The sequence below is a fragment of the Coffea eugenioides genome, unplaced genomic scaffold (genome assembly GCF_003713205.1).
Source record: "Coffea eugenioides isolate CCC68of unplaced genomic scaffold, Ceug_1.0 ScVebR1_1860;HRSCAF=2790, whole genome shotgun sequence".
Classification (NCBI taxonomy): domain Eukaryota; kingdom Viridiplantae; phylum Streptophyta; class Magnoliopsida; order Gentianales; family Rubiaceae; genus Coffea; species Coffea eugenioides.
Genome location: NW_020862294.1, coordinates 1 through 70,423, shown reverse-complemented (window position 1 = coordinate 70,423; position 70,423 = coordinate 1). Strand labels below are relative to the sequence as shown.

At 38.4% G+C, this 70,423-nt stretch overlaps 2 protein-coding genes across 2 annotated transcripts; both read right to left on the bottom strand.

The window, feature by feature from the left end:
• Nucleotides 1–58,135: 58,135 nt before the first annotated feature.
• On the bottom strand, nt 58,136–58,910 carry LOC113755925 (ATP-dependent DNA helicase PIF1-like). The gene is made up of 2 exons (XM_027299785.1): nt 58,603–58,910; nt 58,136–58,451 (listed from the first exon to the last, which is right to left on the bottom strand). The coding sequence occupies exons 1-2, from the start codon at nt 58,908–58,910 to the stop codon at nt 58,136–58,138; spliced, it is 624 nt and encodes a 207-aa protein (XP_027155586.1).
• Nucleotides 58,911–59,851: 941 nt separating this feature from the next.
• LOC113755924 lies at nt 59,852–60,475 on the bottom strand. The gene has a single exon (XM_027299784.1). It carries the CDS (start codon nt 60,473–60,475, stop codon nt 59,852–59,854), a length of 624 nt encoding a protein of 207 aa, XP_027155585.1.
• Between the last annotated feature and the right edge of the window lie 9,948 nt (nt 60,476–70,423).

Below are 70,423 nucleotides of genomic sequence, written 5' to 3'. Positions count from 1 at the left end.
AAGAATTTAAACGGGACTGACCCGAACAGAATTTAAACGGGACTGACCCGAACAGAAATTTAAACGGGACTGACCCGAACAGAATTTAAACGGGACTGACCCGAACAGAAATTAAACGGGACTGACCCGAACAGAAAATGTAAATGGGATAGACCCAAATAAGCTTTTAATCATGGGACTGACCCGAACAAGCTTTTAATCATGGGACTGACCCGAACAAGCTTTTAAAATCATGGGACTGACCCGAATAAACTTTTAATCATGGGACTGACCCGAATAAACTTTTAATCATGGGACTGACCCGAATAAGCTTTAAATCCCATGGGACTGACCCGAATAAAATGAAAATCATGGAGTGCTCGCTAGTGGGACTGACCCACGGCTAGTGGCGGTGGCGGTGCAAAAAGAAAATGCTCACTAGTGGGACTAACCCACGGCTAGTGGCGATGCAAAAAGGAAATGCTCACTAGTGGGACTGACCCACGGCTAGTGGCTGTGAAAATGAAATGCACACTGGCGGGACTAACCTCACGCTCCAGTGGCAATGAAAATAAAATGCTTACTGGCGGGACAAACCCAGCTCCAATAGCAATGAAAATGAAATGCTTACTGGCGGGACAAACCCAGCTCCAATAGCAATGAAAATGAAATGCTTGACAATCGGACAGTGGGATCAAACCCGAGCCTGCCGTGATGAACTTGATTTGATTTTTTGATTTTTTGATTTTTGATTTTTTTGATTTTTTGACTGAGAGAGACTTGTCGAAATAATTTGCCCCAGTGTGATGAATTGGTCAGTGGGATTAAACCCAAGCCTGCCCAATGGGAAATTGACGGCACGAAGTCCAGGCCCAACGGGATCTTGTGAAGTTGGCGGCACAAAGTCCAGGCCCAACGGGATCTTTAGAATGTTGGCGGCACGAAATCCAGGCCAACGGGATCTTGTGGAAGTTGGCGGCCACGAGTCCAGGCCAACGAGATCTTGTGAAATGGCGGCACGGAAATCCAGGCCCAAACGGGGATGATCTTTGGATTGTTGGCGGCACAAATCCAGGCCAACGGATGATCTTTGAATGTTGGCGGCACGAAATCCAGGCCCAACGTGATGATGTTGGCGGCACGAAATCCAGGCCCAACTTGATCTTTGAAATGTTGGCGGCACGAAATCCAGACCCAACGTGGTGATGTGATGTTGGCGGCACGAAACACAGGCCCAACTTGATATTTGGAATGTTGGCGGCACGAAGTCCAGGCCCAACGGGATTTGGTGAATGGTCAGTAGGATAAGACCCAGTCCTGCCATCCAATTGGTCAAGAAATTGAATTTGATTTGTCAAGAAACAAGAAATTAAATTTGACTTTCCAAGAGACAAGAATTTGAACTTGATTTTTTATTTTTGACTTTTGAATTTTTTGGATTTTTTTTTTTTGAGAGAATCTTTTTCAAAATAATTTGCCCCTGTGTAGGGCACTTTTCCCTTCTTTCTTCTTGCTTCTCTTTGCAGTATCGGCCTTCCGCCTCACTGGATGCTTTTCGTCATTTTGAACCATGAATACCTGCACAGGGGGCTTAACAAAGCATGACATGCACTTGAATTTCAAAATATTGCAACTACTATTCATAGAAAGAGCAGTGTGATTGATTTGAAAGTATATTACTTGGCTCTTTGACGAAATCCTCAAATGGACTATAAAACTTTGCCCTAGTGTGGGCTTATTTTGTGAAATCTTGGAAATAAAAATTTTACCCCAGTATGGGCCCATTTGATTGCAAAAAATTGGTTTGGATGTCTCTCCATTTATTTGAACCAAAAGAGATCGCACCTTCCAAAACTTAGAAAGTAATCATATATACAACGTGAAGAAATTTGAATGTTGAGTTCATGCAAAAATTTCATGATGAATCTCTCAGAATATCACCAAATTACAGAAGATTTCTTCCTCACCTTTAGCATCGGTGCTCAGGGTAACGGATCACCATTTCTTGTTGGCTCATCTGTCAGGACCAATCAAGTGACTTTATTTTTGATTTGGAAATTGCTAAAGGAAAATGGGAGGTCGAGATTTGTCTCATTTTGTGATCATTCGATATCACGTCTTCACGAAAGCAAAATAGTTTGTCACCCTTATTTTTCAAGAAAACTTAGTCAACATACAAGCTTGATAGGCTTGCAACAAAATGGGTAGAAACGATAGCTAAACATGCGAAAACTGGTTATACCCTTATGATCATGAGTGATTGATGGATTTCTTACGAGCATAATCCTCACTTTGGGTTGTCATGAAGGAATAAGTCAACGATGGACTTTATGAGCTTGTACTGTGGCTTGAAAACGATAGTTAAAGAATAAAACTTTCAAGGAAATTGCACCGAAGATCGCATTTTTCAACATTGCCCCTATTTTTGAACTCAAAGATCTCAGAATTTATTTGTATTTTTTCAACATTCACCAGGGACTTTCAGCATCAAATCTTTTTGCATTTTTCTTTTGCATTCGCTCTCTTTTCCCTTTCCCTCAACTTGGTGAGTTTTTACAGGGTGAGTAGCGTCAACCTCACACCCAAGCAATTCAGAAATACAGCTAAGATTTTCTGGCATCAGGAATTTTCTTGACAAGGCCATTGCAAAGAACAGAAGTCAGGACTTTCGGCTTTTGTAATGGGGTCAGGTGGAGTGCTTAGAAAAGTTAAGGCTTGAAAACGGATTTGAAAAGCGGTTTGAAAAATCTGAGATCGCATTGTTGCGTGCCAACCCTAATTTAGGGTTAAATCAGAATTTGCCCCAGTTTATGCTCACTTGAGGCTTTTCTTTTCATTTTCTTCTTTTTTTCAATTTTTCGGCCTTCTGCCATTCTTCTGAACTTTCACAAAATTTGCCCCAGTTTACTTTTTGAACTGAGGTTCTCTTTCCTTCTTTTGCTTTTGATTTTATTGCTTTTCACTCTTCTGCTTCTTGGAACTTTTCCTCTTTCAACTCAAACTTACCCCAGTGTGGGGTTTGCGATTCTCAGGGGTTGCCAAACGAAATAATTTATTCTGAAGGCTCAACAGGGATAACTAGGGATAGAATGTTTAATTGGAAAAGAAGATGGCCTGACTTGTATTCCGTTCCCTACAATAACTCTGAAAGGAAACTTTCGTTAATGCGAAATTTTTTGCATGTATCTGAATTAATTGACTGAGGATGACTCCTGTTTATTCATATCTATGAAACAGAGGTGATTTGCGGACACTCTTCTTTTCTTTTTCTTTTCCAAAATTGAAACCCAGGTAGAATCAGCTTTTCCCCATTTAGGGTTTTCTCTTTTGGTTTCAGCATTTTTCCCTTTCTTTTGGAAAACTCTCAAATCTCCTTCCCCAAGGTGGGGTGCGATCGTAGGTGCTTTTGAAAAGAACCACCCATTTTATCTCAAATGAGGATGCAAGGGATAAATAGTGTTTAGGTTGTAGAAACGATGGCCAAAGCATCATTCTTACACTTCATGACAACCAAAGTAACGAAATGTTCGTTGAGAATCCATTCCCTTTTTTGATATTTGAAAATTTTCCAATGTTGGTTAGTGATCATCAAAGCTCTCATTTGAAACGAGATTATTCTTTTGAAAACTCAAATGGGAGAGCAAATGATAAAAGGTGTATGGATAGAGAAACGAACGCTTGAAGTATCATTCCAAATTTTCAAAATATACAAGGATAATGCACCATTTTGCTTTCACTTGGATGTGAATTGAATATAATTAGACACAGTGAACATTTTCAAGCAAAAATTGTCCCAATCTGCACTTTATCAATCAATGTGACTGATTTTATTTGGGTGTTGAGTGGAGAGAAAAGGTGTCTCATTGAACCTTTTGAGTGACCCTTTTTTAGCACTCTTATTGGATAATTCGGATCAACAATTCTGGCGTACGTAAGGATTTTTGAAAGCAGACACTTGTGAATTTTCAGACCAGAGGTCGAAAAAAATCTCAATTTGGTCTTATTTCTTCAAATTCATCATGAAATCTCCAATGAGCAAAAGAATGAAATGTACATGAATATACACAAAACAATAATTGTCCAAAACTTTATTATTAACAAGATTAAAACAAAATTTGTCGTTCAATTATAATACAATGAGAAGGGAGAAACTTGTAAAGAGCTCCACATATACACTTTTCATCTGATTTTCTTTTGGAACAAAATGTATTAACAAATCAAATAAACAGAATTTTCCTTTGAAAAATAATTGCAAAATCTCTCAGAGGCTTTAGCGTAGAGCTTCCAGATAGATCATTTATGTTTTCATTGTAGGATCTGCCCAAGAATCACACAATACTCGCAATTTTGACACTTTATTAGATCAGAAGTGTCATCAGATATAGAAAAATATTTTCCTTTTATTGGAGTATTTTTACGAATGCAGGGGGAGGGGAAAACAAAAGAAAAATACCCAGAGTTAGTAATCAAGACTATAAAATCGGTATGCATGCCCTATGGGGGAACCCTTTTCGTGCCAAGGGTAGGCCTAGCATGAAAATGCAATCCTCCAGAGCAGACACTATACAATACCTGATGGATCCAATCAGCTTATGGAGTGAAAAATAATTTGAAAAATTTGGCCCATTGGAATGAGAAGAGACGCTTGTCAAAATGAGGATCTCGTCCGAAGGGATTGATCACTTTTGATCGATACAAGAATTTGCAAAAAAGCACGGGTTTGACTTTGACGAACTTCCTATCGAAGAGATTGGAATTCGTTTTGACAACTTTTCTCAGTGAAGCACGGGTCAAAACTCCAACTGATCAAATGGCTGGATGCAATGGATGTTTTTCTCAAAATCGACTAGGTTTCCCAATTTGGAATTCGATATCGAAACCCTAATTGGTCAATTGACAATTTATTAAAAATCGACCGGATTACCCTAAAAGGAAAACAGGTCAAATGAATTGAATGAAATTTAATTTATCCAAAATTAATCAAATCACCCTAACAAGGGTAAATCGATCAAATAGATTGAACGAAACTTGATCTATTCAAAAATCGGCTCGGTTGCCCTAAAAATGGGTAGATTGGCCAAATGAATGAAATTGAATTAGTGATTTATTCAAAAATCGGCCGAATGACCCTAAAAAGGGTAGATTGGTCAAATGAATTGATGATTTATTCAAAATCGACCAGGTGACCCTAAAAAGGGTAAATTGGTCAAATGAATTGATGATTTATTCAAAAATCGACCAGGTGACCCTAAAAAGGGTAAATTGGTCAAATGACTTGACGATTTTATTGAAAAATCGACCAGGTGACCCTAAAAGGGTAAATTGGTCAAATGAATTGATGATTTATTCAAAAATCGACCAGGTGACTCTAAAAAGGGTAAATTGGTCAAATGAATTGATGATTTATTGAATGAATTGGCAAAATGGATTGGTTGAATTGTCCGGCCATTGGCTATTCCAAAATTATTGAGGTGCATTGGTCTATGACCTTCTAAAAATCAAATTTTGGCCTCAATTTATTTATCGTCTCAATAGGAGGAATCATTTGTGAATTTCTTCAAATTAATGTCCTTCACGCAAGGGATTTTTACCAATTTTTGATAAAATGGCCAAAAAGTGATTATTAGATGCTCATATTCCAAAGATCACTCTATGAAAATGATCGGATCCTACCTTACCTTGTGCACTATCCCTTTGGATGGTACAAAATGTAAACGTGCAAGTCTCTTTGGATTAAGTATCCGAGACACAAGGTGGTTTATTCCTGACACGGGATCCCCTAAATGGCATTCCCTTTCTAGGGTTAATGCATGATGCCAGTTTATTAAAGCTATGTAAATATGCGACAAATATGACCTAAAGGACATAAATAATGCATCGAGGGGGAAAAGGTCTAAAATGAAATGTACTTATCGAAAATTAAGTGTAATGACTGAAATTTAAACATGTAAGTTATCTAGTGGGTAAGTCACTAAAAGAGTGCCAAAGAGGCCCCTTATTGCTATGGCACATGAATGCAGGCCAAGAAAACAAAAAAATGGTTAGTGCAATTGATAGTACACATAACACATTGGGAGCAATTAAGAAAAGAAATACAATAAAAACAAGTAAAAGGGGTGGAACTCCTTCCCTCGTGCCTAATGTGCTTAAAAAAAGGTGAGGCCGACTCTACCCTAGGTTATTCTAATATGGATGCATGAGGTTTGGTTCACTAATGCCTAGACTCGATAAAGCTTCGGCTCCCAAGCCTTCAGACCTAAAGGCGAAGGGTCATCACTCCCAGGGCCTTCGATCGGTGGCTCGAGTGATCCCTTAGGTAGCGCTATGGGCGCAGAGCACACCATCCGCCTACCTAAGGCAATCAATCCTAATCCTACAAGGCGGTGTGGGATGGCGCCCACGAAAATAAAATAAAATGGGATAAAAGCAAGTAAACGTGCACGTATGAAGTGTTCCCCTATTTTGAGGGAAGGGGTTGAGAACCAACGCGAGGCTCTAAAGGTGACACACCCCCTCCCAAATGCAATGCAAGCGCGAGATAAACAAGTAAACATACATCCAATCAACCAATCACATTACGTGAGTGAGGGAATAGTTGGATACGCGCGCGAGGCAAAAGGCCCTAAAAATGGAAAATGCAACCCTAATATCCAAATACTATGCATAAAAAGGGTAGAAAAGGAAAAAGAATAGCCAAATCAAATGCTCGGACCCACTTAGGAAGTCCCCAGTGGAGTCGCCAACTGTCGCGCCCCACTTTTTGAATGTGTTGTGGTGTTGTGTGTGAACGTGTGCAAAATGAAAAGTAAAAGGCCATAGGACTTGATAATGCGACGGTTTGGCCATATAAAGTTCAAAAGAGTTTTTTGTATCAAAAATGGAGTCGCCACTTGGTATAGAGTTAGGGTGTACCAAGTCACCCAAAAATGATTTTTGTTTTTGGAAGAAAAAAAAAAAAAAAAGTAAATAAACCCTTTTGGAGAACTTTTGGGTCTACGTAACCAAAAAGAGGGATCGGGGGTCACATTTGATGAGGGAGAAGGCAAAGGCAAGGCCTAAGGCACTCCCTCACCCTAGCCAAGGCTAGTTGCGTGACTTAACCTAACTTTTCCTAATTTTTCTACACAAGATATGTATCGCGTGTTGGATATGCCTATATGAATGCAAAAACCTAGACCTAGGGGGACATGGGGGAAATTTCTCTTCAAAGGTTGAGTGGTGCCAATCACATTAATTGCGAAGCCCACTAATGAGCCTTTGGAGAGGTCACACATAATCCTAAATGACGTAAAAAATGAATGGAATGCATATCATGAAAATGTAAGTTTGTGTGAAGTGAGAAATATGATAAAAATAATAAGATGCAAGTGGAGGTGTGCAAATGTCTTGACAAGATAAGGTGAGTAAAGAATGATAAGGTGAAAATGCCATAAAGTGCATGTGTGCGAATGATATGGTATAGAGTGTAAGTAGTTGAATGAAAACGTGTAAAATTAAAGTAGTGTGAAGTGAGAATGTAGAAAGAGGAATGGAATATAAAGTAAGTGATAGTGAATGAATAAAATGCATGAATCCCATAGGAATGCATTAAGATGGGAACGGGGAGTCCTAACTTTGTGACTTTATTCTTCCCTTTGACTAGAAGGGAGAACTAGCGTGCTAAGGCTATTAGGTAGCCACACTCGCTCGTTTCCCTGGTCAAAAGGGGACTCTTCAAGCAAATGTACCCTACAACTAGCATGAGATGCAAAAATCCTAAAATGAGGGGAAAAGGGGTTCGAGGAGCATGCCAAATGATAAAACTAAGAAAAATGCATGATATGTAGTGAACATGCAAGTATGCACTAACGAAAGGGGGACGGCCTATTGGGTCTAGCGTTGGACTAGCCTTTTCTAAGAATTTCCTACTAGCGTTGGACTAGTGGAAACGGGACAATGAACCACAACTAGCGTTGGACTAGTGTGGTGACGAGAAAGGGGGTCACAACTAGCATTGGACTAGTGCGGTGACGTCCATTCATCCATCACATTCATTCATGACTAAAAAGCGAGTAGACATGCGATTCACTTATAAACACGTAGCACATAACACTTAGCATGCTCGATTAGATGCAAGGGCCTAATAAAGCAAATTAACACATAACAACCAAAACAAGCAACAAACCTATTACATTTGCTAAACTAAAGCAAAAAGGGGAAGGGGAAATGGACAAAATGCTCTCCGAGCCCTATCTATTACAAGCCAAGAGGTGTACACATACCCCATAATGAATAACTTAAATAAAAAGCAAAGTAAAATGAAATAAATAAAAAGAATTAAGGAAAGGCAAGGGAAGCAAGTAGACATGCAATTCTCACTTAGCACGTTGGGTCACATAGGAGAGACAAAAAAGGGATAAAAGAAGTTATACCTTCCTTGAATTGATGCCTTAAATAGAGTGAAATCACTTATTTATCCTCCAAAATAAAAGAAATGGTCAAGGTACCAATTTATTTGGAAAAATTAAAGAAAATAGGCAAACACAAGCTCACTTGGTCATAAAGCCCCTAAAGTCGTGACTTAAGTGCAATTGACAAAGCATGGTAGTTAATTGAAGCAAAGCAAGCAATGACATTGCAAAAATTAAAACTACTAAGGATCAAATTGATGAAATTATTCAATTGGTTGGGCCATAGTAGGACAAAGGGAGATTTGGGGGCCAAAGTATAATTTTTGAAAATTATTTCATGCAATCTTCATGCAAGCTACGTAAACACAAAGTTTCTGCAGCTATTTTCTATTAAGCTTGAATTAGCCAAGAATGAAAACTGCTGCACTTCTCATTTCCAAGTTTTGATCAAAACCATTCCATCTAAGCATATAACCATTCCAGCATGTAGGGTTAAGACAACAACTCTTATTGCAAGATTAAGACAGCAAATCTGGGATGATAGCTGCTAGGGGGCAACGGCTAAACAGAATGCAGCAAAAGACTCGGCAATCCCAACACAAGAGTGCAGCAAAAATCTGCTGCACTTCTCTATGACTTTACAACTTATTAACTACCCAGAAATATTACATTAGATTTCAAAAAAAAAAAAACATAAAAAACATCATAAACATTAGATTAAACCATGCAAGCTAATAACCCATATAGTTAACAAATACTCTAAACCAACATGACTGGATAGGAATGCAGCAAAAAAAATGACACTTGCGGCTATACTACGGTAGCTAGCAGTTTCATTTCTTCCTTACCCAGTTCAGGGGTATTCATGCAAGATGACACAAGACTGGACATTTCCTAAACTAAACAGCCATAGCCATGGAAGTTCAGGAAACAACAGCAAAAGGAAGAAAAATGCAGTCCGGCCGAATCGTCAAAGCTGCAGCAGAATTTCTGCCATGAATTTTGCAGCTCATTCCACGCGGTTTCTCCAAACAAATTGCACCAAGCTCATGGTTTATCAATTCAAAACAATAAAAGTCTCAACCCATTTAATCAACAAAATCTGGACAAGGTTACTGATTTGTCGACAAAGAGAAAACAAAAACATGCAACAACAAACAAAAACATGAAACCAGAAACAAACAAATGTGCTCAGACTTTGGTTAGAACAGCTAAGATCCTAAAAGGCAAAGAAGGCCACGGCTGCCACGGCTTTTAACTACTTATTGTAGTCTAATGATATGTTGCACCTTGCTACTTAAAATGGTAAACAAGCATATACATGGCATCATCATCACCCAACACGCCAAAGCAAAAGAAAAAGTAAGCCCAGCAAGTGCTTGCCACAACGATCAAACAACAAACCAACCAAAGGAAAACTCAACCCATCCCAGGAACTTCAGCAAAAACCATCACTCGACAACTCTTAACGGAACTAAACACTTCAAGCTAACAAAATGGAATCCAAATCAGAAGGTAAATACCAAACACATGATTAACATTCAGGCTTCGCCCAGATAGCATGCGATAATCTTAACCAGACAAACAATCACAAATATAGAAAAACATGGTATTTCACTCAAATATAGACAATCAAAACAGACAGGTTAAATGAGTAATTGTTGCAGCCAAACAAAGAAAAAGAAAACGACATACCTGAACTGCTACAACAAATTGAAAGTTTCAGTCCTGTTGCAGCTGGGTGGTGGTGGTGCTGGTAGTAGTCGACGGACAGCAGCAGCAGCAAATGCGGACTGGTGGTGGGAGGTTCGCGAGGGGTGGTTATGGCGATGAGCAGCGATTGCTCTGCTTTCCTTTTCTTTGTTTCTATCTCTCCGATCCTCTCTCTCTCATCGCCTCCCCTACTCTATCTCTCAGCCAGTAAACCCTCCTATCTGTTTCTTTTCTAGCTCTCTTCCGCCACTCTCTACTCTCTTCACGGGTTGTCCTCTCCCTCAAACCCCCGAAGCTGCTTTCTTCTCTTTGCAGCCTTTCCTCTGTCGTCCTTCCTATCCCCCCTCCAGATTATCTCAGCTTTCCAGCCCCCAAAACCTTTTCTTTCATTCCCTTCTTTAGACTTCCGTCCGTCCTCTGTCCAGCCGTCCTCGATGCCCGTAGCTTTCCTCTGCGTTTTTCTCTATCCCTAGCCGTCACTCCTCAGCCTTCCTCTATCTCCCCCTCCTTGCGGCTGTCAGCCTTTCTTTCCTTTTATATCCGAAGGAAACCCTAAAACCCTCAGCTATCCTCTGCTATATTTGCAACCAAGGACTGTCCAAGTTCTCTCTTTGCAAGCTGCATAGAAACGAAGCTTGCATTGCCGCGGCTTTGCTCTTTTCTTTTTTTCTAAATGAACCAATCAAAAATAAAAGATAAATTAAGTGGAAATGACTAAAATAGATAAATAAAACCAAATAAAACAAAATTGCTATTTTTCCCTTTTCCTTTTTTCTTTTCTTTATGATTTTTCTTTTTTCATTTTTTTTTCAAGAAATTCTATGCTAAAAACTTAAAAATAAAAATAAAATTAGAAACTAAAAACTAAAAAAATCGAATAAAACGAACACGACAAATGAAAAACTAAAAATAAACAGTAAATGAAATTACACCAAAATTTGGTGTCTACACCCAATACGTAACGAGTGAGGATGATTTTGCCCCCCATTGACAGCATCTTTGAACTCCAGTGAAATAAGCGCTGCCGCATCCTAGACAGTAGACCATCAAAGATCGCACTCGTAACCCTGCCCCGTATCAAGGGGATTCCCAGGTAACTGAAGGGAGGTTGCTGCTCTTTAAAGCCAAGAAGTGCCCTGATAATCCCCCGTTGAGACTCTAACAGCCTCGAGGATGACGCGAAGGAACTCTTACTGAGATTTACCACCTGCCCCGAATATGCCTGATATAGGCGTAAAAAATCCTAGATTGCTGACAACGCGTCGTGGGAGCAGCGAGTAAAGATAATTGTGTCATCCGCAAAGGCTAGATACGGAACATTCGGCCCCGCAGTCACAAAGTAGCGGCTCTTTTTAGCTTCAAACAACTGCTGGATACCCCTACCCAAAAATTCGGCTACAAACAAGAATAGCGCAGGAGATAATGGGTCCCCCTGCCGAACCCCTTGAGAGGACTTGAAAAGCCCAGTCTGCTCCCCATTCACCAAAACCGAAAACCACGAATTGGAGAACGTCCGAAATAGCAGGTCCACCACACCTTCCTCAAATCCAAACTGACGGAGCATGAATAACAGAAAGGACCAGTCAACCCGATCATAGGCCTTCTCCATATCTAGCTTAAGGATCACGTTTGGGTCTGCCAGCCTCCTATCAAGCTCGCCCATAACTTCCTGTGCAAGCAAAATATTGTCTACGATCCCCCTTCCTGGAACAAAGCCCGCTTGCCAAGGTGAGATCAGGTTTGGCAACAACCGATTGATCCTGTTAGCGAGTATCTTAGAGACGATCTTCGAACTCACATTGCACAGACTGATGGGTTGGAATTCCCTCCATTGTGATGCTCCCTCAGTCTTTGGGATGAGAATCAGAAGAGATTTCGTCCAACCTCGAGGCTGTTGCATTCCCTTGAAAAAATCCTGGACCGCCAGCACGAGATCCTCTTTGATGATGCCCCAACAACTTTGGTAGAAACCCGCCCCAAAGCCATCCGGGCCCGGAGCACTATCAATATCCAAGCCAAACACCACAGCCTGAACCTCTTCTTCGGAAGGCATGCCCTTCATCATCTCATTCTCCAACCTCGCTACCTTCGGCACCTCAAAAGGGAGATCTGGTATTGGGACCCTCTGTCTAGTGGACAAGAAGAGGTCCGAGTAGAACTGCACTGCGGACGCCTTAATGTCGTGTTCAGTTTCCAACCATCCCCCATCATCCCGCTTTATGCGTGAGATAAAGTTGGAGTTACGCCGTTGTCTGACAAGGGCATGAAAGAAAGCGGTATTCGCATCCCCCTCCTTGATCCATCGAACCCCTGCCTTTTGCCTCCAAAACTCGCATTCAACCGACAGCTCCCTATTGTATCGAGCCCTAGCTTCATGGAGGCGAAGCTTGGACTCATCATCCCTGCGTTCATCGAACTCCGTCTCCCTTTGTCTCCAAACCCGCTCCGCAGATGCCACATTGGATGCCACATTCCTAAAGACCTCCCGGTTCCAGCGTCTCAGAGATTGGCATACTCGGTATAACTTGTTTGAGAACTTGACCATTCCTACTCCTTGAACCTCCATGTCCCATGCCTCTTTGACCACATCCTGAAACAGATGGTGCCGGCGCCAGATGTTCAAGAAGCGAAAGGAAGCTGGCACCGGCGATGCGGCTCTGTACTTAACGAGGAGGGGGGCATGATCTGATCGCCCCCTCGCTAGGTGCGCGACCCTAGAGACCAGATAGACCTCCAACCACTTGCCGTTAACTAGTGCACGGTCCAGACGCTGCCAGACAGAGCCATTCGTCCACGTGAACCTTGGGCCATCAAAGTCGAGGGCAGAAAGTCCATACTTGAAAATGGAAGCATTAAATTCCTCCATGTTTCGGGCATTCGCCGGCGCCCCTCCTTCCCGCTCCTCCAGTGCGGACATAACATTAAAGTCGCCTGCTGCCATCCATGGCTCTCCAGCAGGGAGATGCTCCGCCACCTCCTCCATGGCCTCCCACAGCGGCCTTCGCCCCACTCGAGTGCACTTCGCGTAGATACCCGAAATACTAAACGTCGCCCCCGAAGCAAAAGTAACCCGTGTATGCACCAGTTGTTCAGCATATTCTCTCCAATCGACGCGTACCATATGCCCCCAAAGAGCCCAAATTTTTCCATTTATAAAGCTACCTGTATGTTCAAAATGCAATTCTCTACGAACCCTTTCTAACTGAGCCAGTTCAGACATAGGTTCTATAAGAAGCAACAAATGAACAGAGTACTCGCGACAAAGCTTCCGTAGGTACCGTAAAGAATCCCTACGGGAAGCGCCTCGTATATTCCAAACTAAGATATTAATCGGATCTAACATGGGAACGCAATTCATAAGAAGTGTGAGATACAAGTACCTGCCCGGCGCCCGCTTTCCGTGGCCGACCTCGTCCCCGTTTTGGTTCAAGCGGTGGCTCACCCATCAAGTCCACGACCAACACCATGTCCCCTGCTGCCCCCGGCGCCTCCGGCCCCTTGTCGGCGCTCTCTTGAACAGGCCCGCCTTGAAGTCGTGCATTCAACTCCTGCTGGAATTGCTTAAATTGTCTCCATGACCCCTTTAGCGTCCCCGCAGGCTCCGCCGATCTACACCGAGTTAGCCGTTGGCCCTCCGCGCGTCTCGGGGAGATAGCACTACCTGGTGAATCCTCATCCGACTCCTCCATGAGTTCCAAAGCAGCAAAGGAGTTCCCGTGCATGACGTCCAGCTGCTGCAATGCAGCTCCGCTAGCTCCTATAACATGGACCTGCAGATCCTTCTCTTCAATGGCTAAGACCACTGGCTGTGCAGGCTGCTCGCCAGTAGCCAGCAGCGGGGCGGATTGTGGCAGCGTGCCATCGACAACCAGAGACTGTGCTGCGATGGCGATGCCATCAGCAACCAGCTCTCCTTCAGCGGGAGCCTGTTCAGACGTGACGTGTGTTATCAGCGGAAGCGACGCCGGCAGCTGCTGCACCATGGAGGCATCAGCGCTCAGTGCATCCTGGTCCTCTTCCGTGAATGGGACTGCATTGTCAGCCCCCAATGGGCGGGCTTCCGGCCGGTCTTCAAGTTGGGGACCTTGTAGACGCGGCGCCGGTTCAGGAGACTGGGGCTCCTCCGCATGGGTCTGCACACTCCCCTGCTGCTTGGGATGCGCTCGTTGGGAAGCCTTTGCCGGCCGCAGGGCGGGGTTCTTCCTGAAGCACGTTTCCTCCGTATGTCCAAAGGTGTGACAGAAGGCGCAGTGCGTAGGAAGATTTTCCCAGACCACTGGTTGCCAGAACCCATAACTGTCATCACCAATCCAAACACGCTTCGTCGGAGCTGCTGCAACGTTCACCTCCACCAGAACCCTGGCCACCGAGGGGCGACGGAGGTCGGTAGTGGCAGCATCAATGCGCAGCGGCTGGCCCAGCGTCGCCGCCAAGCGCAACAGCTGGGACCTCTGAAAAAAAGGCAGCGGGAGTTCTGGGAAGGAAACCCAAACCGGAGCAATGGCAATTTCCTGGTTTGCCTTAAAATCTAACGACCACTTGGAGATCGACATGGGAGAGCTTTGTATATACCAGATCCTGCGTGCAAACAACCGTGTATAGTCCTCTTCCACCGCTGGTCTGAGCAGCACATGTTTGGAGTCCAAGAGACCCACCACACAGTCGCCTTTCAATCCGAGAGAGGTAATGAACTTCCTGATGGTCTCCATTGCTGGTCTGCTGAACGGGAACCGCCCAACCAGAGCATTCTGAAAGGGCTCCGACAGCTTCACGATTTCTTGTCGAGAGAGGCAAAGTGCAGGCTCTCCTCTGAACGATGACACCACTCCTAGCGCCTCAGATTCTGTTGTCGCCGCCGAAGAGGCCACTGCCGCCGCAAAGGACAGCGGTTCCCCGCCATGCGGGGGCTTCTCCCACGGCCCCATGGCCGCCATGCCGAAAGCGGCGGGTGAACCCTAAAGGATGTTTCTATGTTACCTACGTTTCCTATGTTTCCTACTTCTTCGGAGCTTTTTTGATTGATTAAATTCAGCCTTGCATTCTCTATGTGTAGCGACTTCCAACTGTTAAACATTATTTTTCTATTATCTAAAAGTCATTGAAACAATTGGAGCTCAGCGCATTTAACACAAAAAATATTAGCATAATTATTTTTTAGCAACAAAGAAATAAATAAATGGTGCATAGAAATAGTAATAGTTGTTGTATCCAAAAAGCATTAAACAAGTTTCCAATCAAGGAAGTTTCTATTTGTATTTTAGCTAATATAGAGGAATTTGGAGCAAAATGTATCCTTTTTTTTGTTAGATTATTAGATTATATTCACTAATAGCAAGCATCTTTCACTAATATAGAAAATTTCGGAAGAAAATTTATCATGAAATTTTTTGTTATGGTATGTTTATTAATACAAAGTAATAGTTAGGAAAAATGCCATTTAAGGAGGGGAAAAGCTCAAAGAAATAGTGATAGGTCATAATTTGTTACTAAATTTATAATTATGCTTCCTTTGAGTTTAGCCAAATATTATTTTAATTGTCGGATTCTACTTATATTTGGTTAATGGTGCTAATTGTAGGAAAAGGAGCAAAACATAATTAAAAGTGGCAATTTTCTAGTTAATTTGATGTTGGTACATTCGAGACCTACATTCAAGGCCAAAAAGTCGGGATTGATATTGGGCAATCTCCAAATCTGAATCAATTTCCTAATTTGATAGCTATCAGGACCTTCCTGATTTCGAGGGATCATTCTCAAATGATTGGGAGAGTTTTCAGAAAATTAAATTGTAATAGGAAACTCCTTAGGAATCTGATTGGTACTAGGAAACCAATCAATTGAAAAGTCAGCAAGTAGAATCCGTGGGCAGACCCATCTTTGGCAACAGCAATTTCTTGTCTTTTCTTTCCTTTGCACGGATTTGAGAGAGAAAAAGCCGGATTCCCGTTTGATTAGGACTTCAGCAAGCAACAATTTCGGGAAGGACTCTGCGAAGTACAACACGCGGCAGTCACTTGGTTTTTTTCTCCTCTGGGTAGTTTTTTTCTATTGTCAAACGTTGATACAATTTCCTTCAATGGAATTGCATGAGTTACTTGTGAGAACCCGTAACCTTTCCATTTTCTAGGTTTTATGATCTTTAATGGCATGTTTTCTGCATTTTCTTGCTTAGGAAAAATTTCTAGATAATTTTTATGAGTAAATAGAGTTTTTAGGTGATTTTTCTAGTAGCGAATAGTTTTTGAGAAATTAAGAGTATATATCGGACGTGGGACCCGCCAGTGCGGAAAGTTCGGAAAAATTCGGCCAACTAGGTTAAGTTTTGGATATTGGATTTAAATTATCGGGTGCTAAGAGATAATTTGAGGTTGCTATTTGGATTGGTGAGAGAGGAAACAAAGTGATAGAGATGCATTAATTATAGTGACAAGTGTCACTTAGAGAGTGGTTGGACTTGATGACCACTATTCACCTTTTACCATTTGACCAAATAAATCACAAAAATTACCAAAAATTCCCCATTTTCTTCTTCCTCTTGGCCGGCCACTTCAAGAAAAAAAGAAAGGGAAAAGCTCTCCAAGGTTTACTTCAATCTTGCTCCAATCTACCAAATCAACCATTGAATCTTGGTTTTGCTCCATAGAAACCCTTAAGGGAGTGATAGTGAGGTGTTTTGTGGAGTTGTTTGGAAGGCTAAAGTGACTAGTTGCTCTCTCTCTTGTGTTGCTAAGGTAAGTTGTGAAGGACCCCTCTCCTCCCTCTAATGATGCTTAATTCATGATTGGTGGTAGTATAAGATGCACTTTTATGGATTATATCTTGATTTTTGGTTGAATTGGTGAAGTTTTGTAATTTTTGGGGATTTTTCTGTTTTCATATGAATATGCTTATGTGGTCATGTATGATGATTGGAAATGATATTTAAGGAAGCTAGAAGGTGGAAAAAGTGATTAATTGCAAGCAATTTCTGTTTTGGAAGAAATTTGGAAAATTAGGGTTTTATGATTGTACATTCTGCCCGGTACAGTAGCTCATAGTTAGAGGCCGAATTGGCCTTGGGTTAAAACATGAAAGTTGTAGGGAATAATATTCTAAAGATGCCTGAAAAATTTCAGGTCAATCGGAGTAGCGTAGCTTAAGAAAAGATGGAATTACCCTTGCTACCTTTGTTTTACCCGAATTTGATAGTTGCGTCTGTAATTGGTTAATTTGGTTAGGAATGCTTCAGAATTGGTTGTTGAGGTCTTCTGATGAAATGTGGCCTTGTATCTTAGCTTTCGGATGGCTTTGGAATTTCTGGATTTGGACTTAGATAGCCTGATTTATGATGTTTGCACCAGAATGCGATTTGTGAACCTGTTTTTGCAGTTCTGGTGTAGTAGATTGCATTTTTGACCTGGTTACACTCGAAACTGGGCTGAGTGACCTTCTGCAACATTGTAGACCTATCTCTTAGCTTCAAAACGTTGTATCTTGCACCTCCATCCGATAATCGTAGTGCCATTGGTACCAAAACCGCAAAATGATGTCAAAAACTATTTTTTTTGGGTTAACACTTAACTCCATTTCCGGATTTTTCTGGTTTCCTCTACTGCTTATGTATGCTTATGGAACCCTATTTCGGTAGTATTTGGCATTGGTTTATAACTTGTAATCGAGTCTTATTGTACTTATTGGTATATTTTAGGGCTTGACTTTCCTTTCCGGTCATTTTCCTAGCTAAATTTTGTACTTGACTTGAAGCCTAGTGAACGGCTTTTGGAAATGAGATTATTTTTGTACGAGATGTTGGGACTGATTTGAGGAAATAATGAAACCATGACGGCTGGAAAAGTAAGCAAATTTAGGGGAAATGCTGTCCAATTTTCTAGGCCGTTTGGTTCCTTTAAGTTTGAATTGTCTTTTGGTAGAATGAAGGGCTTTTGGGTCCGTTTCTCTTTTGATTTGGCAAACCGTATATGTATCAACTTTTGAATACTTTTGTATGCCACTTTGGATTGTATATGCTTAATTTCAATATGTATATATATTTGATTGATGTTTGGTTGGATTTTGACGTGTCGGTTACTATTCATGACCGACTCCATTTTCGTTCGCGCGTTTGTATGTTCCGGACGTATTAGATCGCTCTAAACTGAACCGTTAGTCCTGGCGAGAGCTGGTCAGGCGGTCCGCTGAACCCTTTGGTTCGCCTTAGGGTGAGGTGGGGCTGTCACATTACTCTCAATGAAAAACTAAATCTCCGTTTTCTAGTCGAAAGTTAATTTGAAGACATAGTTCCAAACATCTGTGAGATCGAATTATTTTACTTATTTCTTTTATTCATTGGTATTCGTACATTTTCTGGTTTAATTGCTTATGATTGTTTTGTTATTTGAATGTCAAGGGCCGGATATTCAAATTAACCTAATAATCTACAGTCACATTAATTGATTGAATCCGTAATTATTCAATTGGTTAATATCAGTGGCGACTAGCGTGATTGGTTTCATGTTAGGGAAATATATGATCTAATTTAAATGAACCCTCGTAGCGTGTTTGTTGGTTAGGATTAGGTTTTTCTGATTATTAATGCAATCGAGGTCGTACCTAGGGTTGTTTCTTGCTTAGAGAAATAGTCAACGGTCGTACCTTGACTATCGAAAAAGTAAGGAAAGACTGATTATTTATCGCGTGTATGACAATTATAACCAATCTATTGATGAGTAATTGAATTATCTTTGCATCGATGATCAGTTGAATGGACCGTGTCTGAAAAGTTGCACATTTGACTAGAGTCGTATTGGTTATTGATTAATTCCTGTTTATATCTATTAGTTGTTTCATTAGTTGGTTAATTAGTCATTTTATATTTTCGAAAAACCCCCCATACTTTGGACTCTAGAAGAAACGAATTATCCCCAACCCCTGTGGATTCGACCCTGCTTACCGCTATATACAAAATTTGTATTTTTCTTGAGTAGGTAATTATTATTGCACAGGCTCGACACCTATCAAATAAGAAGGAAATAATAAATTTTGCTTTATATGTTGTTTGTTTAATCATCTATTGCTATTATTATTTTTTGGCTATGTAAAGCATACACAACTAATTAAAACTCACCATTATACTTTACAAAGACTTTATATGTTGTTTGTTTAATCATCCATTGCTATTATTACATTTTGACTATTTAAAAAGTACGCAAGTAATTAAAGCTCACCATACTTCGTTTTCCTTTTCAGCAATATAGAAAAATTTTGAACAAAATAGGTATTAAAATATTCAATTGAATTTGGGACAAAATTATACTAAAATTTATTTTTTCCATGCAAGTAATTAATTGATGCATAAAAATAGTAGTAATGAATTCCTGCTAAAAGTGTTATATAAGTGGACACTAAAGGGATCCTTTATTTATTTATTTATTTTTGGTCAAGAATGTAGATAAAGCTCACCATACCTCTTTTTCTTTTCTAGTAATGTAGAAGAATTTCGAACAAAATTGGTACTAAAATATTCAATTGAGTTTGGAACGAAATTATACTATTTTTTTTTTGAATATGTTCAAAAAGTGTTATATAAATGGCCACTCAAGGGACCGTTTATTATTATTATTTTTGGTCAGGAGTGTAGACAAAATTTGGAGCAGATTTTTTGGTGAGGAATGTAGATGAAATTTGGAGCAGAACTCTGTCGCGCCCCACTTTTTGAATGTGAATGTGGTGTGTGTGTGTGTGTATGATATACATGTGAACGTGTGCGAAATGAAAAGTAAAAAGGCCATGGGACTTAAGAATGCGACGGTTTGGCCATATAAAGTTCAAAAGGGTTTTTTGTATCAAAAATGGAGTCGCCACTTGGTATAGAGTTAGGGTGTACCAAGTCACCCAAAAATGAATTTTTCAAAGGAAAATGTAGAAAACCCTTTTTTTAAACGACTCCTAGTCTATGCAAATCAAAGAAAAAGGTTCGGGGGTCACATTTGACGAAGGGGAAGGCAAGGATAAAAATCCAAGGCACCCCTTCGACCTAGCCAAGGCTAGTTGCGTGATTTAGCCCCACCTTTCCTAATTATTCTACCCAAGGTATGTATCGCATGTTGGATATAACTATATGAATGAAAAAAGGAAAGAAAAATGCAATCCTAAATCTAAATGTTTCTTATGAGGCTTTTTGGTCCCAACCACATGAATTGTGGTGGCCAATAGGGAAAGCTCTCATAGAAGTCGTGGTAAATGCAAATGAGGACTTAAGTGTAAGTGTGTAAGTGTGAGAAAAAGAAATGTGTTCGTGTGCAAATGGATGAAAAATAGAATAGTAAATATATAAGTGCAATTTTGAGTGCCATTTGTGAGGTAAGAAATAAATAAGTGATAAAAAGGTGTTGAGGAAGTGTGGATTGAGAAAAGTGAAAAATGTGGTTGAAAGGTGAAGAGGTGATATAAAAAGAATGCAAGTGTATGACCCTAAGGGAATGCATCAAGTCGGGCACGGGAAGGACTCCTAACTTTACGACTTTGATTTTCCCTTGGATTAGAAGGAAAAACTAGCGTGCTAAGGCTATTTCGTAGCCAAACTCGCTCGCTTCCCTTATCGAAAGGGGACTCTCAAGCAAATGTACCCTATAACTAGCATGAGATGCAAAAACCTAAAAATGAGGGGAAAAGGGGTTCGAGGAGCATGCCAAATGATAAAACTAAGAAAAATGCATGAAAATGTAGTGAGCATGCAAATATGCACTAAAAAAAGGACGGCCTATCGGGTCTAGCGTTGGACTAGCCCTTTCTATGAATTCCTACTAGCATTGGACTAGTGGAAACGGAACAAAGAACCACAACTAGCGTTGGACTAGTGTGGTGACGGGAAAGGGAGCCACAACTAGCATTGGACTAGTGTGGGGACGTAAATTCATCCATCAAGTTCATTTATGACTATAGAAAGCCAGTAGGCATGCAAATCATCTACAAACACGTAGCACATAACACTTAGCATGCTCGACTAGATGCAAAGGCCTAATAAAGCAATTAAACACATAGCAACCAAAACAAGCAATGAAACAAAAGGGGAAGGGGAAAATGGACCAAATTGCTCGCCAAGCCCTATCTATTACAAGCCAAGAGGTGTACACATACCCCATAATGAAAAACTTAAATAAAAGTAAAAGTAAATGAAATGAATGAAAGGAATTAAGGAAAGGCAAGGAAAGCGAAGTAGACATGCATATTCACATAACACGTAGGAGCACGTAGGGCCAAATGAAGTGCAAATAAAAGGGTAGAGTGTACCTCCCTTGAAATTGGGCCCCAATGGAGTGAAATCACTTATTTATCCTCCAAAATAAAAGAAATGGTCAAGGTACCAATTTATTTGGGAAAATTAAAGGAAATGTTCAAAACAAAGTTCACTTAGTCATAAAGCCCCTAAAGTCATGACTAAAGTGCAATTGACAAAGTATGGTAGTTAATTGAAGCAAAGCAAGCAATGAAGTTGCAAAAAAAAAGAATTAAAGTGCCAAGGACCAAATTGAAGACATTCTTCAATTGGTTGGGTCATGGTAGGGCAAAGGGAGACTTGGGGGGCCAAAGTGTAATTTTTGAAAGCTTTCATGCAAGTTCATGCAATGTCTCTACGGGACAAGCTTCAGGAAATAAAGAAAAGAGCTCGCAGCTTCTTGTTCCCAAGCTTGCTGCAATTTTCTTAGCATTCCCACTCACACAAGCGAAATCATCAAAACACCAGAAGTTTAATTGTCTAAACCAACTAAAACAAACACAAAATCTTTGTTGCAGGATTTACGCAAAGAAACTCAAACTTGGCCGCCAGAAAAAAGGAAAATGCAGCAAAGTCTCTGTGATTTCTAAAAAAAAAACTTTCGGCCAGCAAAAATGTAATAGCAGGTATTGAGCAGATGTCATGTTGCGGCCTGCAATTATGCTATCCATCGTTGCTCTAAAATTGCAACAAGCACAGACATGGACTGCGGACAAAGCAGAACTCAAAAGAGTTCAAACCATTCCAGAAAATTCAGCAAAACAAAGAAAGGAAGCACTGCTACAACAAACCATGAGTCCAGGCTTATTGCAGCAAATTTTACGCCAATATATCAATCAGCTAGTTGCAATCTAAAGGCTAAGCAAGAGTATCATCTAGCATTCTAATGGCCATCAAACGAAAACTCAAACAAACACATTCTGTAAGACTGCTATAACAAACGTGCGGCCACTTCTGATATAACACCCCAAAAGAATGGTTATGAGAGATAATGGAAATGAAGGCAGCAGTCTTCTATTTCTTTTTCTAAGAAACCCAACATGCTTGATTTATGTATTCTTAGGCCGAAAACATGTAACTTCAACATTATTTGCGGTATCCCTTTTAAGCATCAGATCAAACAGCAAACCGAGTAATGAACAAACCCAAATAGCAGAAATATGGCTAATCCAATCAGATTCATAGGGGCATCGACCAAGTTCGAATGTGTGATCTTGAAACAGGGAGAGGGAAGATGAAAATGCAGCTTCATGACATGGACATCTACTGAAAAAACATGCAGTACAAGACTTCAACTACTTAAACCAAAATCAAAACTATCAATCATTGCTGCAACGAAGTTCGGCTATGACTTCGCAGCCCAGCCCATGTAATCATTCATTCCTTCTCACAGCATCCAATATCGGACAGATTTTCATTTGTAAAACCAAAGTTAATAAGCTCATCAATCAATATGCAAACAGGCCCAAACGGAAGAAAGAAAAGAAGACAAGCCAAACCAAAACTTCAACCAAATCGAAGCTTCAGTTTTAGCCAAGCCAGACGCAGGGTTAACGCATATTGATTCAGCAGAGACCCAGAAAAATGAAACCAAAACCAAACTTCAGCTTAGCATGTTGGGCTCCATTTAGGGACGGAAATGAACAAGAAGAGGGGTGGAAAGTCACCTGTTCCGCTGCCTTAAAACTGTACTCTCAGCGACAAGCGCAACGACGGCAGAAGGAAAACAGCGCCAGCAACGGCAGCTCCACCATCTCAGCCAACGTGCGACAAAAAGATCCTGGATGCTCGTTTGCTCCTCTCAAGCTCTCATTTTCCTGGCTTTTCCTGTTTCTCGCCGCAGCCTGGTCCTGATTTCTTGCCAAAGCCTCTCTCTTTTTTTAGGTCAGCTGCCAACCTCTAGTTTCTTTTCACGTTTTCTTCTCACAGCCCTTCAACCCCAGCTCTCTATCCGTCCACCCAAAACCCCTCTCTCTCTCTTGCCTTTTCTTTTAGCCGTTCACTCCCTGAATTTCTTACCTCCTCTGCCGTTCTTTTCTTCTCAGCCGTTAACTCTCTCCCCCTCAAACTTAGCCCTATCTCTCCCTCTGTTCTTCTCTCCAGCTCCCTGCCGTCCACTATCCTCTCTAAACTCTCCCTCTGGTTTCTTTTCCTAGCCGTCTATCTCCCAAAACTCTCCTCTTGCGGCTCTCCTTTCTTTTTCTATTTATATGGGAGCCCCCCAACCTCTAAACCCTCAGCCAATCCAGCTTTATTTGCAGCTAAGGAGCTGCCCAAGCCTGTGTTGGCAAGCTGCGGCAAAACGCAGCTTGCATGCCGAGTTTCTCTTTTTTTTTTTTTTAAATTAATTAAAACAAAATTGATAATAAAAACTAAGTAATAATAATAATGAAAAAAAATAATTTTACATCAAAATAAACAAACTAAAACAACAAAATTGCCATTTTCAATCTTTTTCTTTCATTTTTCATTTTTCATCATTTTTCACTTTTTTTCCTTTTTTTTTGACTTTCAAGAAAGCATTGAATTTAAATTACAAATGACTAAATCATATTTTTTTTTAATGCTTTTTCCCTTTTCCCTTTTCCTTTTCCAAGAAATTCTATGATAAAACTTAAAAATAAAAATAAAACTAGAAACCAAAACTAAAAAAACGAACACGACAAATAAAAAACTAAAAATGAAATTACACCAAAAATTTGGTGTCTACAGTTTGCCCCTCTTTGTCTGAGTTTTGGAAAACTTGAGACAAAGAAGTAGACACCAGATACTTACCTGTGTTATTTGGCTGTGAACGACTCGAACGATGGGGCTGACCCCTGACAGGAAATTTTAAAATCGGGACTGACCCGAGACAGAAATTTAGACGGGACTGACCCGAACAGGAATTTAAACGGGACTGACCCGAACAGAATTTTAAACGGGATTGACCCAAACAGAATTTAAACGGGACTGACCCGAATAGGAATTTAAACGGGACTGACCCGAACAGAATTTAAACGGGACTGACCCGAATAAGCTTTTAATCATGGGACTGGCCCGAATAAACTTTAAATCATGGGACTGGCCCGAATAAAACATAAAATCATGGGACTGACCCGAATAAGTTTTTAATCATGACTCCACTGGGGAAGTTTAAACAATGAATTTAGTTTTTACCTTAGGGTAGTTCAAATTTTGTACCAAGAGGGAGATTTGATCTCTGTGGCTGAAATGATAGCTGATGTTATTTCTTATGATCAGGCTTTGCCATTATCCCTTCGTTTTTGCTTGCTGGCGGGACAAACCCAGCTCCAGTGGCGATGAAAATAAAATGCTTACTGGCAGGACAAACCCAGCTCCAATAGCGATAAAATGCTTTTGACAATCGGACAGTGGGATCAAACCCGAGCCTGCCGAGGTCGGAGGGATAAAATCCGTGCCCTAACGAAAATAAAAGCGGTCAGTGGGATAAAACCCGAGCCTGCCGAGGTCGGAGGGATAAAAACGGTCAGTGGGATAAAACCCGAGCCTGCCGAGGTCGGAGGGATAAAACCCGTGCCCTAACGAAAATAAAAGCGGTCAGTGAGATAAAACCCGACCTGCCGAGGTCGGAGGGATAAAACCCGTGCCCTAACGAAAATAAAAGCGGTCAGTGGGATAAAACCCGAGCCTGCCGAGGTCGGGATAAAATCCATGCCCAGCGAAAATAAAAACGGTCAGTGGGATAAAATCCGGTCCTGCCGAGGTTGGCGGGATAAAACCCAGTCCCAACGTAGATAAAAAGCGGTCAGTGGGATAAAACCCGAGCCTGCCGAGGTCGGAGGGATAAAACCCATGCCCAACGAAAATAAAAGCGGTCAGTGGGATAAAACCCGAGCCTGCCGAGGTCGGAGGGATAAAACCCGTGCCCTAACGAAAATAAAAGCGGTCAGTGGGATAAAACCCGAGCCTGCCGAGATGAACTTGATTTGATTTTTGACTTTTCTGGTGATGATTTTTGATTTTTGATTTGATTTTTGACTTTTCTTTTTGACTTTTGAGAATCTTTCCAAAAATTAATTTGCCCCAGTTGGATGAATTTTTGCAATTTGAGCCCATACTTGATTCTGTATCGCCATGTTGTTGCACCTTTTGATCAAATTTGCTTGCAACATTTTCAAGTCTGCCCTTGTAAAAGGACTCTTCCCGACACCAATTCCAGTGCGAGGTGTGATTACTTTCATCTGTGCATGCAATTTTCCTGTGAAAGAGAAAAACAAAGAAATTGCCACCACCATTTGATCCGTTTTCCTTCGAGAATCGTGTAAACATGAGTCTTTCGACGCCCTTATCAACTTTTGCTGCGGCAGCCGATTGAGTTGGATTTCTCACCCTGAGGCTTTTCCGATTTTCAAACTGACCAGGTATGTGCTTTGCCATATTGTGAAGTCTATGTAGCTGCTTTTGCTGAAGCTCAACTGTTCCCAAAAGACGACTGAATCCAAGCATGCTTTTTGCAATAAACCAAGGGGATTGTCATTCACCACAATTCAATGATAAAGAATGAGGTATGCAAGAAAATTCACATGTCATGTAGAAATAATTATGCACAAGAATGCACACTTAACCATTTGTACTTAGATTCTACAAAAAAAAATGCCATGAATGCAAGTAATTTGGAAAAAATGAGTTTCCTAAAAATGTATTTGCAAAAGAATGTTTTACAAAATGACACAGCTTTGGCCAACAGATGTCATATTTGAATCTTTCGGGTATCCTTGTTCTGGAATTCAGTATTGGCAGAAGTATGACAAAAATGAGGAGAAATCCACATGAACCAGGTCGCCAGCCGTTCCTTCTCGTGCTCACTTACTGCAAAACCTTACCTTGGCGCCCTTTCGGGTTTTTACCAAGGTTGCCTCACCCTTTTCTGTTTTGTTTTGTTTTTCCCTCTTTTTCCTTTTCTTTTCTTTTTTTTTTCCTTCGTGTTTTTCTCTTTTCTTTCTTTTCTTTTGAGGTATCCTTTCGGGTCTTCACCTAAGGAAGCAAATGGAAGAGCTCAACCATGATCGACTCAAAAATGTAAGTTGAAAAAAATTGCTGACATCAGTAAAACGCGCTTCCCTTATAGACTTAAGCGAAGGCATCATGGACATCATTTGTCAGTTGACTAGCAAGCTTCCCAATAGAAATACAACAAGTGACGAAAGCCAGGACTTTGGGCTTTTGTAATGAGGTCAGGTGGGGTGTTTTCAAGAAAAGTTGAGGCTTGAAAACAATTTGTGCTTATGAGAGATGAAATAACCTGAGATTGCATCATTTTGCAATTATCTTCAATTTCTGAACAAAACCGAGGAAATTTGCCCCAGACTGATTGGATTTTTCTTTCTTTGCATTTTCATTGCATATTTCTCACTTTTGCATTTTTCTTCAAAACTAAATTTGCCCCAGTGTGGGGTTCCTTCTTTTCCATTTCTTTTCTTTTTCTTTTTTTTCAAAAATAAATTTGCCCCAGTGTAGGGCTTTCCCCTTCTAATCATCTCTTTTCAAAATGAATTTGCCCCAGTGTGGGGTTTGCAATCTTCAGGGGCTGCCAAACGAAAAAATTATTGTTCTGATAGCTCAAAAGGGACGACTAGGGATGAAATGTTTTGATTGGAAAGGAAGATGGCCTGACTTTTGCCTCGTCTCTTGCATGATTTCCTAGAAGGAATTTGCATAATCAAATAAAGAATTTCTTACACATGTCTGAGTTGATAGGTTGAGAGAATGTCTGTCTACCCATGAATGCCCCTCCAGGTAATACCTCTTGAACACCCACTGAGCTTTGCCAATTTGAAAGCAAATTTGCCTTCGACTTCATCTTTCATTACTTTAGCACTTTGTTCCTTTCTTCAGAAGATCGGTGGCGGTCCCTTTTATTATGAACTTAGGCCATGCGTTTTGACAACATTGGTCATGGCACATAGCATTCAACTGCTTTTCATCAATCAGAATCAATCGTTGATGACACTGCTTTAACCAATCAGCTTTCAACCTGGTCGGAAAGGGATTTTCTTAAATGAAGGAATTTCTCAAATGGAGGTATTTTCCAATGTATGGCTTCCTCAAAGAAAGGATTTCTCAATGAGGGGATTCTTAATGAAGGGTTTTCTCAATGAAGGCTTTCTCAAAGAAGGGATTTCTCGATGAAGAGATTTTTCAAATGAAGGAATTCTCAAAGAAGGGATTATCGGATTCCAGAACAATGATATTCAAAGGGTCAAGTAATTTCATCTTTGGCCATCTCAAAGAATAATCAAATAAACAAAATAAACAAATTATGCATTTCATGAAACTCCAAATCAAAGCAGAAACAAGACAAAACTCAATTGCAAAAGATGCTTTCGTTAAGCTATTTACATATGCAAGAAAAAGTTTTCGTGAATTTTAGTAAATGACAACCCATAGATTCATCGAAATTTCCTTCGAGAGGGAGGATAATCAGCCATCCAAATTGTGCAGAGCTCCTTCAGGATTTTCAAATCTCATCATTGGAGGTAGATGCCTCAAAGGTGTCCTTGTGTCTGGGAAAGGGGTTTGTGTCTGGGAAAGGGGTTTGTACTTATACTTGGTCCTTGTTCTTCTTTCCCCCTCAAAATTATGTCTCCGGCCTCAATCATGTCTTGGATTTTGTGTTTAAGTACCCGACAATTGGCAGTAGAATGTCCAGGAGCTCCGGAATGATAGGCACAAAAAGATTGAGGATTATAATCAGGAGGAAATCCTTTAGCATAGGCTTTAGGAGGTATTGTACCAATTTTCCCTGCGGCCTTGAGCTGCTCATATAGTTGATCCAAGGGCCGACCTAAATTGGTAAAAGTTCTATATCGGGCCGGGTCTGGGGTGCCAGCGGTCTGTTGATAGTTGTAGTTATGGTTGACAGGTAAGGTGGGTCTTGGATGATAAAGAGGGCGAGGTCTAGTTTGAAAGTTATGTGGATAACTATGAAATGGTGTTGTAGGTATGTTTGGGTAATTTGGTCGAGGTCGAGGGTGAGTGGTATTGGTGTGATAAACAGGATGATGGTTTGAATAGTAAGGGTAAGGGTTGGAGTAGGTAGGGTATTGTCGAAATTTGGGTTTTGGGATAGGGTTTCGATCCCAGGCAAAGGCGATTTCCCCCTCTTTCTTTTGGAATTGTTGCTTCTTCCCACCATTATTACTTTGGCCTTGCAAAGCTTCCACTTGAGTTTTCAAGGCAGACACATTGACAATCTTTCCAACCTTCACAAAATCATCATATTCTTCAAGCTTATTGACAATAGCAGCAAATGAGCATCCAGTCATGCGGAAGATTTCTTCAAAGTGCGGAGGATCATGTGCCTTAATGAAAGTGCGTATGATTTCGTCCTCCGTCATTGGTGGCTCGACTTTTGCAGCTATTTTCCTCCACCTCTTGGCATAAGTCTTGTGATCCTCGGAGGATTTTCTTTTCGTTCCTTCCAACGTGGTTCGGGTCGGTGCCAGTTCGCAATTGTACTCGTATTGTCTGATGAAAGCATTGGACAGATCAAGCCAGGTCTTCACCTCCTCCGGCTTCAAATTCGAATACCAATCAAGGGCGTCACCTTCTAGACTTTCCGGGAATAACCTTAACGGCAAGTTATCGTCATCCACTGGTCTACCCAACTTGTTAGCAAACAAACGCAAGTGTGTCTTCGGATTGCCTGTACCGTCATATTTGTTGAACTTCGGGGTCTTGAATCCCACTGGCAGCTGTACATTTGGAAACAGGCACAAATCATCGTAGTCTAGCACCCCTTGCTTGCTTAAACCTTGGCTTTTCCGGATGAACTCATCGAAACGGTCCAACCGCTTAAGTAACTTCAGATCAATTGGGGCACATGACTCCCCCACTTCCGGCTTGGTTTGAACAATGTTCTCCGGCACAAAAGGCTCTGCAGTAGTCTGATAAAAAGCGTGTGGATCTGGAGGCATGTTTGGACCACCTTTGCCACCTTGGGTTTGAAATCCCTGCCCATAGGGAGGATAGAACGGAGGATTTTGAGTGTAAGCATGTTGCGGGTTGACAATTCCCTCAAATGTAGTTTGAATTGGAGGAATAACAAAGGGTAACGTGGTTTGAATTGGCGGAATAACAAATGGTTCGGATTGTGGTTGTCTGACGGGCGGAGACTCGGGTTGCACTCCGCTACTAAAGAGCTCATCGATCAATTTCTTTTGGGCTGCCATTTCAGATGCCATTTCCCCAAATTTTGTAAGCAATTCAGTCAACTGAACTCCGGGACTTGTGACTTCCGGTTGGGTAGTTGCAACGGTCTTATCAGATGATTCTGGTTGAGTACTCATGTCTACACGATTCCTTTGGGTTCTACTTCGGGATCGCGTTATGATGGGGCTTCGTCGAGAAGTTATGTCTAAATGTTACCTGAAAATACGAAATGTCGTGCTTTTAGATTTAGCCCTGGCTTAACCTTTTTAACAAAAATAAAACAAAGGAAAAGAAAAAGACAAGAGTTAGTAAATATCCAAAAGATTCGGATGCATGTCCTATGGGGAAGCCTTTTTTGTGCCAAGGGTAGGCTTAGAATGAAAATGCAATCCTCCAGAGTAGGCACTATACAATACCTGATGGATCCAATCAGCTTATGGAGTGAAAAATAATTTGAAAAATTTGGCCAATTGGAGTGACGAGAGATTTGTTGAAATGAGGACAACGTCCGAATAAATTGATCACCTTTGATTTGCAAAACACACGGGTTTGACCTTGACGAACTTCCTATCGAAGAGATTGGAGTTCGTTGACAAATTTTCTCAGTGAAGCATGAGTCAAAACCCCAACTGATTAAATGGCTAGATGCAATGGATGCTTTTCTCAAAATCGACTAGGTTTTCCATTTTGAAATTCGATATTGAAATCCTAATTGGTCAAGTGAAATTGACAATTTATTAAAAATCGACCGGATTACCCTAAAAAGGGAAACAGGTCAAATGAATTGAATTTTAATTTATCCAAAATTAATCAGATCACCTCAAAAAGGGTAAATTGATCAAATAGATTGAACGAAACTTGATTTATTCAAAATCGGCTCGGTTGCCCTAAAAAATGGGTAAATTGGCCAAATGAATGAAATTGAATTAATGATTTATTCAAAAATCGGCCGAATGACCCTAAAAAGGGTAAATCGGTCAAATGAATTAATGATTTATTCAAAATCGACCGGATGACCCTAAAAAGGGTAAATTGGTCAAATGAATTGACGATTTATTCAAAATTGACCAGGTGACCCTAAAAAGGGTAAATTGGTCAAATGAATGATTGAATTGTCCGGCCATTGGTTATTTCAAAATTATTGAGGTGCATTAGTCTATGACCTTCTAAAAATCAAATTTTGGCCTCAATTTATTTATCATCTCAATAGGAGGAATCATTTGTGAATTTCTTCAAATTAATGTCCTTCACGCAAGGGATTTTTACCAATTTTTGATAAAATGGCCAAAAAGTGATTATTAGATGCTCATATTCCAAAGATCACTCTATGAAAATGATCGGATCCTACCTTACCTTGTGCACTACCCCTTTGGATGGTACAAAATGTAAACGTGCAAGTCTCACTGGATTAAGTATCCGAGACATAAGGTGGCTTATTCCTAAACACGGGATTCCCTAAATGGCATTCCCTTTCTAGGGTTTATGTGTGATGCCAGTTTATTAAAGCAGTAAAACATGCAATTTGAAATGAAATCATGACCTAAGAGGACCTTTTATACGCCAAGGTAGGCTTAGAATGCTATGCAATTATTAACCTATGAATGCAATACCAAAATCTTCAAACGTGCAATAACCTATCTATGAGTGTAGGTTCTAAAAGAAGGTCATGCCAGACCTCTTATTTGCTAGGATTTGTGAATGCAATAGGGACAAAAACCAAGAAAGGTTAGTTCAATCACACAAATACACATAACACATTGTAGCGAAACAATACAAAGAGATAAAGCGATAAAAGAAAAGAGGGGTTGGATCCCTCCCCTCGTGAATCGTGTCCCTAATAAGGCAAGGCCGACTCTACCCTAGGCAAGCTATCATGGATGCATGAGGTAGGGGTTCGCTAATGCATCTAGACTCGATAAGCTCAGGTCCCCGAGCCTTCAGACTTAGAAACCAAGGGTCATCAATCCCAAGGTTCTTTGTCGGTGGCTCGAGCGATTCCCCAAACACCGCTACGCACACATCGTGTCGCGGCTACGTGTTTGAGTGAATCTATCAAAAAAACCTCAACCTTCGACTAAAAGCTAAAGGCTATGAACCCGAAGCTTAAAATGGAAGGTTGAGTGACTCCTCGGATCATGCTACGCACACATCGTGTCACGATCACAAGTCCAAGTGAGTCGCCTAAAATCCTAGTAGGGTGGAGTGGCGTGACAAGCCACTAAAAGAAAAAATAAATGAGGGATAAATAATTAAAGCGTATGCACGTATGCTAGTGCTCGTTTGGAGGGGAGGGATCAAGAACCAACGCGAGACTCTAGGGTATGTCCCCCACCCAAATGCAATGCAAAGCGCTACATGAAACAAGTAAAATATACATCCAATCAACCAATCATACATACGTGAGTGAGGGAATAGTTTGATACGCGCGCGAGGCGAAAAGTCCTAAAATAGAAAATGCAACCCTAATATCCAAATGCAATGCATAAAAAGGGTAGAAAAGGGAAAAGAATGGCTAAATCAAATGCTTGGACCCACTTAGGAATTCCCCAGTGGAGTCGCCAACTGTCGCGCCCCACTTTTTGAATGTGTGTGGTGTGTGAATAGTGTGGAATATGTGAACGTGTGTAAATGAAAGTAAAAGGCCATGGGACTTTAAAAATACGACGATTTGGCCAAACGAAGTTTAAAAAGGGTTTTTGAATGAAAAAAAAATGGAGTCGCCACTTGGTATAGAGTTAGGGTGTACCAAGTCACCCAAAAAGTGATTTTTTAAAGAAAAGGTAGAAAGAAACCCCTTTTAAACGACTCCTAGTCCACGTAAACCAACGAAAAAGGTTCGGGAGTCACATTTGACGAAGGGGAAGGCAAGGATAAAAATCCAAGGCACCCCTTCGACCTAGCCAAGGCTAGTTGCGTGATTTAGCCCCACCTTTCCTAACTTTTCTACCAAAAATATGTATTGCATGTTTTGGATTTGACTAGATGAATGCAAAAAGAAAGAAAAAATGCAAACCTAAATTCTAAAATGTCTCTTGTAAGGTTTTTGATCCCAACCACATGAGTTGTGGCGGCCAATAAAGGAAAACCTTATAGAGGTCGATTAATGCAAATGATGGCTAAAGTGCAAGTGTGCAAGTGTATAACAAGGTGCACGTGTGAAATTGTATGAAAAATCCAAGTGTTTGTGTGCAAGTGTATGGAATATAGTGATAAGTGCATATAGGTGTAATTAAGTGCAATTTTGTGAAGTAGAAATCAAAATGAACAATAAGGAAAGGAAAAGTAATGAGGAAATGTGAATTGAAAAAAATGAGTAAGTGATAAATGAGAATGAATGAACCTAAAGGAATGCATCAGGTCGGGTATGAGAATGACTCCTAACTTTTTCGACTTCGATTTTCCCTTTGATTAGAAAGCAAAACTAGCGTGCTAAGGCTATCGAGTAGCCACACTCGCTCGTTTCCCTTATTAGAAGGGGACTCTTCAGGCAAATGTACCCTAACTAGCATGAGATGCAAGACCTAAAGTGAGGGGAAAGGGGAATCGAGGAGCATGTCAGATGATAAACTAAGAAAAAGTGCATGATATGTAGTGAACAGGCAAATAATACATTAATGAAAAACAAAGGAAAAATCCTATTGGGTCTAGCGTTGGACTAGCCCTTTCTATGAATTCCTACTAGCATTAGACTAGTGGAAACAAAAAAAGAAGCCACAACTAGCGTTGGACTAGTGTGGTGGCGTACATTTATCCATTCCATTCATTCATGGCTATGAAAGCAAGTAGACATGCCAAAACACTCGTAAACACGTAACACGTAACACTTAGCATGTTCGACTAGATGCAAGAGCCTAATAAAGCAATTAAACATGTAGCAACAAAAGCAAGCGACCAAGGGGAAGGGGAAATGGACCAGATGCTCTCCGAGCCCTATCTATTACAAGCCAAGAGGTGTACACATACCCCATAATGAATAACTTAAATAAAAAGCAAAAGGAAAGGAAATCACTTATTTATCCTCCAAAATAAAAGAAATGGTCAAGGTACCAATTTATTTGGGAAAATTAAAGGAAATGTTCAAAACAAAGTTCACTTAGTCATAAAGCCCCTAAAGTCATGACTAAAGTGCAATTGACAAAGTATGGTAGTTAATTGAAGCAAAGCAAGCAATGAAGTTGCAAAAAAAAAGAATTAAAGTGCCAAGGACCAAATTGAAGACATTCTTCAATTGGTTGGGTCATGGTAGGGCAAAGGGAGACTTGGGGGGCCAAAGTGTAATTTTTGAAAGCTTTCATGCAAGTTCATGCAATGTCTCTACGGGACAAGCTTCAGGAAATAAAGAAAAGAGCTCGCAGCTTCTTGTTCCCAAGCTTGCTGCAATTTTCTTAGCATTCCCACTCACACAAGCGAAATCATCAAAACACCAGAAGTTTAATTGTCTAAACCAACTAAAACAAACACAAAATCTTTGTTGCAGGATTTACGCAAAGAAACTCAAACTTGGCCGCCAGAAAAAAGGAAAATGCAGCAAAGTCTCTGTGATTTCTAAAAAAAAAACTTTCGGCCAGCAAAAATGTAATAGCAGGTATTGAGCAGATGTCATGTTGCGGCCTGCAATTATGCTATCCATCGTTGCTCTAAAATTGCAACAAGCACAGACATGGACTGCGGACAAAGCAGAACTCAAAAGAGTTCAAACCATTCCAGAAAATTCAGCAAAACAAAGAAAGGAAGCACTGCTACAACAAACCATGAGTCCAGGCTTATTGCAGCAAATTTTACGCCCATATATCAATCAGCTAGTTGCAATCTAAAGGCTAAGCAAGAGTATCATCTAGCATTCTAATGGCCATCAAACGAAAACTCAAACAAACACATTCTGTAAGACTGCTATAACAAACGTGCGGCCACTTCTGATATAACACCCCAAAAGAATGGTTATGAGAGATAATGGAAATGAAGGCAGCAGTCTTCTATTTCTTTTTCTAAGAAACCCAACATGCTTGATTTATGTATTCTTAGGCCGAAAACATGTAACTTCAACATTATTTGCGGTATCCCTTTTAAGCATCAGATCAAACAGCAAACCGAGTAATGAAACAAACCCAAATAGCAGAAATATGGCTAATCCAATCAGATTCATAGGGGCATCGACCAAGTTCGAATGTGTGATCTTGAAACAGGGAGAGGGAAGATGAAAATGCAGCTTCATGACATGGACATCTACTGAAAAAACATGCAGTACAAGACTTCAACTACTTAAACCAAAATCAAAACTATCAATCATTGCTGCAACGAAGTTCGGCTATGACTTCGCAGCCCAGCCCATGTAATCATTCATTCCTTCTCACAGCATCCAATATCGGACAGATTTTCATTTGTAAAACCAAAGTTAATAAGCTCATCAATCAATATGCAAACAGGCCCAAACGGAAGAAAGAAAAGAAGACAAGCCAAACCAAAACTTCAACCAAATCGAAGCTTCAGTTTTAGCCAAGCCAGACGCAGGGTTAACGCATATTGATTCAGCAGAGACCCAGAAAAATGAAACCAAAACCAAACTTCAGCTTAGCATGTTGGGCTCCATTTAGGGACGGAAATGAACAAGAAGAGGGGTGGAAAGTCACCTGTTCCGCTGCCTTAAAACTGTACTCTCAGCGACAAGCGCAACGACGGCAGAAGGAAAACAGCGCCAGCAACGGCAGCTCCACCATCTCAGCCAACGTGCGACAAAAAGATCCTGGATGCTCGTTTGCTCCTCTCAAGCTCTCATTTTCCTGGCTTTTCCTGTTTCTCGCCGCAGCCTGGTCCTGATTTCTTGCCAAAGCCTCTCTCTTTTTTTAGGTCAGCTGCCAACCTCTAGTTTCTTTTCACGTTTTCTTCTCACAGCCCTTCAACCCCAGCTCTCTATCCGTCCACCCAAAACCCCTCTCTCTCTCTTGCCTTTTCTTTTAGCCGTTCACTCCCTGAATTTCTTACCTCCTCTGCCGTTCTTTTCTTCTCAGCCGTTAACTCTCTCCCCCTCAAACTTAGCCCTATCTCTCCCTCTGTTCTTCTCTCCAGCTCCCTGCCGTCCACTATCCTCTCTAAACTCTCCCTCTGGTTTCTTTTCCTAGCCGTCTATCTCCCAAAACTCTCCTCTTGCGGCTCTCCTTTCTTTTTCTATTTATATGGGAGCCCCCCAACCTCTAAACCCTCAGCCAATCCAGCTTTATTTGCAGCTAAGGAGCTGCCCAAGCCTGTGTTTGCAAGCTGCGGCAAAACGCAGCTTGCATGCCGAGTTTCTCTTTTTTTTTTTTTAAATTAATTAAAACAAAATTGATAATAAAAACTAAGTAATAATAATAATGAAAAAAACAATTTTACATGAAAATAAACAAACTAAAACAACAAAATTGCCATTTTCAATCTTTTTCTTTCATTTTTCATTTTTCATCATTTTTCACTTTTTTTCCTTTTTTTTTGACTTTCAAGAAAGCATTGAATTTAAATTACAAATGACTAAATCATATTTTTTTTGAATGCTTTTTCCCTTTTCCCTTTTCCTTTTTCCAAGAAATTCTATGATAAAACTTAAAAATAAAAATAAAACTAGAAACCAAAACTAAAAAAACGAACACGACAAATAAAAAGCTAAAAATGAAATTACACCAAAAATTTGGTGTCTACAAACTCATACTAAACTGTTAATCTAAATTTATATTTTCCTAATGGCTAAAAAAGATAGTATCAATCCAAAACCAGGCATTTTTTTTTATTAGGCACAGACCATAGCAAAACAGGAACAAATTGTTGCTCATCATGCATTTTTTAAAAAAATTAGGCTTAGATAATTGCAAAACCAAAGTAAACTGTGACTTGGGGCCATTAAGAACCCACATGCAGCACCAGGTTGAAACACTAAACGGGAAAGGAGGAAAAAAACAAAAGAAAGAAACAAGCAGTATGGGAAATCTCCTACCGAAATTGCTCCTAATGCTGCACGAAATCACCAAAGAATCACCAGAACACTAGGGAGGAACAAGACTTCTGTTGTTCCTACCTCTGTAGGGAGGTAGGATGTAGATGATGATAATGACCAGGTTTTCAAAAGCCAAGAGACTTAATTTAGAGTTATTTGTCTAAATAACTCCCTTTGCGTCAGAAAGAGAAATTGAAATATATGCTCTGCAAAGGGAAAAGTGATAATTGTTATAGAAAGATGAAATTGGTGGGATCATGAGTTTGAGCATTTAAAAATAGTGGAAGAGTGTGTAAAAACCTGGGCAATAGTTGAACAGGATGTTCGCAATACTGACAGAATGTTCAGATTGCATGTGTGGAATAATAAGGTGCTTCACAATGAGGACATGTCATACGGTACATTTTATAATCTATGAAGTCTATTTTAGCAGAGCCTCTAATCCATGTTGTGCCAAGTTCCTATTAAGCAGACATAGGAACAATATATAATATAGTAATTGTTGAATGAAATGCGGGCACAATAGAGTGAGTTCTTACAATTTGTTTTGCAGCAGTAATATCCAGGATTTGATTATCATTGAGAGGGGGAAGGAGGAGGTTGTGATCAATATAACATGTGTTGGTTAGCAGGTGCGTCGATTGGGTGGAATTAGCATAAAACCTGATGAATATATATAAAAATTAGGTAGTGATTTCAATAGTAAAAGCAGATAATAGAAAGCTGCAACTGGAACCAGTCATGTAGGTCTACAGCCTCTTGAATGTCTGGATTAATGAGGATGACAGATGATGGCTGAGTTGACAAGGAAAGATTTGGTGGCATGCAAAAATAATATTGTCATGTGAAATGAAAGGGTATAAAAATATTTAGGAAACAGAAGAATATGCTTGCTTACAATTTTTTGTTGTGACCTTGATCCTAATAACAAAAAGAATCGGAAAGGCTTCATGTTGGGAAGCAATAATAGGTCCGTGGGTCTCTTCAATTTGATCGTAGAGAGTGAGAAGTAACGGACGGAGACTGTATAAGTATAAGAAAAGGGAATCAGAACTGGTAATGTATATCAGGGTTGAAAGGAATTATGGAAATATGGGGGAAAAAAGGGGTTGTAACCTTTGATCTGCAATTACATAATCTCTACTGATGGTCAGTTTTCCTCGCGCAGTTGTTTCTCTTTTAGGCAAGATATGCAGTACCTTTCCCATGATATCTGTAGCAGTCACATGCAACAAAGAGTATAAAATAGTGGATAAAACAAGGGTTAAACTGTGTGGGGGAAAAATGATTAAATAAAAGGGAAGTGATCCGTGTACCTATCAAATTATTTGTATTAGCAATTGTGTCCAGCATGGCAAAGGGGTGCAAGTTGAAAGAAGCTAGAAGAGAAGGGCGCTGTAGTTCTTGCAGTTTGTGAATGCGTGTCTTGGTAGCGGCAACCCAATAGTATGGGTAATCTCCGGGAGGGATATCGGCAAGGGATAGGCGAACAATTGTGTTTGAAACGTAGTATGTTTTAAAAGGTAAAAGTAGGCTGGCAAATTGATCTAAATAGTTGGCAGGTACATGCATATTGACTCTAAGTCCCTGTATCTTAGCATTGTTAGCTGTAGGTAAAAGGTAAATGAAGGAGAAACCAATAATCTGAAAAAGAAAAACTGTCAAACCTGTGGATCAGCAAGTGTATATTGTTGATAATGAGTCTGAGGTCCACCGAAACGCATGACATGCATTTTTTCAATAACCTGGACAATTGTTGTCCAATTTTGCAGATTTGGATCAATGGTTGAGAGTGGAACGATAGTATTTTCCATAACTAGAAAACCTGCGGTAAGATGGCGTTATTAATTTGATTAGGTGCTAAAATTCAAAAAATTTTTGGAGATATGAATATTTAGAATTAGAAAAGCCAGTTTTTTGACAGCTGACAATAAGGATACAAAAGTTTTGTGCTTGCAACGAAAAACAGGCACAGGCACAGGCAGCTGTATACTATGGAAGATAAGTGTGATAGGAGAAAATAGGAGGTCAAAGGAGCGAGCTTTAAATAGGCTACAAAAACAAAGCAAATATAAATAGATGATATAAGGATAGTCATGGGAAAAGCTCTGTAATAGTGAATTGAGGGGGAAGCAGCGTATAGAATTCCACCAGAAATAGTAGTGAATTGAGCAGAGAATTATCAGCTTATGTGATCGCCATTCAGATTGTTTTGGTAAGGACATGGAAGAAGATAACATTGAACGGAAAAAATGAAGAGATAAAAGAGGGGAAAGGAGTTTACCTTGAAAGGAAGGCCGGTACAGTGGTAGGGAGAAAGTCGGAGCTGGAGTTGTTGTGTGTGTAAAAAGCAGCCTTAGAAAGTTGGGAAGAGAACAAATTTATGAATTGGGTTCTAAAGTGATTGACAAAGATGTAGCATGGTAGAGAAGACAACTAAGATAGAATGTGTGGTGTTAGGTTTTACAAAGCGATTCATGTAGTTACATGTGTGTATATTGGCAATCCATAAAGAATAAGCCAGTGATGTCTGAAAATTCTTGAGCGCATACACGTGAAAGCTGAAATTGCACAGTAGGGGCATTTATGTTGATGGTTATCTATTGTCTATTGAGGAGCGGTACGTGAATAGTAGGCTAGGCTGTTGAATTGTCGTCGTGGCATTATCAGAAAGTTCAGGAAAGGATAGCAGGGACGAGTGGTAATTTGGTGAATAAAAATACAGTATTTGCCTGAAGTTGGTCTTGAAGTTAAGCTAATTCATAGATTTAAAAAAAAATTTGTTTTGGGATGATGTTTTTATTTTGCTGCACAAACAGGGAAAAAAGGAATATACGAGGAGTGAATTTTAAATATAGAACATTTATAGACGGATACAGAGAAATGATAAAAGAGATTTTGCAAGGGGACGGATTGATAGCCAGGGGCGGATTTAAAGGGGGGGCACTGGGGGCACGGGCCTCCACTGCCCCCTTAAATTCCTATAATACTCCTATAATTTTGATATAATTTTAATGGTGCCCCCAGAATTTTTTTAAAAAAAATATGAAAGAATGGGTCACAAAATTTATATCATTCACTTTCCTCCTCTAAGGACCAAATATCAATTATATCAGTCATTACTTTTGGTCCCCACTCCCCAAGTTCCCTTTACTCCTGTGGTCCCCCATTTCACTTCACAACCCACGTCTCCTCTTCTTCCACACCCAACTAACTACTCTAGTACTCTTTCTTTTTATTACTTCATCCAGGACATGCTTGTTCCACTACTCTTTCTTGTTCCATTAAAGGAGTAGGCTTTTTGAAAACCAGGACATGCTTTCTTCAGTTCAACCGCAAGAAACCAGTCCTTGAAGCTGACTTCTTTCCAATTAAATAATGTGATACGGGGCACAAAGGAAGTAAAGGGACCTGCCACTGATTTGCAACTCTTTTTATCAATTTTAGGAGACCATCAAAATCAGGTTCTAAACAATTATTTCTTATTATTATTATTTTAAATTTGTTTGCAAATATATTTCTAGAGCATGAGATTATTACTGTTTTAGAGAAATTTGAAAATTGTTTAGTTAATGTAATAACTAATAAATGGGTTATTTGATATTTGATAAATATTTTAACTTGTGAAATGGTGATTTTATAGATTTATAATTTATTTTTTATTTTCCTTGATTAGTTTCTTATTTGGAGTTAATGTAATGATGAATAGAGGGCCATTTGACATATAGTGAAGAATATAGTGAAGAATCGGTTACGAAATAGAATGGGAGACACTTGGATGAATGATTGTTTAGTTACTTATATTGAGAAAAATATACTTCGTGAAGTTGAAAATGAGAAAGTTGTAAACCGTTATCAAAATATGAAAACTCGTCGTGAACAATTGTAAATAGTTTAGTTTGTTTTTGAAATAAAATTATTATTACATTAATAATTTTGAGTTTGTCTTTTTATGTTTTTCATGGAATATACATATCATTTGTACTTGTTAGTGAATTTATTTATTTTTTGCTCAAAAAATTAAAAAAAGAGTAGATAAAAAATTTTAGTGTTATATGTGCCCCCACAAAGATTTTTTTCTGGCTCCGCCCCTGTTGATAGCTGACTGTTGCAGACGATGAGTCGATAGCGGAACATTGCTGTTAGGTGGAAGAATAAGAGTGCATTCGGTGTTGCATGAATTTGTTGCAGAAAGTGTATCGAGCTTTGGATAACACAGTTGGTATTATATTGTAGGTGAGCATGGATTCTTTGTCGATGCAAATGGATGACTAAAGTGGAGCTGTTGTGCCTAGCCAGTTTGTTAATTTTAAAGGGAAGTTTGAGAGTCAAAGAAGGAAAAAAGTGATTGTAAAATTTAGACCAATCAAATTATCAACCAAGAAATTGGTTTGAGTCAGGCAAATGGTCATGTTGATATTTAAAAAAAGAATAGTTGATAATATGGCGTTAAAAAGTGATAGTTTCCTTTTTTTTTTAAATCATGCAGGATGAGTTATGCGAAAAATATTGGCTATATTGAATATGCCGGGCATTCATAAAATTAGATGCAATAAAATAAAAGATTTGTTTTGATTTGATAAGATAAAAGTGGATGTATAATTACGTGATATGAATAAGTTTAATAATCACATTCCATTGTTACACTTATGTAGTATTTCACTATATGGTAAACATTGTATTATTTCATATAATATTTTGTTTGAATTATAAACATATTTTTCAAGATATTTTGTATATTTCTAACTATTTTTTATCTTACACACATTGTATTATAAAAAGTGGCAAGATAATTATTCTGAATAATACTGTATTCAAACTCAGTGGTTTGAATATAAAATTAATATACGTTGTTATCTCATTCTGATTAGCAATAATCATAAACTTTGTAGCGAGCAAAATACAGATTTAGTATATCATGAAAAATGTAATTGAATTTATGTACTTGATTTCACTTAACTGAATGTGATTGAATAATAGTAATAATTGCTTTGTCGAACTCTATCGTGGCCACCGTTGGTATGGTGGATTAAGGAAATAGATTTTACATGGGACTTGAGAATTGAATTAACAAAATCGACAAATACGCAAAAATAAAAGAAGAAAAAAAAGAAAAGGGAGAATAAAAAAAAGGGGAGAAAAAAAGAAAAGGCAAGAAGTGCAGTAAACTGAGCTCAAGTGACATAGATATGGTAAAGGTTAGTTTGGAAAATGAATGTAAAATTGTATTTCTAGCTGATCTTGTATAGTTTGTAAACTGAATTAAAGCTGACAGCAATGTCTGTGGTTTGATTGGTAAATGAAATTGAGATACTTTATTATTTAAGGCATAAAGTACAGCAGTTGGGAAGTTGGGAAGAGAACACAAACATAGATTAATGAACTGAAAAAAAGTGACCCATGTTGGCAGATTAGGAGGAGAAGGCGTGTAAGGGATGATAGTTTATTATTCATACATACAGTATGAATACTGAATTAATCAACTGCAAAAAAGTGAGAGAGGATAGCAGTAACATTATTATTAATGAAAATAAGGTTGAAGATCAAACTGCAAGGAGAAATAATAAATAACATTTGGATTGATATGCGAATATATTTTACAAAGGCGGATATTAAAGATAAGAATGGACATAGTAGTTATGATACCAGGGGAAAATTTTTTCAGTTCCATCCGTCTTGTAGACCTGGACGGTAAATGAACTAACAGTCTCTGGTATGAAAACCAACTTTTCGTTGAGCTGCAAATCATGTTGAAGAACAAAAGAAGACCAGTTGTCGGTGAAAGTGCGGTCATTTATGTTTACTTGAAAAAGCTTATATCCAGCTCTGAGAGTAATCACCGGGGTTCTTGTTTCATTTATGAAAACGCTAACGAACTTTGGTATTTTCTAGAAGTGGAAGGAAAACGGCAATGGTGAAAATATGTAATAAAAGAACAATATATATATATAAAGAAGAATGTTACTTACAAATTTGTGGCTGTTCTTTTCATTGTAAACTTGATAAAAAGATATGGAATTCATAATGTCGTGAGTTATATCTGGCTTGATGGAGGAGGATACATGCTGGTACAGAATATATGCAGGCTTGATATCACCTGAGATGAAAAACAGTGAGTAAATAAGGGAAAATAAATTTCTAGGTAGCTTGGACAGGAAACAGCATACCATCTGTACTGACCAAGAGCGTTTGCAGAATACTGCAATTGGAGAATGTTAGCAAGAGGAACAGTCCAACTGAGATAAGTGTGCATTTTAAGTTCTGTGAACTGAATAACATCAAATTTTAAGTTTCCGATGTGGCGTAGCAGAATATAGCTCTTTTCGTTAAGTAAATTAGTTGTCTGGAATTCTGTCCATCCAGCTGCAAATTTTTGGTCTGTAACTTCAACAGTCCAACTCTCATGCCCTTGAATGATAGTTATGCTACTTTTCTGATGCAGTTGCAGCATATAGTGAAAGCTGGGGGTTACAATCTGCAAGTGCAAAGTGCAAGCGATGAAGGGCTGGAATAGAAGGTTTTTTCCTGGGTGGTATATTTACATGTGGGAGGAAAATTGTTACCTTTCTATGCTGGCTGCACCTGAAAAAAAAACAACCTTCAATAACATTGCAAAGATTACGTTGCTGGCCGGAGGAATTTTTGCCCTGTATGTCCATTGCCATCGAAAATATTGCAGAAATAATCTTATAAATAGCAAAGAGTTTACTTTGATGCTTTATTTTAGAAGTGAATGAATATATGAAACAAGAGGCTTACTACTTATATAGGGTGCGTTGATTGAAATGAACTCAAAAGTGAACAAAGGTGTTACTGATATGTATTAAGAAATGCATTTGGTCAACATAGAAAAATGTGTAAAATACAGGTTTCTTGAAAGACAATACAAATGAAATTTGTGCAGCCATATAGTAATAGTAGGTGCATTCATGTATTCATAAAAGACAAATGAGTTGAAGTTTGTTCACAATGACACCAATAACCTGCCACATTGAACTATCTATCAGTTTTCATAAGCAAAGAGACAAAAATGAGAGGAAAGAAACAGTGAGAGTTCCTCACCATCGCTATTTGGTTGCTTGTTGGCATCAATATCAGTTTAACTTTGTTAGCTGTTGTGAATTTTCTATTTTGCATTTGATTTAATTTCAGTACTTAAAAGATTAATCAATGTTTTAACTGTGAATTATAACAAAAATAAGTTTAGGTTTTGAACTTTTATCAAATTATATCTATTGTAGGTGGACTGCAATGAGTATGAGAGCCTTTGCAGCAAATACGGTGTTTCTGGTTGCCCGACCATCCAATGGTTTTGAAAAGAGAATTGTTGGCCAAAAAGTCAGTATATGTGAAATATTGGAGTTTTTAAAGGGCCTTTGTTTTTTTTTTTTACTTGTTATGTTGAAATGATATCTGTCCTGATGTTGATTCTATGTAAATATAACTTCCATTCGTTGAGTTCATACTTTTGTATTCCTCGTGAATTTATTTTTATGGTGTGTTCATTGTAATGTAATATTTTTTCTTTCTTTTTATAAAGTTATTGATTACTCTTATTTGGAAAATGGATTTCCTTGTTCAGAAAAGAGAATTGTTTTTATATTGCTTTGATATTGATGATTCATTTGGAAGCTAAATAACTCATTTTTTTTGGAAACTATTGGTTGCATTTTCTGGAACCTGTTGGAACCTTTGATATTGAAGATTTCTTTGAAAGCTAAGTAACTAAATTTATTCGGAACCTTTTGGTTGTGATTTTTGAGCTTCAATCAACTCAAAGCAAAGACTGTTTTTTTTGTCCCTTTTTCGATTTTTTATTTTTCTAGAAGAGTGTTATTTTGTGAAGATTAAGTTTAGAACATGATTCCAGAATCTGTCACCAATAAATATATAAAAAATTGAAAGTTTTCGGGATAGTGTGGATAAAGGTACAATTAAAGGAAAAGTAATTTTACTATAAGTAAGAATAGTAGCAATGGCCTAACAATCGATTGGCGTCTTTACTTATTTGATAATTCCTTTGTCATATTTGTTTTTTATCGGAGTTTTGTCAATTTAATCTGAATCATGTGTTTTAGATAGTATCATCCTTAATTTTGATAATAAAATGTGAAGCTTTGGTTGTAACATTCGGAAGTTAAATTCATAGTTGATTTTGGCACATATAAAGGCCATGGTGACAAAGTACATTGGCATACTCGTATAAATGCAAGTTGCATGCCAATTGAGGATTGATATTGCTTGTATGTATGCATTATAGTTATTAACTCCGTAAATAATGAATGCAAAACTAATTTTTAATTTAATATCACTACGTAAAATTGCATTTATGCATTGACACCTTTTTAACTCATATGATTCGCATAATAATGTCTTTTTGTTTTTGTTTTAGAAATAATAGAAACTTAGTAGACATAATTGGGCAATTAGACTTAAGTAATTGGACTATGTTATTGGGGGACAGATTTTGTTTGTTGTGTGCGAAAGGTAAAAAAAGGTGTGCATTTTAGAGATAAGGCCGGCGAAAAATTAGATGTTTTATTTAATGTATATTGCAGAGTGAATAGATAATGCCTTGTCTAATTCAAGGCGAGGATGTTTGATTTATATCTATCACAATTTAAGTAAATGAAGTTCATATATTCCAAGGTAATATAACAGGATATAGCAATAGGCATGATAATGCATAGAATTACGATGAAAGCAGCAGTTAACTACCAATGCGTCAAATATAAGAAGGTTACTTTGAAACAGAGGTAGTAAAAACAAGCTGTAACAAAAGCAGAGTCAAAAGATAGGCTGAACATGTAACGGGTAACACAAAATAAGCAGTACTGTTGAATAGGAACAAAAAAATAAGCCAGCAAGATTAATGGGCTAGTGACTATGCATGTTTAAGATAATTTGGCTCTCTTAGGCGAATTGGCAGCTTCAAGAGGCGATGCAGATGAGTAGTCACCTTCTGACTCTTCAAATCTTTTAGCAAGGCATGATTTAACTCTTGAAGAAGAACCTTCGTTTACTACAATATTAAAAAAGGGAAACAGGGATCAGTGACACTATAATAAGCTGTGGTATAAAAGCCAGAATGCACAAATGTAAAAATATGACCTGAAGCAATTGAAGCACTGTTTGCAGTTTCATTATAGGTCAAAACATTATCAGGCATTTCTTGGATATCTAGCAACTCAGATTCCAGGTGGTCAGTAGTTTCACAATAATATATAATTGTGTAACGCTGCTTTGCATCGGCCAGTTGAGACTGAACAGGTCTTATATGAGCTAGAAAAAGCTTTTGTTTCAGCTCAGCATGAGTTTTTTCTAAGGGAAGTTCAATGTTCTGGTAGTTAAAACACAGGGGAAAGAGAGCATGAGAATTATGAGTATAGAAAAGGTTGTGAAGGGAAATTATGTAAATATATATACTTTATTATATGTGCAGATGTTAACCTGAGTGAAGTGGTCCATTGCTTCAAGTGCGGTGAAAGTAAGCAAAGTTTCAGCTAATTCACCAAAAATGGAAGCAGTGACCGTGCCTGTTGTATCAGTCAAATCAATGTCGAAGCGACATCTGTATATATTAACAAAAGGTAAGCGAAAGAAATACAGGCACATGGAATCCTAGTATCAAAAAGCGGGCGAGACTAAAAAAAAGGCAGTTAAAAGTGGTGGACTGTATGGTAAAGACCTTGGTTCAGCTAGATGCCTTTCTCTGCATGAATTACATGTAAAAATGACTCCATGCGGAGCTGCTGTAGAGCGGAAACATTTTTTGCATCCCATGTACCAGAATTTCTGGAAGATGTGCTCAAACGAGAAGGACACTTTGACCCACGAGCTCTGCCATAAAAGTAGCAATGAAAGAGAAAGAAGAGGCAGTTTTGATAAATGCATGTGAGAATGGCAGTAAATTGTATAATATAGAGAAGTCCTACCTTTTGTGTTGGTTTTAAAAGGATAATTTTAGTAATTTTCTGATCTGGTTTAAGAGTCATATCAGGATAGTGTTGGGTTTTAGGGATACTACGCAGCGGAAAAATAAAAATTTTTCCCTAAAACCATCCAGGAATCACCCTAGATTTTACATATGATGTGCTACAAGTAGGGTTTTAGGATTACCTTAATCCAAGCGGCGTCTCCCTGCAGCGTTGCTTGAGGATGGTCAGCCCTTGAGCAGTCCAATCGTCCTGCCTCTACTGATATCCATGCTAGAGCAACCCTGGATCGTCTCACAAACTATGTATTGAAGAGAAAAAGGTGCTAGCCTTTTTACTCTTTTCAAACGTATATTTTTCTCTCTTTTGTGTGTGACAATCACAAAGCCTCGGGTTTTAGTTTCTGTATCTCAGTCCCCAAAAACCATTGGAAAAAAACCGAGAGCTCTATGATGAGAGAGATATATGATGATCTCGAATGATAAGTCTTCTTGTCTGATTCAAAATCAAAACCATAAGACTTCTCATCACACAAGACTCTATCTATCATTATCTGATAGATAAGAGATAACCATTTACTCTTATCTGCTCAAAAAGGCCTGGGATTAATTTTCCTTTAAAATTAAACCCCGATAATTTACATAGTTTCAATCCAGGATTAAATCTCTATTGCGTGTGACCCAATAGGTCCCGAATACATTGGTAATAATTAGATAAAATAAACGACTTTATTTTATCATAACTTATAATAAATAATTAATCCATAATTATAAATCACGAGCGGTGTCTAGCAACACATCGTGATTGCCCAATTATTCGGAATTAGTCAAGAGAATTTGACCTAACCTTTCCGTGAAAAATTACCGTGTAATTATTATCCTTTCACCAAAGATATCCAATTAGTCAGGAATAAGGAATAAGTGCCAATTCCCTGATGACTAATTAAATTTTCTAGTTCCCAAAATTTACCCTTAATTAGGTTAAATTGAAGACATTCTTCAATTTACCTAATAGTCGACTTTAGGGTTAATTTCTCACTAGTGGCCAACCGGATATCAACTCCTTCTATCAGAGTGGTAAATCCTATCTCAATCACCCATTTTCTTTACATGCTTCACACTACATCCAACTTCTACACTTTAAGGCACTCACGAAGAGTAACAAGTAATTAGAGTCAAAATGTAGCGATTCACACTCAAGATACTATGGTGATCTCAAGTCGTAGGATCACTTACACAATTTTTCACTAGAGATACACCATTGGCACTAGATAGATATCCTAACGGGATCTCTAAACGGATCATCCAATGCATTTGTACTTTCCAAATCATCTACACATTAGCCTAGGTATCTTCATACCATAGTTGATGAGAACAACCACTAATTACATTAATTAGAGGCTAACTGTGTACTAGTTTTACCGTACTAAAGATGTCCTATTTCATTAGTACTATAACTAGGGAATTTTAAGAATATTACTATAAATGCGATTGATATCTCATAGTCATCAACTCTTGTGACTACCATCACATTAGTAAACATTCTAAGGACTTTATCAGTTATATCTAATATTTAACAGATAAATAAGAAGTTATTAAAATACAAAACATATAATTTAGGAATGTATAAAATAAAAACAAATACATTGTTTTAGGGCATACATTCCAACAATCTCCCACTTGCACTAAAACACATTATCCATGTTTTTCATCCCATAAGATAATACATGACTATCATGCTTCTTTTGAGGAAGAACTTTAGTAAGAGGATCAGCTATGTTATCCTCTGTGGAGACTCTCTCTATCTTTACATCATTCCTAGCAACAATTTCTCTAATCAAGTGAAATCTCCTAAGCACATGTTTGGATCGCTGATGAGACCTAGGTTCCTTGGCTTGAGCTATAGCTCCATTGTTATCACAGTACAAAGTGACCGGATCAACAATGGTTGGAACCACACCAAGTTCAGTTACGAACTTCTTGATCCAAACTGCTTCCTTAGCTGCTTCCGCGGCCGCAATGTACTCGGCCTCTGTTGTAGAATCTGCTGTGGTGTCTTGTTTGGAACTCTTCCAACAGACAGCACCTCCATTAAGAGTAAAAATGAAGCCTGACTGTGATTTACAATCATCCTTATCTGATTGAAAACTCGCATCAGTATAGCCTTTGAGCTCTAACTCACCTTTTCCATATATTAAGAACAATTCTTTGGTCCTTCTTAAGTACTTAAGAATGTTCTTAACGGCTATCCAATGACTCTCACCTGGATTAGCTTGAAATCTGCTTGTGACACTCAGAGCATAGGAGACATCAGGTCTTGTACATAACATAGCATACATAATTGATCCAATTGCTGAAGCATATGGAACATTGTGCATCTTATCAGTCTCAACTTGTGTCTTTGGACACATGTTTTTAGAAAGGCTTATACCATGAGTCATAGGTAAATTACCCCTCTTAGACTGATCCATGCTAAATCTCTTTAGCACTTTATCAATGTATGTAGATTGTGAAAGACCTAGTAGCCTTTTAGATCTATCTCTATAGATCTTAATGCCTAATATATAGGCCGCTTCTCCTAAATCTTTCATGGAAAAGTTCTTCGACAACCAACCCTTTACCGATTGTAACATCGGTATATTGTTTCCCATTATTAATATGTCATCTACATATAAAATAAGGAAAACAATTGAACTCCCACTAACTTTCTTATACACACAAGGTTCATCCGGATTCTTGAGAAATCCAAACTCTTTGATCGTCTCATCGAATCGGATATTCCAACTCCTAGATGCTTGCTTAAGTCCATAAATAGACTTTTGTAGTTTACATATTTGACTAGGATTTGGAGATGTAAAGCCTTCAGGTTGTGTCATATACACATCCTCATGCAATGTCCCGTTAAGGAACGCGGTCTTTACATCCATCTGCCAAATCTCATAGTCATGATATGCTGCTATGGCAAGCAATATCCGAATGGATTTAAGCATAGCTACTGGTGAGAAAGTTTCATCGTAATCGATTCCCTCTTTCTGCTTGTAGCCTTTGGCTACCAGTCTAGCTTTATAGGTAACCACATTACCATCCATGTCAGTCTTCTTCTTGAAAATCCATTTACACCCTACAGGTTTTATCCCTTCAGGTGGATCAACTAAGGTCCACACCTTATTGTCATACATGGAATTTATTTCGGAATTCATGGCTTCTAACCATTTAGAGGAGTCTGGATTACTCATTGCCTCTTGGTAGGTAGTAGGTTCGTCATCTTGAATGACTAGAATATCATTGCTATGGCTCACAAGAAATTGGTATCTCTTGGGAGTTGAGCGTGTTCTTACTGACCTACGAAGCTCTTGTGTATTAACAGCTTCAGTATCTACCCCATCATTATGTGGTTGAAGCTGTTCTTCATGAGATCGTTCAATGTTTGTTGGATGATCCTGAATTTCTTCAAGATCTATTCTACTCCCACTGCTTCTTTCTAGAATGTATTCTTTCTCTAGAAAAATAGCATGTTTTGAGACAAACACTTTTTGCTCAATTGGATTGTAGAAATAGTATCCTATAGACTCTCTTGGATACCCTACAAACAAACATTTGTCAGATCTAGGTTCAAGCTTGTCTGACTCTGCCCTCTTCACATAAGTTGGGCAGCCCCAAACCTTCATATAAGACAGATTTGGTTTCTTTCCTTTCCATATCTCATATGGTGTGGAGTCGACAACTTTAGTGGGTACTCTATTAAGAGTGTAAGAGGCTGCATCTAATGCAAATCCCCAAAACGATTTTGGGGCACTTGAGTGGCTCATCATAGAACGAACCATATCCAATAAGGTTCGGTTTCTCCTTTCAGATACACCATTTAACTGTGGTGTACCTGGAGGAGTCCATTGTGGAACTATTCCATTATCCTTTAAATAAACTCCAAACTCGTCATTTAAGTATTCTCCACCACGATCAGATCGTAGTATCTAAATACTTTTATTGGTTTGTTTTTCTACTTCATTCTTGAATTCCTTAAACTTTTCAAAGGATTCAGATTTGTATTTCATTAAATACACGTAACCATATCTCGAATGGTCATCTGTGAAGGTGATGAAGTATGAAAAACCTCCTCTAGCAGTGATCGACATTGGGCCGCATACATCAGTATGTACTAGCCCAAGTAAATCACTGGCTCGTTCCCCTTTTCCAGTAAAGGGCATTTTGGTCATTTTGCCAAGTAAACAAGCTTCGCATGTATCATATGATTCATAATCAAATGAATCCAAGTATCCGTGTTGGTATAACTTGGAGATGCGTTTTTCATTTACATGACCAAGCCTACAGTGCCAGAGGTAGGTTTTATTTAGTTTATCTGTTTTCATTCTTTTTCCACTCACATTGAGAATTTGATGATCAAGATCTAGAATATATAAACCGTTATTCCAACTTCCAGAACCATAAAACACACCATTTTTAGAAAAAGAACAACATTTATTCTCCTGGGTTATCCGAAACCCATTTAAATCCAAACAGGAAATAGAAATGATGTTTGTAGTAAGTGCTGGAACACAATAACAATTCGATAATTCTAAAATCAATCCACTGGGTAAAGTGATATAATAAGTCCCTACAGCTAAAGCAACAACTTTTGCTCCATTGCCCACACGTAGGATGACTTCTCCTTTTCCCAGCTTTCTACTGTCCCTTAGACCCTGCATAGATGTGCAAATGTGAGAACCACATCCGGTATCTAATACCCAAGAGTCTGATTTGGAAGTAGACACATTAATCTCAATCATATATGTACCTGATGATGAAGCTTCAGCAAGCTTCTTTTGCTTCAGGCTCTCCAAGTATGACTTGCAGTTCCTTTTCCAATGTCCAGTTTGATTACAATGGAAGCAGGTTGCTTTGGACTGATCCGCCTTTGCCTTTTTGGGCTTTTGGGTGGGCTTGTTTTTGGATTTCTTAAATCCCTTTTCTTGCCTCTTCCTCTTCTTAGAGGAAGTAACGACAAGCACACCAGTAGAGCCTTTTCCCTTTTTGATTTCTTTCTCAGCAGTTTTCAGCACATTCAACAATTGAGGCAAAGTGTGCTGCAGATTATTCATCTGATAGTTCATAACAAACTGTGAGAAAGAATCTGGCAGAGATTGGAGCACTAAATCAACATTCAGCTCCTGATCCATCTTAAAACCTAATTCGGCCAGTTTTTCAATTAGCCCAATTATTTTTAAGACATGCGGAGCAACAGGTGCTCCCTCTGCCATCTTGCACCTGAACAATTCTTTAGAGGTATCATATCTAACCGTCCTCGATTGTTGTTCAAACAACTCTCTCAGGTGTTGTACAATATCATACGCCCCCATGTTCATGTGCTGCTGTTGAAGCTGAGGAGTCATGGAAGCTATCATGATACATGAAGCTTCCCTATTGTCATCCTTATGTTTCTTATAAGCATTTCTAACAGCAGCAGGTGCAGTAGGTTCAGGCTCTTGAGGCATAGGACCATCAAGTACATACTCAATTTTCTCATGAGTGAGAACGATAAGGACATTACGATGCCAATCAAGAAAGTTTGTGTCGTTGAGTTTGCAATCAGTAAGAATAGTACGAAGGCTCAAATTGTTACTCATTCTACAACAAAATGAAAGATAGAATTTGTTAGAAAAATGTTTTGTTTAATAAAATCATAAAAACTTCAAAATTATGATTTTATTTCCACTATTTTTTTTTCAAATCAATTACCCTCCAAAATTGATTCGGGAATTTCTAAAATTTCATAGTGGCTAGAATCCTATCTTAATTTATTTCGACCTTGAGTGTGTCCCAACAAATCGAAAATAATTATGAAAGGTAGGTACTTTTACCAATTACAACTTATTGTAATTCCTAGATCAGTTGGGTGTCAACTCTTGACTTTAAATCTCTATGAATCAACCCAACACTTGCCTCTAAAATTAATGATTTTGAGTGAATCCCAACAAATCATAATTTTAGTTAAATCAAACCCATCATTCTTGAGAACATTTCCCATAGCAAAAACACGTAGTAAGTAAGGCAGCCTTGGGTGAATCCCAACAAGCTAGCACTTAATAACTACTCTAGTTTTAGACTATAATGATGGAAGGCATTTTATTGATTTAATATTATTGTTGAGGGATTTGTCTCCTTTTTTCCAAAAATATTTTATAATTATAATTTGGAAAAATTGCTCATTTGGTCTCATCAATAAACATGCATATAACCATATCAAACTTATAAACATGAATTTAAATCGTAGATGGTTGTGGATATTCCTAGACTAATTTCCCCGGCCATTAGGAAAATTAGCATGAGACTAAAACCTTTAATACCGCGACGAACCCCTTCGTTGTAGTATGCCTCCTTTCTTCTTTTCAAAGTAACAATTTCTATATAAATAATATAAATTCCTATCATCTATTCCTATCTATTGTACATTACAAATAGTATAGAAGAAACCCCGAGTTACATTCGGGGGGAATTTAGATGAGAAAAGAAATTACAATTAGAAAATAAGAAAGGCAGGACACGCAGGCCCTATTTTAAAATTAATCACAACCATTCAAACCTAGAATGATTGTAACCATTCAAAATATCACAATCATATTGCGTACTATATCCACAACCATCCACCATGCATTCTCATAATTTAAACAACTTTAAATAAAAGAAAAGCACGTAAAATAAGTAATCATTCATTCATGGATTGTTTGGATCTAATTTGTCAAGCACCCAAACAAATTTGGGGACTAAATACATGCTAGAAATTTTGGTGAAAAATACTCTTATTAGGTCATCATTATTCCTAACTAAATTAGGAAAATAACTGGGGAAATAATTCCAATTAATCAAATTAATTTTGAATTAATTCCCAACCTAATAAAAACATGAAATATTAAATTCCATAACACATTTTAACAATTAAAATTGTAATCAAATTCAAAAATTTCCAAAAGTTCAAAACTTCGAATTTTCAAAAACATTAGTTTCCTAAACTACTCTTGCATTTGTTTTCTAGCAACACCGGCAACCACCATAAAGCACCACCTCTCCAGCCACCACCACTGGGTTCTTCACTTACCACCAGTGGCAACGGCTCGCAGCAGTAGCTCCCAAGAGGTCGCAGGCAGCAATGGTTCTCAGCTACTGCAGCAACCTGCTGCAATTTTTCTTGCATAGGTTGCTGCTGCAATTTACTGCAATTTTGATGCATTCTCATGCCTTAAAAACTCTTGATTTGCTTACCCAGCAACCACCAAGAGCTATAGCAACCTCCCACCACCACCAAGGAAGCCTCCCATGGCTTCACATAGCGGCGGCAGTCGGCGGCAGCCCTTGGAAGATCGCTGGCAGCAGTGTTTTGCTGCAACAGCCGAGATGTTGCAGCAGCAAAACTGCTGCACTTTGGCTGCAATTATATATATTTTTTTTCATAAAAACTAAGAGACCAGCAACTCTTGCAGATCATCAACAGAGATTCAGGTCTGATTCCATCTCAAAAGATAGAGAAAACCTGATAATCACGTTGGACAGCTTGAACCGCAAGTACTCGGCAAAGAGATGATTAATCTGACAAGTTCTTATTCAATAATTAACCGATAAAACCTGCAACTATTCCAGGTTTTTAAAGGTTACTAAGAGGCTGTAAAACTCCATAAAATCAAACCCATAATGATGCTACAATCAGATTATAGCATGCCAAGTCATTCAAGAATTTTCGGCTAATGCATCAAAGAATTAACAGCAGATTATTGTGCAATCTTTAACCATCAAAACCTTAAACTTTTTCCAGGTTATATAGGTTAATAAAAGACACAACGCTCACCAAAAATTGAACTAGAATATCACATATTCTTAAATCCAACAATCAAGAACAATCCATGAACAAAAAAAAAACACATAAAGTCATACGAAAAATACTAGGGATGGCTCTGATACCACTGTTGGGTTTCAGGGATACTACGCAGCGGAAAAAATAAAAATTTTTCCCTAAAACCATCCAGGAATCACCCTAGATTTTACGTATGATGTGCTACAAGTAGGGTTTTAGGATTACCTTAATCCAAGCGGCGTCTCCCTGCAGCGTTGCTTGAGGATGGTCAGCCCTTGAGCAGTCCAATCGTCCTGCCTCTACTGATATCCACGCTAGAGCAACCCTGGATCGTCTCATGAACTATGTATTGAAGAGAAAAAGGTGCTAGCCTTTTTACTCTTTTCAAACGTATATTTTTCTCTCTTTTGTGTGTGACAATCACAAAGCCTCGGGTTTTAGTTTCTGTATCTCAGTCCCCAAAAACCATTGGAAAAAAACCGAGAGCTCTATGATGAGAGAGATATATGATGATCTCGAATGATAAGTCTTCTTGTCTGATTCAAAATCAAAACCATAAGACTTCTCATCACACAAGACTCTATCTATCATTATCTGATAGATAAGAGATAACCATTTACTCTTATCTGCTCAAAAAGGCCTGGGATTAATTTTCCTTTAAAATTAAACCCCGATAATTTACATAGTTTCAATCCAGGATTAAATCTCTATTGCGTGTGACCCAATAGGTCCCGAATACATTGGTAATAATTAGATAAAATAAACGACTTTATTTTATCATAACTTATAATAAATAATTAATCCATAATTATAAATCACGAGCGGTGTCTAGCAACACATCGTGATTGCCCAATTATTCGGAATTAGTCAAGAGAATTTGACCTAACCTTTCCGTGAAAAATTACCGTGTAATTATTATCCTTTCACCAAAGATATCCAATTAGTCAGGAATAAGGAATAAGTGCCAATTCCCTGATGACTAATTAAATTTTCTAGTTCCCAAAATTTACCCTTAATTAGGTTAAATTGAAGACATTCTTCAATTTACCTAATAGTCGACTTTAGGGTTAATTTCTCACTAGTGGCCAACCGGATATCAACTCCTTCTATCAGAGTGGTAAATCCTATCTCAATCACCCATTTTCTTTACATGCTTCACACTACATCCAACTTCTACACTTTAAGGCACTCACGAAGAGTAACAAGTAATTAGAGTCAAAATGTAGCGATTCACACTCAAGATACTATGGTGATCTCAAGTCGTAGGATCACTTACACAATTTTTCACTAGAGATACACCATTGGCACTAGATAGATATCCTAACGGGATCTCTAAATGGATCACTCCAATGCATTTGTACTTTTCAAATCATCTACACATTAGCCTAGGTATCATCATACCATAGTTGATGAGAACAACCACTAATTACATTAATTAGAGGCTAACTGTGTACTAGTTTTACCGTACTAAAGATGTCCTATTTCATTAGTACAAAAACTAGGGAATTTTAATAATATTACTATAAATGTGATTGATATCTCATAGTCACCAACTCTTGTGACTATCATCACATTAGTAATATTATAAGGACTTTATCGGTTGTATCTAATATTTAACAGATAAATAAGAAGTTATTAAAATACAAAACATATAATAAGGAATGTATAAAATAAAAAACAAATACATTGTTTTAGGGCATACATTCCAACAGATTGAACTTCATGTAAGCTGCGTCAGTTACAAGGTCACTAAGTACCTGAGAATTTTTCCTAGCCCTGTGTAAAAGAAGAGAAATCAGTTAATAATTACAAGTGGTTATGATGAGTATGTTAAAGAAAGGGACAAAGCAAAAAGAGTAATTAGTAACCATTTCTTTAGGTTTCCAGCTTCTTCTATAGGAGGATCAATAAGAATTGCAGAGTCAAACCAGGTAGATAGCGTGACTCCTGGAGGAAAATATGGGCAGTTGTGAGGGAAAAGGTAAAAAGAAGAAGATATATGGAGAATAAGCACTTGAGCTTTTAAATGTAAGGGACATATTATAGAAATGTTAAACAGCATACCATTGTAAAAGCTAACTTTTAACCTGCGACAAACAACAACAGGCTGATTCTGGATGGTATGCGTCATCTGATAGCCTTCGTGAGTTACAAATCATCCCACAGTGACAAGACAACAGTCTGCAGACTAATACACGGAAAAGATAAAATTTTGGAAAATCAGGAAAAAAGAAAAGCATCACATAATAAGGAAGAAATTTGTAAGGAAAAACTTACTCTTTGTTAACAATGACAAACTTTTAGACCACTGAATCTTTTCCATTTTTGTTGATATGTTTGACATCTAGGAGAAATTTCTAAAATTATGATGATTTTTAAAAAAATTCTACAAAGGGGGCATTTTTTGTATGGGATTCCGTCGAGAGGGTCTTCGCATTCAGCAAATGCGAGCTCCTTGAGCTCGCATTTGCTGAATGCGAGGTCTCCTTGAATTTTCCTAGCATCCAAATCAAAAAAAAAAGAAAAAGAAAAACAGACCTCGCATTTAACAAATGCGAGGTTCTCGTCCAGGCAACTCAGCTCGCATTTAGCGAGCATTGTGACGAAAGAAGCCCCTGGTCCAGTGAGCGTGAGCAAGCTGCAATTTTACATAAAAAGGCTGCTCAAACAATTGACATAAGTTAGAAGCTGTGCGTGTTTCATCATGCCAGTGATGAAACTGGAGCCAAAATTCACTATTTACCATCTTCAAATTATTTTCAAGAACATGAATCTAGATTTTGCCATGATTTTTCTTTTTGCTTCAGTTCCAATGCAGGCCTTCCCTTGCTTTATGATTTCACTGCAAATTATAAAATGATTTACAATTTGCAATGAAAATCTCTACAAATTTTACTACCTAAGGCTGTAAATTCATCAAAATTGGCTCATCATCATCATTGGGTCATTCAATGACCGTTCGGCTGGTGATAACGTACTGGATCTTCAGGTCAGAAGTTTGATATTTTTCTGGAATTAGTCTTACAATGGCATCTGAAATGAGATACTTTTTATAAATCTGAAGGTGAGGGCTGATCTTAAGGATGTCATTATTGAATATAATTCCCTCTACTTGTGATCCCTAGGAAAATACAAAAGATTCACAAAGTAAGAAGCTATGGATGTATTGAACTACTCATAAAAACATAACATATTCTAATGACAAGGGAAATCTAAGGAGTAAATTAATGCGGCTTTTTTAATAGCGAAGTGCTTAGGGATGCAGTATGAACAAGTAGATATAAATGATAGCAGAAAGAAGACCTCTGGATCCAGCAAAATAAGTTTTTGCTTTTTTGTTGGCGTCATTGTTGAGCCAGTTATCTGCTGCTTCTCTTGCACAGTTACTTTGCAGGTCCAACCCTGAGATCCAGGCAGGACGTTTTTGATCGAGATAACATCGTGCATCCTACATGTTTTTTGGAAAAACAGAAAGAAAATGAGAAATTAGCAACAGGGTGCGAATGACTAAACGATAAACTAATAAGTAATCAATGGTATGACTGATCATACCTCATATATCATATGTTAACGAATTTAAAGATATCTTGAAAGACAACATTCCTTGTTTTACAATCAGTTTTAACGTCATCAGAAGTACCTGGAGCAATAAAAACTTTAACTGCAGAAGAATTTCTAGCTTTAGAGAGAGCAACATAAAGCTGGCCGTGAGAAAAGACCGGTTCACGGAGGTAAATTCCGACATAATCAAGAGTTTGACCCTGAGATTTATTGATTGTCATTGCGAAGCATAAATGGACAGGAAACTGTGTCCGTATGAATGGAATACCATTTTTTCGGTGTCAGAAGTTTGCAAAGGAATTTTTGGGATGAAGACCTTTTTGCCTCTTTAAGGACCAGAGACAATTTCGGCAGAAATTGTGTGGTCAGCCAATTGTCTACAAATTAATCTGGTGCCATTGCAAAGACCATCCGTTGGATTCACATTTCTGAGGAGTATTATAGGACAGTTTTCTTTGAGCAAGAGTTCATGAGGAGGCAGACCTTTTGGGTTCAGAGAATTTAGAAAGTCCTGATAATCCGCTTGATATCTCCTATCAACAATTCTATCACAGCTTACATATCTGTGAAGACATCCAGGGAATTTTGCAATCATCATCTCATTAATTTCATCCACTGAAGAATTTTTGGGACAAATGACACATCTATTTATCATTTGGTAAGGATCACATGAGTATAGATTCAGATCAGGAAATATGGTCCTAAGTAACTTGGAAGATTGTACATGTAATTAGATGGAGGAATGAAAGAACATGGACAGAAAGAACGGTTAATAACACACTCAATGATTATAACCTGTCAAGTGATTCTTGTTTGTTTTGATAAGGAATAACCATATGAGGTGATAGAGATATTTGACCATGTTCATCAACAGGTTCAACACCTTCTCCAACTCTAAGCAAAAAAGCTGAAAATGCTGGATCTAAAGCAGCTCTCATATTTGTTCCTAGTTGTAGTTTACACATATGAGACCATAAATGCGAGCATAAAAGAGTTGATTGGACCAAATCTGGTGGAGGTAGATGTTCAATAACAGGCAGGATTTGCCGAAAATCACCGCCAAAAACAATTGTTTTTCCTCCAAAGGGAAGATCAGATTCCATTATATCTGTAAGAAGACAATGAAACGCTTCTATTGCTTCTTTTTTTGCCATTGAAGTTTCATCCCACCAGATTAATTTAGCATCAACAATAGTCTTGCAACACTACTTTGTTTACTTAATTGACAAGCCTTTTGTTTTGAAAAGTCCAAAGGGATCTTAAACCTTGAATGTGCAGTTCTACCACCAGGGAGGAGCGATGCTGCAACACCAGATGTGGCAACTACTATTGCTACATATCCTTGTGAGCGAAGAGAAAGAAGAAGCGCGCGATATAAGAAAGTTTTTCCGGTTCTACTTGGACCATTTACAAAGAAAGCTTGACCCTTTGAGCAGGATACTGAATCCAGAATTAAATCAAATGCATGCCTCTGGCCAGAATTCAATTTTTCAGCAAGAAGCAAATCTTCCGGATCAATAGGTATGGTTGTTTCACTTTGAATTTCTTTGGTCAGACACTCAGCATGGGAAGACGTAAAGAAATCTTCAAGGAAATGATAATCATCGAGGTTTTTCCCCATGTGCTCCAATGTTACATTAATATCCTGAAGAACTTTTCTTTTAATCTCTATCGGAGTGCAATGGCGATGAGCTGAACTTCGTTTATAATTAGAAGAGAGATGTTCTTCGAATGATTGCCAAAGATGTTTAGGATTTTTGGGGTAGCAATAGAAAAGAAGCATTGCGAATAAAGACCTTAACATATAAGGCGTCTGGAAATGAGCCGCTTCCTCTAATGCTTGTTCTATATAAGAATCGGATTCAAGCAAGCCTAACTCCAAACAGGCTTCTCTAAAAGAGGCTGTTTTATGACCTCTAACCATGAGCAAATCATCAAATGACATTGGACCCAGATTATGTGTGAGTAAAAGTCTTAAATAGTATCTTTCTCCTTCCCTGGGTTCGACAGTTACCAGCCTTCCTATGACCGTTCTACGACTCCTCTATGACCATGTCTTTGTTTTTGGTGTCCACACAAAGTGTTGAGGAAAATCTCTATATAAACATTTCAAATTCTGAGCTATGGCATTGGTTTTGTTCATTTTGAAAAACTCAGTCAGCATAGTCTTCAAAAAATCAATCTTCCTCAAGAGATACCACAAATCTGAACTTTTATCAAAAGAAGCAAATTGTTGGTCAGGAAGGTGAACATGGAGGGCATAAACTGTTGGATTCATTTCTGTTAGGCGAAATTCATATATGCGCCACAAAGCTTCCGGAGGTGAAACCCAACGCCCTTGCTGGTAGCAATTAATTTCATTAATGGCACTAGAAGATTTTTGGTCAAGAAGATTAAAACTGATAAGATCATGACCTTTAAAAATATACTTATAAAGGTACTTAACAAGCTTAACAGTGGAGCAGATTTCGACATTGATGTGGCAATCAAATAGAGCTAATAAGTATGGGTTGTAAGGTATCACCCATTGGTTGTCGAGCTCATGCTTGCGCACCTTTATTTTTCGGCCATCATCTCGTCTTCTATAACATGCATAGCTGTCCTCACCATGAATTGTATAAGGAGCAAAATTTTTAGGATAATGATTTTTGCATTTACCGGCTCTCATGCACGGTTCTGTTTATTCCTATAACCACAGGGGCCATGAATCATATGCTTAATCACCAGGGAATATAAATGCCTATTCTTCTCAGGGTCTGGTATTTCAGCACAAACAATTTTGTCATATGATTTAGAATTCAATAGTTTGGAGCCTGATTTAAGAATAAGCAGCAAATGGGCATGTGGAAAGCCTCGTTTTTGGAATTCAATAACATAGACACAGGTTGCAACCTCACCAAAAATCTGTTTCTTAAGGAGCTCAACATTTAACATTTCAAACTTAGCTCTAAAAACTCTAGCCAGCAAATCAGGCCTATCCTGTGATTTTTCATGGTATTGAAAATTCTCCTGAATTTCTTTCCACATCGGATTGCAAGTCATGGTAAGGAATATGTCAGACTTGCCGTACCTTTGAACCAAGGTCATTGCATAAGATATCTTCTTCTCATGTCCCTTGGGCCGCCAATAAATGAAGCCGGCAATACAATACGACGACCGACTCTAGACCCCTGAGTTTGGCCTATTGATACACTGTCTAGAACCCCTTGAAGGATCACTGTTCTAATTTCAGTTTGTCGCTTTCTATGAAAATCCAGTCTAGATGTTTCAATTTTTATATATGTACCAACGACAAACTGCTAAAATAATCTCAGGCTATGAAGCAACATAGAATCATCATTGTCTCTTATTTGCAGCCGATAACAATAGTACTCCCGAGCAGAAACAGTATAATCTTGAGAGGTCTTTTGCCGAGCAGCTAAAGAGGGGAAAAAGAGCGACATCTTATAACAAAATATATAGAGTAGGACAGCAGAAAAAATGTATAAATATAAGAAATAGACATGCCTATATCTTCAGAACGGAATAAGGTAGAAGGATCCTCGGCAGAAGAAAAATCAACATCAACTTCTGTGTCATGAGTATCAGGTTTCTTCTTTTTTGAGAATACCCTTTGGTCCCACGATGCCAACCAGATTCACCTCTAGGGAACAGAAGAGGATATTGAAGAAGATCGTAACACGCATAATATGATTGGACCCTATAACTTGCGTTAGAATGGCTATAAACCTGAATGTGGGGGCTCTTCTCAACCGATTCATCATCTGGCTCGGTCCATATAGCGGCAACTTGAGATGCAGTAGGAAGATTAAAAACACGCTGATCTAGTCCAGGATAGTACCTAAGAATTATAGTATGGGTCTCAATGGCCTAAACATCCCTAAGTTCTTTAAAAAACCTTCTATAAGGATTTTCTTGCAAGATTGTCATTAACAGCTTGAGGGTGGTCAGCCAAAGCTTATCAGAATTTTGAACTCTGTTTGCGAGCTCTTCATCAGTGTCAAAAAAATATAACTGAACCCCTGACGATTTATCAGACGGAGAGATTAGACCATCCAAGAAGTGATACACCTGGCCCTGGACGCGAAATATATAAACCCCTTTTGTATTTTTTGTCAATTCACGGTCATACTTAGCACCATAAGACGTGAATGCCACATTATTATTATATGTACGGGAGTTCTTCCTAAAGTGCTCGCATTCCTCATCATTACCAATGAACAGACGCTTAAGAGCATAAGGCATAGCAGGAGCAACAACAGAGATTTCACCCTCAGAGCAACAAAAAGAAGGAGGTTCTGAATGGAAGCGTTTGTCACCACAGTGTTCACAATTTGGAGTAGGAGGAAGAAAACCAGACTAGGTCGGAATATTTTCTAATCGAGATAATCTGGAAGGCACATGCTGAAGATTCCTACCTGGAAATATCCAAAAAGAAGATAGAAGTATACAGACATGGCTAATGGGAATGATGATTAGTAGGAGGAGGCAGGGCGGTTGTTTGCAAGAGCGAGTAACCAGTTTTTTTTTTCGAAAAAAGTGACAAGGTTCAAGAGTTAAGCATGATACAGAATAAAACAGAGTTGACAGCTGACAATAACAATATGAAAGCTTCCTCCTTGTAATGAAAAACAGACAATTTTTCAAACGACATAAACAGGACTTTTAAACTGGAGTTTGATACGGAGAACAAATAGGCGGAAGGCATGGATTGCAAAGGCACAGGCAGGTGTATGCTATACAAGATAAATCTGATAGGACAAAATAGGAGGTAAAATGAGCGAGTTCTAATTAGAAAAAGGGATAAAAGCAGGTGAAAAAAAGAGGAGGAGAAGTTATCTGGCGCAGCGAAATGGGAAGGAGGAAGGAGAAGCAGCAACAGGAAAACAGGAACGAAAGAACAAATGGCTAATTGCGGGGAGAGGTAACGAGAAGCAGCTACATGGGTCATCATTGCAGCAACCTAATCCGTCAGCAGGCAGGACGAGACAGCAGGAGGAGAAGCGTGTAAGGGCATAGAGAGGAACAGTAAAGGCAGAGGCGATGCAGGCGTAGGATGGGGAGAGAGGGGAAGAGATGCGTGGGCAAAGCGATGTAGTGGGGAAAAATAAAAAAGAGTACAAGCGAAGAGGGGGAAAAAAATTGGTAAAATGCAGGGCGTGGAAGATAAACTTTGGAGCTGAATGAACGAAACAAAAGGGAATCTGTGGTCGAGGAAGAAAGAAAAAGGAGGACAGAAGCAGGATGGAGCCGGTAGACACGAGCTTGGTCAGCAAGCAGAGAGGTGACTGATAGGGGCAACCTAACGGATGCAGGCAAACAGGACCAACGACAGACGGGTCTTCAAAGGTGGAAGACGTGCAAAGGGCAGGCTGAGAGGAGGGGGAAATTGAGTGCCGGAGGAGGGGGGGAGAGGTTGGAGCAAACAAAGAAGCAACTGATAACAACAACAATAAGGATAAATTTAAAAACCAAACAGGAGCAGCTGAACGGAAAGGAAATTACCTGAAGCAACAGGCAGGCGAAAGCAGAAGAACAAAGTAAATAGACGAAGCAGCTGAAACGGGCCTGCATAAGGAAAAGGAGGCGCATGTAAATAAACAAAGTGCAGAAAATAAACCGTACAGGAGACTGAGAATTAGGTGCAAACAGTAATTTGGGGGACAAAATCGATCGGATAGCGCTAAAGTAAAATACAAGAGGAATTTGGGGGGAGGGGGGCACAGACTGAGAAGGGGGGTTCCTTCAAGAGAGAGGCTTTAATTGGCCGGAGGTGCAATGAACAAACATCGCGCGGAAAACAAAAATGCATAAGACAAACCGGCTATCAGAGGGCGAGGTAGAGGACGACATGGAAGGAAAATAGAAAAGGGAATAAAAGCAAGCGAAATAAAGAGGAGGAGAAGTTACCTGGCGCAGCGAAATAGGAAGGAGGGAGGAGAAGCAGCAGCAGGAAAACAGGAACGGAAGAACAAATGGCTAATCGTGGGGAGAGGTAACGAGAAGCAGCTACATGGGTCATCATTGCAGCAACCTAATCCGTCAGCAGGCAGGACGAGACAGTAGGAGGAGAAGGCGTGTAAGGGGATAGAGAGGAACAGTAAAGGCAGAGGTGATGCAGGCGTAGGATGGGGAAAGAGGGGAAGAGATGTGTGGGCAAAGCGATGTAGTGGGGAAAAATAAAAAAGAGTACAAGTGAAGAGGGGGAAAAAATTGGTAAAATGCGGGGCGTGGAAGATAAACTTTGGAGCTGAATAAACGAAACAAAAGGGAATATGTGGTCGAGGAAGAAAGAAAAAGGAGGACAGCAGCAGGATGGAGCCGGTAGACACAAGCTTGGTCAGCAAGCAAAGAGGTGACTGACAGGGGCAACCTAACGGATGCAGGCAAACAGGGCCAACGAAAGACGGGTCTTCAAAGGTGGAAGACGTGTAAGGGCAGGCTGAGAGGAGGAGGAAATTGAGTGCCGGAGGAGGTCAGAGAGGTGACTGACGGGGGCTACCTAACGGATGCAGACAAACAGGACCAACAAAAGATGGGTCTTCCAGGGTGGAAGACATGTAAGGGCAGGCTGAGAGGAGGGGGAAATTGAGTGCAGGAGCAGGTAAAACTTGTGGAGTGCAAAGAAGAGCGCATAAGGAGCAAAAGCTTCGAGTGGGTGGAGTCGGTATAGAGGAGACTGGCGAAGTGGCAGAGGGGTCACGGACGAGCTCAGCCAGCCGCCCACTGAGCAGAAAAAAGAAGAAAAGAGAAGAAAACAGTGGGGGTGGGGGGAAAACAAAAAAAAAAGTGCCAGGCACACGGCGGGAGGAATGATCCGGTGCAGCAACAACAGTTGCCAACCAACGCATTCGCTCCACGCCAGCATCAAATGAATCCCATGCCGCCACGTGGAGGACGACCACGTCCGACGTGGATACCGAGCGTTCGCCCTTAGTCTATATGTTTAATGAATCATTTAAGTTGATTTGGTTTCCTGTACGGATGTATGGATTGTACCTCGGTAGATGTTTCTTAAGGCCTGAAAGGGCAATGATGAGTCTTTCATGAATTTTATTTTGTAGAATGCTTCCTGTATGGGTGAGTTTTTCAATCTTTTGAAAAACTTTAATAAGGACTTTCTTCTAAAATGCTCATTAACTTCCGTCATTGTTGCTTTATTTAATTTTCCATCTAGTATTGTATACATTCTATTTTCAAACTCATGTGCAATATCATGAAAATATAGCTGAAAATATTCAGGGCTATTCTCATTAGGCATTAGGCCAGAAAGATCATAATAAACTTGTCTTTTGCAACCGAAACATGTAAACACCACTCTTACTGGATGCAAGATGCTTATCTAACTTTACTCCAAATGATGTAAAGGAGAAAATAGAGTTATATGCTCGAACATGATGTAGAAATTCTTCTGATTGGGAATTGGATAAATCAAGCAATTCTTGTAGTTATGGCATAATGAATTTAAATTATAAATCACAATAAGAGCATAATGAATTTAAATTTGTAAACTATATAACATTTTCAAAAATAGCTCTGTACTTGTAGTCTGCCATGGAACCATTTGTGCTTTAAGTAAAAATTTTTAGTTACATATTGGAATCTTTGATTCCACAGCAGTAAGATTCGAATTGATTCTTTGCTCTCTCTTATCGTTGATATTTGCAGCATATTCCTTTTTTTTGTGACTCACTAAATTTGGCATATTGACTTTTCTTCATTTGAGCATGGGTTTCATTTTGCTTCACATGTTCCTCAACAATCTGGATTGGCTTTTGGGCAAGTTTACTCTTCTTTGACGCTTCTATAATTTTTTTTATTCTGCAATTGTTGTTCTTTAGTAGACAAATTCACATAGTTGGTTTTCATAGATTTCAATCTATACATTCTCATTCCATCTGTGATAAATTACAGGAAATTTTATAGTATAAATTTTATAATTCTTAAAACTCAGTAGCTAATTTTTTTTAAAAATCTATTTTCTTTATCTCTTGTATTATAATCATATTTACCTGAATCACAATTGCATCTCAACATGTGCTGCATTTGACCAAATGTTTTGCAACTTTCTTGACTAATGAGATTTAGCCGTGACACTATATTTAAAGATTGGAATTAGCTAACCAGTTTCATGAACAACCATACATACATGCACAAAAATGTCTTGTCAAAATAAAATTGATTGAAACCATACATAGGGTTGGCCATTCATGCAGTATATAGTGTAGGATTTCTAATTACCAAAAGTATGTAGGTCATGAAAGGTAATAGGACATCAATTAGCAGCCACTACGATTAAGATTTTTTTTGACACGTCTTTAGTTTGTTAATTTATTATCCAATTACCCTTATCTAAAGAACAATGACAATGAACAGATAATATATACAAAATTTATTGCTAAGATGAAGTATGCATAATGTGCAGTTTCGACCATCATTCTGAAACAGTAGTTATCGAACCGCTTTTAATTTCATAGGCTTGCTTTAAAATTCCAGCCCTTTATTGTTCAACATTTTACATCTTCTAGCTTTTGCTTTGAAAATATTAAGACTCATTTATAATTCACTATACAAAATATATCCTTATAAATCTAAGGCCATTATAACTCTCAAAATATGATCTTCAGCATCTTTTGTTTTATCGAAATAAATGTGTTTTCTTTCTTCAAGTTTGAGCCCACTGATGCTGTCATGGGGAATTTTTCCCTTATGTTTGTGTGCTTGGCAACATTTCTTTCTAATTTTTCATTATAGGGCTAACGTGACCACTAAGCAATCATTCAAATATTGAAACATTTTCTGGGGTAAACAGTTGAATTTTGTTTGTGCTACTAACGATACAACCTTAATGCTGTCTCCAAGTCATCCAGAAGAAATCATTCTGTTTGTATGGCAAAATGGGGCCTAAAATTGTCACAACAAAAAAGAAATAATTCTTTTGAATTCACGTATTAAAAAAAATATCGAATTCAGATAGGAAAATTTGATCTTTACTGACTCATCATTTTCAAGTAACATAACACGATTAACCAAAACAAAAAAAAAGGCAGAAAAACCCGACACAGAATATGAAAAAAGGTCACAAAAAAACCAACAAATCAATAAAAAATTAAAAATGAATGCAAATTAAGGTGAAAAACATAGATATGTATAAGAAGCTCACGCATAGGTGTTTGGAACCTGAAAATCGTTTCGATGAAAATGTCAGCAACTGGACCTTGATTTTCCAATTACAATACTTTTCTTTAAAAAAAAAAGACAAAAAGAAAACATATTATTATGTGTATAAAGAGTCTTTACAATTCCAACTATAAAGGTTTCATGCACTCACTGTTCACAATCCTCGAGGATGAACTTGAGACATCAAAGTAATGGGGTGTGATATTCTAGCAGGAACATAAGTAATTGTCAATGTTTGAGAGGACCTAGAGTTTTTCAACCTGTCAATACTTCATCATAATGAGATTTCTTCAATTTTACAAAATTCCATCCAAGTCATGTATGATCCCTTGGAGACAAAAATTCTTAACCTATTCCAACCATTGAGAAATAGAAAGCACAAGGACGGTCATTTTTTCGAGAGGTACCTTTTGTGCAGTTGTTTATTAATTTGTATGAGACACTCTTTGTACCAGTAGATGTGTGCGCACGTGTGATCAATACTGCATACTACATAAACAACAAACAATTAATCCGATGATTAGTGTTTGTATTAGTGTTAGTATTAGAATAGAAGATCACTGAATAAAGTTCAAATTGTAGTTAAATTATAAACATTAATAATATGTAGACAAATTGTCTTAAGAGCATAGAGGCAAATTAAAAAAAGGAAGAAATACCCATCAATAAATTATTCAAAACACATAGATATAGATATACCAAGTGAGGTCTACTTGCGTGCATATGGAGTCAAGTGGGACCTCTATATGTGCATATAGAGTTCTCCCATTGGTTTTGAACTAACCACCGCGCATGCCTTGGTATTCCAAAAATTGCCAAATTGGTCCATCATATTTTTAGAAAATACTTTTTAGTTCCTCACATTTAAAATTAGCTAAAATAATCTCTTAGATGTAAAAAATTTTACGTGTTTGATCCCAAAGCACATTTTCGCTCAGTTTTCTAGCCAAAAAACACATGCCTAACTCCCATAATTTCAAAGGCAAAACGGAACAAAATTTGTTTCCCTTCAGAAAAGAGCAGATGACTTTCCCTTTCTCTCAATTTTCTTCCACCAAACTCTATTTCTAATTCTTAGCCACCAAACCCCAATTTCCCACAACAAAAATTTTCAGCAATTTCACAAATAATATATATAGCCTTATAATATTAATATATATGCAACAAATCACGATATTACACTATTTAGACAATATTTTATCATGTGTGGTAATTGATCTGAGCTTCTCAATCGTTTTTACCCTTTTTTAATATAATCCCTGTGCCTTTTCTTCATCACTTTTTGTTAAGGTGCGCTTGCTGAAGCTTATTGTTGGGAATTAAGGTTTGGTTACTTAGAATTAGAAATAGCATTTTACCCTTATTCAATCTGATCCCTATGCCTTTTCTTCATGGGTTATGGTGAAAGTGCACTTGCTGAAGTTTACTGTTGGGAATTGGGGTTTGGTTACCTAGAATTAGAAATAGCCTTTTAGTGGCTGAAAATGGGGGAAGGATGGTCATGCGTTCTCTTTTTTTTTTTTTTTGTGAAGGGAAAGAATTTTATTTCCATTTTGCCTTGACAATTATAGGTACATGAGGTAAGTGTGTGTTTTTTGGCTGGAAAATTGATCAAAAAATGAGCTCTGGGAACAAACAGGCAAAATTTTTATATCTAAGGGACTGCAAAAGTTTTTTCCGAAAATGTGACTATGTGAGAGACTAAAAAAGTTTTTCCAAAATTGTTACGGACCAAATTGATAATTTTGCCTAAAATTTTCCATCCCTTGCCCTATTTGACCAACCTGGCCGCCTCTCTTTTTGCACGGAAATTCCATACAAACATACAAATATGCTCACGTCAATGGCAAAGTTCACCCGACCAACTTGCCATTTACGCACGCACAGATAATTACTACACACGACACTCGACCGCCATGGCATATTATCCTTTCCAGGATTTTCCAGCACTATTTGGTAACTTTGTGGTTTCATTTTGTAAAAATATACAATGACTATCCTACAAATGCTTCTTGTGGTTTTGTAGACATCTCAATGTTAATCATTGGCAACAATTTCAGCAATTGATAGCTTTGTTAGTCACAATTTAGTACATCTAGACAAAAGTTAAGAAGCACCAAATTTTGTTAAAATGCTATTTAAAGTTCTTCTTTGAATTTTCAAATATGATCTTAGTTATGTTATATTATTTTTGATCATGTACCATATGGAACATGTCTATGTTTATGTATAATTCAATTGAGCCCAATGGCTCGTATGAATTAGGTCTCTAACAGACTTATCACTTGTATCCCCATTCAAGAAACGGGAGGTTAAAACTAGTTTTTCAAATGTATCTAAAAAAAATTTCTGCTAGCATCTCTTCTGATAAATGTGTATTGTAGACACCGATTTTCTACTATTTTAATTTTCTTAGAAGGGGAATGGACAAACGAGTAATTTTTACAAATTCTACTTTTATTTTATATCTTGGATACCAAATTTGGTTTTCTAACGTTTGAAAAAAAAAAAAGAAAGAAAGAAAATCCTAGGATTTACTCCCATGTCCCACACACTATAACACACTCATACTCCACCATAACCACCAATGTTGTTAAACTCGGATTGAATAGTGACTCGGCTAAACTACTGGGTCAATGATCAATTGGTCGGATCAGTTAGACCATTCTCAAAAATCCGTTGACATCAGCATGATGTCATAATTATTTTATATTTTTATAAGTTTTGAAAATATTGAAATTAAGTTCTTAGTTATATTCGACCAATCATACCAAACGTTCCAAAAACATTAGACTTGCAATTAAATATACACCTAATAATTATATATAAAAGGCAAATTCATGGTTAAAATATGTCTATTCTCAAAAACTACATGAAAAATTAAATTAAAACAAATTAATAAAGTTGGAATCGTTGATGCTAAATTACTAAGATGATAAGGATAAAAACATCTTGATTTAGAAATAATTAAAAAACGTGAGTGATTTTGGTACATTAAGTGGGTGCCATTTTCTTATCCCTATTGATAAATGAAAGTGTTACAATTTAGGTAACTCAAATTATATTTGGGAAAAACAAGAAAAAAAAATTTGAGAATCGGGTCAACCAATTGAATCAGGTTATTGATTTAACCGATTTTTGACAAATATGGCTGATATTTAACCAAAACGGTTTTGTACTATAAACTAACTCGAGAAGAAGATTGGTTCATGGTTGGACCGGTAAAACTAATTGGTCCAGCCTAGGTCTAACAACATTGGTAACCACTACCCTTAATCACCCATTTAAAATCCATCAAACTCCAAACTTTTCCAATTAATGACAAAAAATTCACTTCATCTTGCACCCTTACACAAAAGAACCCACTCCACTCTCTTATCCTTTGCCACCCAATGCACATAGACTACTACTACTAGTCTTGTGTAGCACCAAGAGG

Excerpts from the sequence above, each read along its gene's own strand:
- LOC113755924 (XM_027299784.1), bottom strand. The coding sequence starts at position 60,475 with ATGAGAGCCGGTAAATGCAAAAATCATTATCCTAAAAATTTTGCTCCT.
- LOC113755925 (XM_027299785.1), bottom strand. The coding sequence starts at position 58,910 with ATGGAATCTGATCTTCCCTTTGGAGGAAAAACAATTGTTTTTGGCGGT. Across the intron at positions 58,452-58,602 it reads AAACAAGAATCACTTGACAG|ATGTGTCATTTGTCCCAAAA; the intron begins GTTATAATCATT and ends AATGATAAATAG.